The sequence below is a fragment of the Rhipicephalus sanguineus genome, chromosome 8, assembly GCF_013339695.2.
Source record: "Rhipicephalus sanguineus isolate Rsan-2018 chromosome 8, BIME_Rsan_1.4, whole genome shotgun sequence".
Classification (NCBI taxonomy): domain Eukaryota; kingdom Metazoa; phylum Arthropoda; class Arachnida; order Ixodida; family Ixodidae; genus Rhipicephalus; species Rhipicephalus sanguineus.
In genome coordinates this window covers 55,027,289-55,098,408 of record NC_051183.1, presented here as the reverse complement: position 1 = coordinate 55,098,408, position 71,120 = coordinate 55,027,289, and the positions used below count along the sequence as shown (strand labels likewise).

Sequence of the window (71,120 nt, the reverse complement as noted above, 5' to 3'; positions counted from 1 at the left end):
CTTGTTATTTGGCATATCCGTGCCTGTGAAATCTCGGTCTGGTGTGCATATCTCCTTCACGTGATGTCTGTCGTCATCATGTACACCACCTACATGATCATCATCATTAAATAATAATAATAATAATGATATCAGGGGTTTGAAATATCAAAACCACGACATGATTTTGATGCACGGCGTAGTCGGAGGGCTCCGGAAATTTCGACCATCTGGTGTTCTTTAACGTGCACTGACATCGCACAGTACACTGGCGCCTATAGCATTTCGTCTTCATCGAAATGCGACCGCCGTGGCCGGGATCGCCCACAATGATATCGTGATTCTGGCACGTAAAACCACAGATAGTGTCAGTGTTATTCTGTTTGTAAGAAGCACCTCTAACTGAAAACCCACGACTATGATTCACCACTGTTAGAATACAGAGCGGAGCGTAAAAGCAGATGTAGACAAGACGAAGAGATAAGCATGCTACCAACTGTCGGTATGCATAGATATTGTGCTCGTTTCCTACGCTTGATTGGCATTCTGTGCTTGCTCTTGTGTTGCTTACATACACGCTTGACATTTGATAGCTGTTCATACTTTATGATAACGAGTTATCAGGTAGGAGAATCTGCCTTGTTAATTATATTACCATTTTCCGCACAGCTAGAGAAAATGAAACTAAGGAATGCACCCAGACGGGTGAAGAAATACAGAGGTAACAGGCAGAAGAATCACAAGACGCCAGTGCACGTGCGAGCGCCAGAGCCTTGAGTCACAGCCAGCAGTTGTAGCGTTGTAGCGTACGCCGTGCAAGCAGGCGGCGGAGGAGGCTTCAGGGCCACGCGCCGCGAGTCATCTGGACGCCGGCACGGCTGCTGTGGGCTCCTTGAGATGCGAGAAGAATGGAGCCGTGGGTGCGCCGCCGGCTGCCGCTGCTCCGAAAGAAGAGGGGGGGGGGGTGTACAGCCAAGTACCACGTGCGCAAGCATCCACCCTACGCGTGGGTCACGCGCCGGGTCATGACCCCGACCCGCAGACGTCGATGCGCGCCCGCAGCGGCGCCCTCGCGCAACGATATTTGGTTCCTTTGAAGTTCTCCGTTCATGAGTACGTCTCGTAAACACCGCGTTTCATAGTACTCTGCGGCGCTGTAGCGGAAAGCAAGGAACCCTATCGTGCGAACAGGAAATGGGGTTTAAGCATTGCGGTATGGCTGAGCAACCGTCTTCTGCTGCGCCATTATACGAGGCGAAGGCTGAACATACGACAGTTGCTAAGTGCCGTCTGCTCAGCCATCGTCTGATCGACGTTATCTACTCAATCTGCAGTGCCAGAGTTCGTATCTCCATTTCTACTGCAATATTGAGAATAAGTGGATATACATGTCTTCAAACAGCGGCTCATTATGTTAATTAAGCGTTCATTTCAACACTACTCCTGTGACACGGCGTCCTTTAAGTTCAACAATCTGCTAAAATACAGACGCTGCTATCTGTCACGTGATTCATTCAGTAGTCCTTCAGTGACAGTATCGTATAGTACCGCGAATGAACATGTGAGATAGGCGGTGCATATGGAAACACCCACGAAAAATGCTTGCAAGGGGTCGTCGACTGGCTTTGCGAGATGCATGACGCCGCCAATGCCTTCGCTCTTTCAAGAGGCAAGCACGCGGAGAATGCGACGATATAGTTGCGGAAGCGCTACCGTCCCAAAGGCATCGTTGTATCAGCGGTGCAACCGATGGGAATTTGGGGTCGCCGTAAGTTAGGGCACGCAGAAGATAATAAACACAGGGAGCTCGCTTGTCAAGTGGAACGACAGCCCTCATCACTTCGTCAGTGAAGGGCGGGTTCACGGCCCTTACAGAATGATTGTCACCGGAATTCCCAGGTTCAGACAAGGACACGGGCGATCGCAGCGTGCGTCATCGGCGGAACACATTGCTTCCGAACAAGACTTCTGGACGGTGCACCGACAGATTACGGCTCGTCCCTTCGGGTCTTCCTGTCTCTCAGAACCTTGCAGGCCTTCTGTGGCAGCTATGTTCTCTGCAAGAGGGATGCCAATCGACGATAAGACCGTCTCGTGGAGATAAGAAAAGAAACAGCCTCAGGCATTCATAACAGACTCGATCCACTTGATCTGTCACTCTTTGAAGTCGCGAACTCATCAGCACAAGATCGTTCCCCCGTATGTCCATATCGTATAGCATCTGACGGCGGGTTTCGTCTTGTGCGTTGCATGTTGCACATGAGCACTGGTTTATTGGTAAAAACCCTGCACGAGTGGTGAGGAGTATTTGCTATTACAGTCGAAAGATTTCATTTACATTCGATGTTCGACAAGATGCTTATCTCGCAATGAACTGTAACGCTGAGTGCCACAGTGTGTTCGTCCACTTGTTCATTTTTTTTCTGAAAAGCCGTTCGTTTCTGGCGTAGAAAACCATACAGCTACAGAAGACAAATACGAGGTCGACACGATGACTGAATTGCAGCTGAACTCCGGAGAAGCTTGCTGTCAAAAGAATGTAGTTTGAAGTAAGCGCTTCTGTCCGCAAAATCTTAATTAGTCTTGGTACGCTCGTGCGCTCCAGTCTTCAACTTGAGATCATGAGCGTCGGCAGGGGTGTGCAAGAGGGGCGCTTGCCTCCTCAAGCCACACCAGCGCTCATCCCTCTCGCCACCACGATGCAGCACGAGTTTGCACCCCCAATACAAACTCCTGTCGACGCGCATAATAGGATATAACAAGTGCCGAACAGCGCCGGTTATCCGTAAGTTGAAGCACATAGCTTGACCAATGCATGAGTTCCAGTCTGAACAGCCCTTGTCCAGTCGTCTTTTTGTCTTTGTTCCTTTATTCCAAAACATGCTCCGTTAGGCTAGCCACAAGTAATGAGCTAGTGCCTCTTATAGAATCTGCTCTGTCAGGCTATTCTTTCAGGCTCTATTCGTTACATTTTACACTGCCCAGATTAGCTTAGCTTCCCGAGCCGTCAGCCAGTATTTAAACTCCACGCAAGCCCGTGTCGTTGACCCTACCATACAAGTCCTCTCCACGCGTATGCCCCATCAGATCCCTCGTCAGCTGTCTCGGAACCAGTCCATCAGAGACCACCGGTCGGAAGCTTCAAACACCCGGAACCGGAACGAACCGTCCGAGTCCGTGGAGGAAATGAACAAATAAAAGAGTGAGCTGGCGTACTCGTCTCTCGCAACAAACAACAATAACAACAAAGAGTGTACGTAGAGTAGTTGTACTCGCAATCACCCAAGCCAGCCGGCACGTGCCACCGTCTCCCCCGAATCGTGCACCTTGATTCCCCGGCGTGTTTAGGGAAGAAGCGAGCTTCCGAGGCCATTGACTCTCCCTCGCCCTCATTCAATAAAACCGGAACGCTTATTTCCCGCCAAACAAAAAAGAAGGAAAGAAATCCAGGACCGCCGACGCACAACACCGGGTCTTCTAGCAGCAACCCTCCGCCTGCTGCGCCGGTCTTCGTTTTGCACCGCTACCTCCATCATGCACGATCATTCTTTCGTAAGCATTTCATTTTAAAGTTTTACTCTTTTCATGGCCGCTCTTCACCGTTTTGCGGAGACTACAGGAACTCCGGCGACGCCACAAAAGAACAGAAAGGTGGTGCCCTACGTTGAGGGCTCCTCCTCACTACGGCCATATCCTTATTCCTCTACCCTCCCCAGCTCCCTCCCTTTTCCATCACGCTCACCCCTCGCCCTCTTATCCCAGAAGACACCCCGGACGTCGGCGCGGGGGCCCGAAAAAAACAACTCTCGCTTTCTTCCGACCCCGCGACAGAGTTCTTCGACCCGAGGCCCGTACGCCTCTCTGCAACCCCGGTTAAAGGAGGATAGTAGATTGGGAGCGGGGCCGGGGCATTGGGAGACGCGCCCAGTTGTGTCCCGAATACGGATTGTACTACGCACGCTTATAGGCACACCCCCGCCGGCGAGTGTCTGCAAGAGAGGAAGTGGAAATCTCGAGGGAAGAAAAGCCTCCCTCTCCCAGTTCTTAGCGCGCCCTGGTTTGACGGGTAGGCCACCTGCGCTCCGTTCACTCTCCCGAAGGTATAAGAAGGGAGTATTGTAGTGTATCTACGCCTCTCCCGCCTGGCTTCTTCCCTCTTTCTTTCCTCTTGCTTGTAATGTAACATCGCTTTGTAGAACGGTGCTCTTCGCGAAAATCGCCTGTTTCCCCACCTCCAGCTGTTCCTCATCGCGCTCGCTGGAACCTTTCTGTTCAGCCGACGAAAAAGGCAGGCCGCTCTGCTCCGGTTTGTAGATATTGTATTTCTTCAAAATACGCCTGTTTCCTGGGGCGAAACTGTAAGGAGGACCGGTTTTTATTCCAAAAAGGGGGGGACACCGCTTGTTTCTCTGAGCTCAAAAGCGGAGGGATGCGAAGAAGGGGGTTTGCTCTTGCACGCGGAACAGGGAAGAGCACGCGCAAGCGACTCTGCACTTCCTGCATTTTTATTTCCTTTCTTCTTAGAATGGAAGCAACCTGGAGCAACGTGCTATGCTGGGTAAAAGGCTGTCGAGGTTGACGCTCGCGGTCCCGTATCTACCCGGCGGACCCTGAGGTTCTGGCCACGGTTCAACGTCCGAGTTCGCTGGCCTCTGACTTTGCGGAACAGACCGGCATCGGTGTGTTCCGCCTTTTATCAAAGGGGACACGCGCCTCCTGGTTGGAAAGAGAAAGATCTGTCTAGAAAACGTTGCGGAGGTGGCGGTCCGTGGCAGGGAGAGGTTATAAGGTGGCACGTGTCGCGTGTCGTTGAACTCTTGCCGCCGCTCTGGAGCCACGCGCCATGCCGGAAGTCTTCCGGCTGTTGGAAAGAAGAAGATGTTTTTGGGGAAGCGCGACAGCTTGCTTCTTCCTCCTTCTCGAGTGTACCTCTTCTTCCCGTCGATGGTTATTTGCGTCCCTTTTCCGCGTTCGAATGCTACGATTCATCTGCCGGGAAGCAGGCGGTTGAGGAAGGCGTCGCCTGGACCCTGCTCTGTTGGCTCTAGGAAGCGGAAGAAGTGTTTCTTACTTCCTCTAGCCTGTTCCGTTTCCCGTACCTGGTTCCGCTTTCCCTTTTCCGCTTGTTATTCATCTGCAGTCCAGCCGTCGTAACAGTACTGGATGCTCGAGTTCTGGGGATCAGTGCTCTTTGGCTATCGGTCGGTCACCTTTGGGGTCTCCTCGGTGTTGGAGTTGTTGACCCTGGGCTTCGAGTGTCAGTGGCCGCAAGCCACGTGATGGAGCCTGTTATGACCAGAGTGCGTAGGATCTTACGCTTTCCGGGCGACAACCCCGGAAGGCTTCCGGTAGGGAAGAAGGGTGTAGTGAAACTTTCTCCCGCGGTTTGTTGTGGTCGGGATGTTATTGTGGCCGGTCTTAACTTTCACTTCCGTTTCGAAATTTCCTGGAGCATTCGCAATGATCCTTCTTTTTTTCGGTTTTCATAAACAGCTGCGTTTCTAACAAACATAAAGGAGGCGAGACGGACCAACAATTAATTTTGAAAGTACGAAGACCACAGAAGATAGGGGCGACCGCTCGGTTCTGGAGTTTGGACATTTGTGTCGTGACTAACCTTGCTAAAGCCTAGCATCAACCTAGAAGTAACCAGATTAGATTTCAAAATCGCCCAATTTTTCCTGTTTCAAGCCTTGCGCGACTTGCTTCGCCAATTTTTTCTTTGTTCTAAAGCTAGTGTTTGCAAAGCCCTGCATTGTTTGTCAACCAATATCAACACACAGATGATCTGCAAGCCCATATTGGCATTAGTCGACATTTGTTACATAGTCTGTGGAACACAGTAGATCAATGTTAGAACAACCTGATATTCGCTTTTCTTACATATACAGGGCATCTGTACTATAAGAAGGCAGCAGTACTCTACTTGGAAGTTGTACATATAATCTACAGAATGTCTATCGAAAGAGAATCACGGCTAAGAACAAAAGCAAGGGGCAGGCCTTCTTATCACACCTTACCAGCATTTTTAGTGAATGTTACCATGGAGCTGCGTGAAGCTGTAACAAGGGATGCTTCTACTATCGAAAATTTATTTTGACACAAAGAAGAAAACCGAAACAATTCACATAATCGAACATATGTAACACTCTAAATTTGGACCAGGTTGTTCGTTTACAGCGTGAGGTTTCACATGGTTCGTTATTTACGATTTAAAGCTCGAATTCAAGAATGAGGCTTCCAGGCCTCATTCCGTGAATGAGAGGTCGTCACACACCTTATAAAACCTGACGGTACGGCGAATATTAGCCTCGTGATGTTATAATTTTGTATATTGTGAATCTTCTAAGTATACGTGGATCTCGCCCAAGTGAGGAGGAAAGCAAAAAAAATTTAAAAACAGAATAGTTATTCCGAGCTTATCAGGAGCCACGTCAGATCTTATCGCGAGGTCCTGGTGGCCAACAGCCGAAACGTCTGCCCTCCCCGTCCCATGCCAATTCATCGGTGAAATTGAGCGTTTCTAAAGAGCGTCCGGACAACTATTTCTTGAGTGCCACTTAAATTTGCATACAATCTTGTCCCACGCGCCCGACATTCACGGTCCGGCAGCGCTGACCCGTGGGGATTCAATTAATCGTTGTTCGGCGATGTCCTCATCGCGATATCGAATACTCAAATCGTAACTCACGATAATCAACAACGGGGTTTCAGATAACAGTCACTTGTGTGGCAGGACCAACATGCAGTGTTTCGGGAACAGGTATAACTAAAACGTCCGCATTGTCGTCGAAACGTGCATTGCAGAAGGAGAGATAATGTCCTGTCGTCTGCTTCCAATTCTGTCGTCTGCTTCCGATTCAATTATACTCTCGAGGTCTATCGCGTATTGCGAATGGTATACAATACGGCGTCAACGTAACTTACACGCTTCTCTGAGTCCGGTACAAAGAGCTGCATTGTTATCGAAGCACAAAGCTGCTGAAAGAGCTGATAAAGCTGCGGCAAGGCACCACAAGTATCGCGGTCTCCCTGGCGATATATCGACGGAGGGGAAATTATCCGGCTCGGTGGGCAGCTGTGTCGTCTGCTGCGGGCGCAAGCTGCTGCCACGCGACCTAGAAGTCGTCTGCTACGCGCGGGAGGCAGAGGGTGCCGTTTCACGTTTTCTTTTTGTTTTTTTCGTGTTTCGTTATTTATTGATTCGCTCGCCCTGTTTAGCCTTCTCCGTGGGCCCGTAGCCGGCTCGGGCAGGTGACTGCGAAATAAACAGGGCCTCTTTAGGCGAAGGGACGACGCTATCTCCGAACGCTGCGGTCTATGTAACCTCGCGTTTCGTTAGCGCCTTATTGCCGCGATCGACAAGGTGAAACTGAAGTTGGAGAGGGCGGGAGAGAAGGAAAAGTAGCAGACGACTTCTACGTGCGAGCAGACGTACGCAAGACGCGTCGTCTGCTTCGTTTTCCAGGTGTAACTTGACAAGGTTTTTACGCCATCGGAGAGATTTCGTTCTTTCTTTCTATCTTAATTGCAAGGCCATCTCTTCTTACACTTCGTCTCCTGGTTCAATTATTTTAGTTGCACTACTATGGCGCGGTCATGGCGTAAGTAAATGTGAGCGGAAGGTACCGCACCGGTCCAGGTGAGGTGGAACAGAAGGACACATAGCAGACGACGAGTGTGCGTCGTCTGCTATAACAGGCGACACGCCATGGGCGCAGCAGACGGCACTTCTGTTTTTCTATCTGACAGAAGACAAGAAGTGTTTCTGCCACGGGGGAGCAGAAACTCAAACCGCGTGGTGTCCATTGCGATTCAGCTGTTCGTGGTCATCGCATTAATATCCACAATTGCCGGCCGGCCACCATCGAAGGCTTCGTGCACTCCGTGGCCTTCAACGCTGCGTAAGAACGAAATTACATGCGGTGACGCTCGCAGTCACGTCTCGCAGGTCCATTGCTCCCGTATTTCTTCTGCTTGAGGTTCTTGGACCACTTGTTTACTCGAAATAAAACACATAAAAGAAGCGAGTAGAGGGCAGCTGGTCGGTGGCAAGCGCTACCTAACACCATGCATGGACGTTGTTTGAGTAACGAAGTAGACTTGTGCTGTACATATTCCTTTGCGGACGCGCTAATAAATGATTGTGACAAACACGTCGTCGTAAATTACCGGTTGAAGGTAATTAAAAGGGTAAAATATTTCTGTATTTCTGCCGAGCTAACTAAAAGTGTGGACAGGAACGTAAACCAGATGACATATCGGTTGGACAGCTTTACTGATGAAAAGGCAAAGATAGAACGATCGATCAAGATAAGCGAAATGAACGGTAAATGTTTGATGCAAGACTATCGGTGTACCATGTATAATCTGACAAGATGCAGACGACATAATCACAGACGACATCAAAGCAAGAGAAATTCTCTTTAACGGTTACCACATTCTATATAATCCAGATACATGTGATGGAAAAGGAATTGAATACCGTAGACAGTGCGCTACAGATACAGAACGTACACAAAACAGAACACCTCACTCACCAAACTAAGTTGTCAGTGTCACACGTGATGCAGGTAAGGAAAAAAAATCTCAAGCAATGCAGTGTGTCATCCAGTCAAACCTTGTAGCACAATCAGCACTCGTTTACGTAAGGTGGGCATACTATAGAAGCTGCAGCCCAGGCTTATCAGAATCAATGTTTCTGGGAATACCATGTAACAAGGGTTCCTTATAAGAGACGTAGTGCTTTTTCCCGTGAATAGAAGCGACAGCCGAAGAGACAAGACATGCGAGACGGAGCTCGGTGTCTAGCACTGCCCGTCTGCCTTGCGCGCATTTGGCAGTGGAAGTATAGACATCTCCTAAATCTTACTATAGAGTCCGGTGGTGTCCGCAGAAGAGCATTCAGATTTGCCGATGACGACGTAGTGTGTTTGCTAATAAAGATGGCGTTGACCATCTTTATTATCATTGACCAGTTACCAGCTGATTAATATTAATTGGCGTTGATTAGCTTAATATTCCCGTTTAGTTTCACGCTAACTGGAATATCGTTCAATACATTAGCCGAGCGGGGAATGTCCCTTTGCCTTCCTCTGTTTTTTCCCTTTCAATCGTTAAGCATAAGGGTGAAGGTTCAACTCCCAGCCACGGCGACCGCATTTAACGGGGGCAAACTGGTAAGCTCCCGATGTGCGCAAGTGAACCTCTGCTGGTGAATCTTTTCTTTCCTAAAGCAGAACGTCCTTACAGCTACGTCAACGCCCTCCAAGACGCCACCCGCCACAGTGGTCCAGTGGTTGTGGTGCTCGACTGCTGACCCGAAGGTCGCGGGATCGAATCCCGGCCGCATTTTCGATGGGGACGAAAATACCTGAGGCCCGTGCATTTGGATTTAGGTGCACGTTAAAGAACCCCAGGTGTCGAAATTCCCGGAGCCTGCCACATACGGCGTCCCTAATAATCATGTCGTGGTTTTGGGGCGTTAAACCCCGCCAGTTAGTTAGCCCTCCAAGATGCCACGGAAATTCTCGCAACATCGTCGGCAGTAAGCCGCAGAACAAACGTATTAACGGTGATGTTTAACTCAAGATAATCGCTGATATCCTACGAGGTGTTGTCGTCGTTCTACGAGACCGCGGCGCCCATGGAACCAGGGAAACGCATATATGCGTTCGTGGCTAGATTACGACACAGATTAGAAGAAGCGCAAACTTTCTTCCCGTTTTCATTTAAGGACCTCCGGTAAGCCACAGGATTACAAAAGGTGGCGGCTTAGCTAAAAGACTCGCGGAAAGTTTGCACACAGACCGCACGGAACAAACACGGGAAATTCGCGCGAGCGCGCGCTCCCATTTGAGGGAAGAAAGCGATCAGCCAATAAGCAAGCAACCCTGGTTTCCTCCGCGGCGGCGGCGCCTTTCTTATTTCCCCGTCCAAGACGACGCGTGACGGGAAATACATCGCCCCACATTTCCGACCATCACGATTCGAGAAAACGCGAGAAAACCGCGGACTATCGAAATAATAAAAAAATATCGTCGACACCCCTGCATAAGATGAGGAGATAAATAGAAAATCGAAGAATAATGGCGGCCACGGCGAGCGACCATGAGCAAACAGTGGAGGTGTTTGAGAAAGAGGAAGAAGCCAAGATGAAGGACGCTTCATCGTTCCATTGTTACGCATACGTCGGCGTTGTCTGCTACGGTTTCTTAAAGCTTTCTTTTTTTCGTCGTCTGGTTTACTTTTTATACCGCGTCGTCTGTTCAAATTCTCTCGAATCGTGTCGTCTGCTTTTTTCTTTCACTTAGGCCTATATGTCGTCTGCTACGTTCTACGAGAACTAGCCCGCACGGGCCGTTTAAAAACCGAGATATTTCACAATTTAAAAACTAACATTCAAAGAAAATAAAGAGAATAAAGTTTGTGGGTTCGGTGGGGATGCGTTCCGTAGTCGTAAACTAAAGGAGGGGAGACGTTGTTGAGAAGAAGGCCACCGCCAGATGGCGTCTTCGTGAGCGGAAGTGAGAAGACGCGGGGTGAATTTTATTTTTTTTTTCCACCACCGCTTCCGCTTCGTCCCGAGCCGCGGCCCGGGATCCACTTCCGGTCTGGATCTCAGACGGAAAGTTCCTTATCCCCAAACCTCTGCCGGGAGACGGTGTTTGTTCTGTGTAGCCGATCACTTCCCAGGATTCCTTAGTGATGTGGTCGCGTGCTTTTATTTTTTGTGTGAGATTGTACTGAAGATCGAGTCTGGGAAACCACGATGGCTGTTTGTCTTAGAGATTTGAATCATCCAGTACAAAATGCTTAGAAAAATAGCAACCCTAGTCTGGGCAAACATACCTACGCTGCAGCATGACCGTTTGGTGTCGTTGTGGTTTGAGGAAACAGCGGATAATGATGACGTGTAGAATGTTAGTTGCTTGGATGGCGGCTTATTCGCACTTATCTTACATCCGGGAAGTCGAGAGAGTTTGCCTCCGGGATTTGAGGTGGTCGAGAAAACCACGAATCCGCAAACGTTTGGCAAACATGCTTGGGTGCATAGTTGCGGTTTGGGAAACGGCGGGAAGTGATGACGTAGAATGTGTTCGTTCGGCCAGGCCTACAATACGCATTCCTTCAAGATTGCTATAGTGTTGTACTTTTAAGATGCGTGTTATTTAAAAGAGGCCACGGGCTTGAGAGTTTTGTCTTGCACAGCAAGAAATTATCGATCCTGGCGAGAAACATAGAACATTATACCTTAATCGGGCACTGACGGATGGCGTAATTGAGGGTGTAATTAAGTCTCCCCAGCCAAAAGTCTCCTGGGAGATTTTCTTCTCCCTAGATATTTAATTTCTCCTACTAAATCACAGTAGTACCCGAAGCCAGAGATCTCTCCTTAAACCAACCAGCTAAAAAGAGAGGGGTTTTTACTATATATATATATATATATATATATATATATATATATATATATATATATATATATATATATATATATATATATATATATATATATCTGTTCTGAGTACTCGGAGAGTGTTTATGCATATAATAACAAGCCACCGCGATATGGCCCCATGGCTACGGTGCGCGCGGCTGCTGACCCGAAAGACGCGGGTTCGATCCCGGCCGCGGCGGTCGCATTTCGATGGAGGCTAGATGCTTGAGGCCCGTGCACTGTGCGTGCGATGTCAGTGTGCGTTAAAGAACACCAGGTGGCCGAAATTACTCAGAGCCTTCCACTACGGCATTTCTCATAGCCCGAGTCTCTTGAGTACGTTAAACCCCATAAAGCAACACGGTATATAGTCACTGCTCGTAAGTTTCCTTGTTTGCCGCCGCGTTCCCTTCGTTTCCGTGTGGAGGAGACCCTCTCTAAAGTGTTTGTGTTTGGGGGGAAAGGGTATTCGTTGGAAAACACAGGAATGTTTCCGTCTGTCGCGTCCCTCCATTTCCTGAAGGAAAAGCGACGCCGCCCTCATCTTACGGGATAGAATGCGCCGCACTTCAGACATCAGCGACAACCATCACGGGACAGAGGATACTAAACACACTTTAAGGACATGATATAAAACAGACCGCTGCTAACGTTTGACGCGTTCGGTCGTCGCTTCTGAGCACCAACCTTCGCAATGTAAGTGTCTTTTTTTTTTTTTTCTGAACTCCCGCGCCTGTAGTGTTTGCCAGTAAAATAAAAACAAAAATTATTCGCGTCAATTAAAGAAAATAACCAAATTCTAAGGCTTTCCGTGCCATAACCATGATGTTAGTATGAGGCAGGCCGCATAATGGGAGACTACGAATTAATTTCGACCCCCTGGGTTTATTTAACGTACGTGCACCTAAATCAGTAAGTACAAGGCTGTTCTTGAATATCGCCCCACAGGAACGCGGTCGTCGTGGTCGGGAGTCGAGCCGGCGTCCTCGATCTCCACAGCGTTGTACCTTAACCGCCAAGCTGTAACACGGCGGAACCGATTGTAACGGCATCACAGTGTCGGCTACTTGACGCCACGCACCGAATATTGTATATACAGAAACTCACAGGGTCCCCTGTGCACTCACCTAAGACGACCCGAAGGCAAAAGCCATCTTTTTCTTTTTCTCCCCGTGGATGTATTGATCCTCCCCCGCCTCCTCCAAAAGCTTTCTGCCCCGTAGTTTTGCATTGCCTCCATGATCGGAGGCATTGCAAGCGTTCTGCGCACCTCACCTGGGTTTTCGCGGCCTCCGTGATCGGCCCGCATTTGACAAAGCGACGGTGTCGTGTGATGACGTCATCACGTGACGTCACGTTACGTGACGTCATGGTGACAGCATGATGACGTCATGATGACGCTACAAAGTTTCGCGATCTGACGTCCTGATGACGTCATGTGGTGACATCGTCACGTGATGATCATTTTTTGCATCATTCGCGATGTTTGTGAACAAAATAGCATATCGCATACTGCAGGCCTTATCGCGTACTGAAGCCACATACTGCAGGCTTCTGTTGCTGTTAGCCACTTTCACGAACACCCTTTGCGAAGTAACGTTTTAAATCTTAAAAAAGAAAGAACGAAAAAACATTCTAGTTGATGGGATCACTGATTTCGCTGTTTTCTTTTGCTTGCTTAAATGCGACGGCGCAACTTTATGACGTCATGTCTTCAAGCTTTTTGCGTATCATCCCTGATTCCGAAGCTACTTTCAATATCGCTGCGTCATGAGCACGCAAAAAGAGCCGATCAGCGCAATCGGTGAGCGATGACTTGGCACAAAAAGCGCGAGAGCACACACACAACGCGTAGAAACCGCCTTAGCAATGGTTGCGAGGGGAACGCCACGGTAGATGCACGGTATACAAAGTTCACGCCAAAGCGTCCCACTCACCGAGCAAAAAGTTGCAGGCTACGGGACGCGGTTAATGTATTTCATGAAGGCCATGCAGCACGGTGATGACTTGCACGAGTGATGACTCGGCAGTTTGCCTGCAAGAATAGAAGGTCAAACAATGTAATCGCCTGTTTAAAAGAGATACGCAGTTGCCATGGTAACCATCAAAACGGTCGCATGTTTTTTAAAACATGAGCGTGTGGAGACGCCAAATCCGGCTCCTACCGGTTCTGAAGTAAACCTTGTAGAACTATTTCAAACGTGACGAAGCTAGTTTTGGTTTAACGAATTAAGATTTGGTCTTCAGACCAGAATTTATGGACAACTGATTTTTGGCGAAGTAATGTTTACAAACGTGCGTTTAGCATCCGCGATATTGACCGAACACTGCCTAAAATACAAAACTATAAGCGCAATGAATGTTGCACGATAATCCGCTCATAAACCAGAAGCAGCTCTCAAAGATCTGTGGTGTCCAAACTCAAGCCCCAGGTCACATCTGTACCTGAGTACAAGCCTCAGATCTCAAAGCCCATGCTGTTTCACCCGGCAAACGCCACGTTACGTCATGACCGCCATATTTCACACACCAGCTGACTTCTCTCTCTATTTTTTGCATTTCGGTTTTGTTGTGTATACGAGGCGACGCTAGGTGGTTTTGCTGTCAAACAGAAACGCGAACAGACGACGCCGTAGTGGCATCGCTGTCGTCTGCTACGCGGACAAAAAAAAAAATCAATACAATCTCTCATTTTGACAAACGCGCAAATCTCATAGAACAGCGAGTAATATTAACTCAAAAATAGCGTCCACTAAAGCCATATAACTACGTTTCTTCGCGGTGATAGTGACGTACGTAACAGTGTACGATGAAAAAAAAATATATATATATATATATATATATATATATATATATATATATATATATATATATATATATATATATATATATATATATATATAAAGTGGTGACACCCACGCCAACGCGACACCGTTTACAACGTAAGCAACACCTAAACTTAAACTATTTCGTCGCCCAAAGCGTCAGGCTTGCATTGTTTTACGGGACACTCTTAGACAGTAGACGAGTATTACAATTACGATCTACACACCAAAAAGCCGGCTCCGTGGCAAGCGTGCTTTCGTACACCTGTCAACTGATTCACTAATAGTCACTTCAGAGCCAAAGTGTAGTTTTGTTCGTACAACAGATGCGTAGCCTGAAACAAAAGAACGAATCGTAAGCTGCACACCGGTTAAACGAGTCGCACAGCTGGACTTGTAAAAAGATCGTTGCTTCGACCATTCAGCCGATGTTCGCGTAATAAACGCTAGAAGACAGCCTCAAAACCAACCCGTAACTGCCGTTGTGATGCGTCTCTCTCCCTGCTAATAAGCTATGATTATTTGAACTCTCAGCTGCGTGCGAGTTAGCTATAAATTCAGCGATTTACAGGCTCAAAATTGCGCTTCCTTCCGATGCGAGACCCGGCTTCACCTGCTAGCACTGCTAGCACTCCAAAGCGCGATCACGAAGCGCGATAACCGAATGGCTCCTCGGGGTGTGACGTCACGTTACGTAATGGCCCGGGTCGGCCTGTCAGGAGTCGGGGTTGGCGGGCCGGGAAGAGTCGCCGGCGCGAGCTTCTCGTGTGGCCATTGTTTTGAAAGCGTGTGTTTTTTTGCCGCTTAATTGTCCGTCTCGTCAATTCGTAATCCGGATTATCTCTTCATCCAGATCAACGGTGTGCACGGTGTGGTGGGTGATTAGTGCCAGGATGCCGCAGCAAGCGTGGGAGTGCGACGATGGGCTGATACGCCGCCGCTCAGCGTGACTTTCTTGCGGAGCCCGTGAGTATAGAAAACTTTTTTTGTGAAATTTGAAACTTCACGTTGATGTTGTCGCGTGGGGCGCGTGTCGTGCTCGCTAAGGCGTGCGCCAAGAGACTGCGTGCGAGTCGCAGAGTCATCGACAACCTGTCGCAAGGATCTTGCCGATAGCGTTTTTCCTCGCCGTCTGGTTTTGCGACACTTTGCCGCACGTCTTCCCCGATCGTTAGGCTTAGTATCAAAACTTCGTTTTTCGGAGCCGAATAATTGGTTTTATCGGCTCGATTCGCGACCGCACGTAGGATCGAAAGTATCTCGCATGCCTTCCGAGCACGACACGACCGTCCTTGCAGCGTTACGAGCTCGTTTGAAGCTGAGCTGGTGCATTGAAGTGTCGCGCCTGTGGTCGTCACGCCTCCGGCGCTACCGTGTTCAGTTGCCCGCCCTTCACTTGCGAGAAACCGCGTGTGGTATCTTAATTTCCCTGGTTATTTCGCTAACGCCGCGTTTGCTAAGACCCTCCGTGCCTTCGCGATGTGTTAAGAGTGTCAGACTTGTGAAATTTGTCGCGTTTTCCGTGTTTATATCGCGCGATGTGCCGTGCCGTGCTCGTCGCGATAACGGTTGGCCTTCTCGGCGCCGGTGAATCGGTTAGCGTGATGCGTAGACGCTTCGCGCGTCCCTCGCCGAATACGAAACTGACGCTTTTCGCTCACAGCCGCTTATGATACGATACTGTGGCACGTTACATTGCGTTGGAAACCGCTCTTTGCCTCGCGAACCACCCCGTAATTGTTTTTTTTTTTTTTCCCATTTCGCTGTTTTGTGTGTGGTGGTCACGCACACGTGCTGTGGTTCCATTGTTCTGTGTTTGCAATGTCAACGTGATCGCGTAAAACATTGTTTCTGAGCTGCGATCATATAGCAGGGTCGGTTTCGACGCGGCTACGTCGTTGTTTGGCTGCTTTTACGTTATGATTTTGATCATTGTGTTCTGGTTTGGTACCTGTCGATGCAAGAAGCACCGATCGCAGGGGTTGGGTCACGAAATGCTGTCGCTGCTTCTGAAAAAGAAAAACCAAACAATAAATCACTTTGTCGTAGGGTAAGACCCCGGCGATGGGGGTTGGTGGTGGTTTTTAGTTTTCTATTTTTATCCCTAACCGTGTCGACTCACGCTATACGGTGTCGTACCTTCCGCCTTTATACGTTCCTATCTCGATGCGACCTCGGGTTTTCTTTTTTCTTTTTTTTAATGACACGGGGTGTGGCTCCCCCAATAGGTCAGACGGGCGGGGAAACCACCACCACCCCGCTTTGCCATCTGCGACCCGTGGTCCGAGCGCACAGTTGGGTCGGGTCACTGCCGTGCGAGAGAGCCGAAGTTACAGGGGGGAGCTGTCGCCGGATGCGTGCAAGGTGCGCCTTGTGTTTTTGATATGGACAATGTCAGGCGCCGAATTCACAAAAGTTCACTTTTGTAGGCGAGTTCTCCCAGTGGTTAGCTGGCTTTCGATAAATTTCTACTTTTGCAGTGCAACGACGGCGCTCTTTTTTGTGTTTTTTTCCCCAGCTGGATCCTTTAGGAAAGCCTTTTGTCCTCGCGAATTGCGACAGCTGCCATTTAAGCTCATGAATTTACGGAGTACTCGAACAGGAAAAGAATATTCGACTATTGTCGAATCTTACGTGTATCGATGAATCGAATATAGGAAAGCTTTTTTTTTTTCCTCCTTTTTCAGTTGTGTTTGAAATGTCGAATATTCGCGCACCGTCTAATTCTGAACAGTGTCGCTACTTTGTGAATGCAGCAGTTCACGATATTGTGCGTGTAGACGTAAGCGCTACTTAAAACTTGCACTGTTTACTAGCTTGCCGACTTTGTTTTACCGCCTTGTTTCTATAGTTTGTTTCTTGTAATTAACCGCCGCGGTGGTCTGGTGGTTATGGTGCTGGACTGCTCACCCGAAAGTCTCGGGATCGAATCCCGGCCGCGGCGGCCGCATTTAGATAGAGGCCAACATGCTAGAGGCCCATGTGCTTAGATTTAGGTGCACGTTAAAGAACCCCTGGTGGTCGAAACTTCCGGACCACCAATACGGCGTCCCTCGTGATCATATCGTGGTTTTGCGACTGAAAACCGCAACAATGGTTGTGTTTATTGTAATTCTTAAGCTGGGCAATAAAGACCGTGTCGCGTGGCCATATTTGAGACACCTATCTCCCGGAAAAGCACTCAGCTTGATTCGCGTGCTATTTCCTGTCTAACTTTTTTTTGCGGCGTGGGTTCGGGGGGTTGGGGGGGGGGGGATACCGACCTGCACGCTACTATGACGTACTACGCATGCGCCCCCAAACACACAGCCCGGTGTCGAAACCTCGATCAAAGCGTCAGCCGGGTTCGGGGGGTTCGTCGGAATGACGAACGACCACCATCACAGCGCTCGCCGATGTCACGTGGTGCGGTGGCCTCGGTGCGCTTCGCATGTGCGTGCTACGTCGATCAGGCCGTAAGGTATACTGCGTAGTAGTAGCGTATGTGACTACTGCGTCGTCTGCCTGTCTGTCTCGCTCTCAAGCTAGCAGACGACGTAGTAGTCACATACAGTAGTTTTACGTCGACGTCTGTCTAGCTTGCACTTTGCCCGCGCCTTCTGCTACACAGGGGGGGGGGGGTTACATCCCTTCTCCCCCCTCTGATTTGCTTTGCCCTCGCCGGAACAGCTGACGTTGAGGAACACAAGCGGAGGAGGGGGGAGGGATGATACAGGAAGGAACAGCACTGCTGTTCCGCACTGAGGGGTTGCAGTGGCAACGCACCGGTCGGCAGTGGTGGAGGGGGGACAAGAAAGCGGGGTGCGCGCAAGGTTAAGGTGTTGTTTAGCTCCCCCCAGGCCCGAATGAATGGAGGAAGTGGGAAGTAGTCGCCGGTGGTGTTTTGAGGGGGGAAGTGGGGGGTTATATGGTTCGCTCCGCAGCTGCCGCCTCTCTTTTTTCTTCCGCGGCGGCCGCTCCTTGCGAGCAGACGACAGAGTGTGTCCGAGAAGCAGACGACGGCTGCGCGCGCACGCCTGCTGAGCAGACGACGACGATGTTTCGAACAGAAGTTGGAGGTTGTGTGCGAAGGCCTAGAGTTCTTCTTCCTTCATTGCTTCCTTCCTTCGAGTAGCAGTAGTAGTAAGAGACGCCCACAAAAGGAAGGGGGTCTGAGCCGCTGGCTAGGTAAGGATAAGAGAGAGAGAGAGAAATGGAGAGGGTGCGCGGTAGTAGTGCAAAATGGCGCTGGTTGTAAAACGTAGAAAGAAAGAACGGAGATTGCATGCGCGTCGTCTGCTGCTGCTGCTGCTCTGGCTCCTTCTGCGTCTTGCCCTTTTCTCTCCGTCTGCTTCTTTGGCGCGGCTCGGACTTTGGCTCGCACTACGGCTTCAACGTTTTGTGTTGTCCTTTTGAAAGTTAGATTGAGAAAGAGAACCTTGGCGCGTGCCGAACCTTCTGGGGGAGTAAGGGGGGGGGGGAGGACGTGTTGCTTGCCCTCTCATCTAAGATGCGGCTGCCGATATTCCTTACTCCAAGCTGAGGAAGAAAGGTGCGCTAGTAAGGGGGGGGAGGGGTGTCGAGGGGGGAGGTAGCCATGTGACGCCATATGCTTCCTCGTCTTCTTCCTCTCTCACATTGTACGTGTACTTGGTTCGCGCTGCACGCGTCTGCTGTCATCGGGAGCGCGGGAGATGCGCCGGTGGCTCTCCCATTGTGCTTCCGCCATTAATGGTGACGGCCATTGTTGGTTCCGGAGGGGTACCGTTCTTCTTGTAGGTGCCCGCCTGAATGAAACGATGCGTCGTATGCGCGCCGAGGAAGCAGCCTTGTAGCGTCAGCCTCCGGTTATTGGAGGTAGACGGAAGAGAGCGAAAAAGCAACGGGACGTACGTCCTTGAGGTGAATTTCGTTTCGTCGACGGCGACGTTTGTATGCGGAGTTTGGAAGAAGCCTCCCTATCTCTACCCAGAGCATTAATAAAACAAAACAGCTCCGGAGGGCGCGAGAAAGCGCCGAAAGAAACGCAGCGGCTCCCTTCACCTTCCATTTTTTTTGTTTCTTTTTGCGAATTTACCTCAAACGAATTAGGAAGTGTGACGTAAGCAAAGAAAGATAAGGCAGCAGATACTCCGCTTGGACTTTCAACACTACGCCGAGCATTACGACGATACCCCTAGATGTTGTAATTAAGCGTGGTTTTTACAATGGGTGTTCCACATCTGCTAAACGCTCTGCTCATCCCAGCGCGGGCGCTCCAAATCCACGCTTCGATACCTTAATTATGTGCTGAGAAGAGCGAGTGTTTTCACTCGTTACACGCTCAGGAGGTCGAGGGTTCGAATTGAGATATGCTCCGTCGGTCCCGAGTGCGATTGGTTGTCCCGTATACACGCAATAGATGCATCGCCGCGCTTTGGGTATGTGTCACGGATGCGGTAATCGTTAAGCTCAGTGGCAAGTTATTACGCTGCAAGAAAAGGACGATTACGAATTTGTGGACCCGTGTAGCCGAAGACCTGTACTGTCGGAAACAAACTATGGGAGGACGATTTCTCCCATACAGTCAATGTGCTTTACACGTACGTGATTTTCGCGGAAGGCAAGAAGTGAATATTCTGCACAACAGGTTGCGCACGAAATACACAGTTGGAGCTTTGATGAAATCACTAGTGGCACATAGATGCCGATATGTGCCTTCGAGATGAGTCCTTTTCGTTTTTTTTTTTTGCTACGTGCGCAGGATAGCCTAAAATCACGTCTATATTGTCAGCACTGGACGACCATATTATGTGTCCTCGTGGTTCAGCTAATTACGCGGGGTTTTCGTGCTCGACTCCGACGACCTCCGAGGCTCTTGGGTGTGTGAGGCCATAGTATACTTAGAGGCTAAGAAAGCCCAGTTGCCTGTCGTTGCAATAAATGGGTCGGGACTTGTATTAACGCCACCGGCGTAGCCCAGGTGAGCGGGTGGGTGGTTGCGTGGGTGCGACCCCCCACCCCGAAATTTTTTTCTGTTTTGCATGTGTTTTGCACACACGCACTCATACAAACACACGCACCAACACTCATGAAGGGTGTTTGCACCCCCCCCCCCCCCCGCCTAGAAAAAAGAGGCTTCATGGCTACGCCCCTGATATGCGCCAGAGCCCGCCGACTCTTTTACCTTTATATTTTTTTGTTTTTTTTTTGTTTCACTTTGACAGTTCGCTTTCGCCAGTTCTTTAACATTAATTAATGGATGAGCGATGATCGAGTTTAGGCTTCAAGTCACGCACAGGTCTAGAGAAAGCCTGTACTTCGATCTCGGGGCGGTCGATTTTCTTCGAGATATTCCGCCCCGGCCGTGAGCAGTCGTTTCGCTGGCATCATCCATGTGTGCCAGCTTGTGTTTATTATTATTTCTTCTTTGGGAGGAAAAAAAAAAAAAAAACGTTGCAGGACGCGTATAGGTGTCCGGTGGTGTCAGGAATGGGTGCACATCACACCCGTTCCTCGTATACACGGATCGCAGCTGCTATATACGTGTCGACGGGGTGTAAAAAAAAAAAGGACGAATAAAACAAAAGAAAAATAAAGCGACTGCAGTGTACTTTCTCTGACAAGCCGCAGGAGTACTGTGTATATATGAAGGGACGAAAATCAGCTGAAAACCGTTGGCGCTAAAGTGTACGAGAAAAGATGGCGAGAGAGTGACAGAAAGGGTATGACGATATCGCAAGCGCTGGCTGTGTGTGTGTGTGTGCGTCTAGAAGGTCATCGCAACGGCGGCGATGGTGTACCGATAACGATGGGCGTCGTGGTCGCATGTATTCAGTCGTCGGCGTGCTCGGCACGCGAGTGTCGGTTGCTTGTTTTTTGTTTTATTTACTTTTCCCCGTCAAGGCGTTTGTCTGCGGGCAGCTGCTTGTCTTCTGGCTGCGGTGGTATATAGTGTTGCGGTTGTGACGCGGGCTTCGAAGGAATTAAGGGGCTGCGTTGGGCGTGCTATCTGCCCCCTGCATGGTGTCCTCCTCCTCACATTCGCCGGAAGAAGGCGACAACCCCCGAGAGGTGTAAAAATCGTGCGCGCGATCGCGCATTGCCGGTAACGACAGCGCTTACGGTATGCGAGTTTTATTAAACGCAGGCAATAGTGATGATTTTGGCATGCCGTTCTTGCAGAAGAAAACAAAAAAAAATGATAAAATTCGGTCGGGCTTGGCCTGACTGTCCCAACGTGGGAGCGGCCCGCTGCGCGTTGAGTCGTGCACCTCAGCACTTCCAATAAAGTTCCAATAAAGAACTGGAGGTAAGAGTCGCTTTCCGGCGGCTCGGAACATGGGAATTCATTCTCTCTGAACGCATGACTCTCCGAATTTAACTCTTCGCTGTGTACGTCGCGAGAGGTGCTGCCGGCTGCGACTTTTTTATTTATGACTGTCTTGCTTAGCCTAAATTTCGCCTTTCTTAGTGCAAAATTTCAATTTCGTGTATCGTGAGCCTTCGTTGCGTTATGTACGTATGCAGGGTCGTAACTAAAGGGTGGGGGGGGGGGGGGGGGGGTTGAGGCGGTGTTGACACCCCCGAAATTTTTTCATGCTTGAACTTTTCGGGTGACACTAAAATACTTGCACACCTTCACAGCGACCACCAGTTGCCAAAGTTAGCCGTTCCACGCACAAACCCCGAAAAAAATTCCTGGGTACGGCCATGTATGTATGTATGTATGTATGTATGTATGTATGTATGTATGTATGTATGTATGTATGTATGTATATGTGTGTATGTATGTATGTATGTATGTATGTATGTATGTATGTATAGTCGAGCTCAATATGACTTGCAACACGGGAGCACGTGGCCTCACGAGTTCAAAGATTGCGCATGATTTCAACTTCATTTTATTTCAATAACTGAATGATATGTTCATATTTTGGATCACACCCAAGGGAGAGAACAGCGTTTAGTTATGGCAATAAGGGCTAGTGGAAGCCAGGCGCAGTCTTTGAACTCGTGCCACGCGCTCCAGTGTTGAAAGTCATATTGAGCGCGACTGTACGTACGTACATGTTTGTTTGTGTGTTTGTTTGTATCCCGAGTCCGCGTACTTGAGTGAGAAAGAGTGCCGTACGAAAGAACAGAGTGGGCGAGTGAGTGAGTGCTGCGATTGCAACTGGGGTGTGTCGCGCGCGCGTGTGTTTTTCGAGCGGCACACGACCGGCGCGTGTCCGCTGTCGGCGCCATATCAGGCGCGCCGCGAAGGAGGGCAGGTGTGTGTGTGCGTGCGTGCGTGCCAGGAGCAGCTGCGTGGTGTCCCAAAGCAGGGACCGCGGTGCTGTACGGGCCCCCTTTCGAAGAACGCGCGCGGCTCGTATAAGTGCAACTCGGCATGTGTCTGAGAAGAAAAACAACGACTGAGAAGAAAATGAGGAAGACTTTCGCCTCGACGTCGTCTTGGGCAAACGCGTAAGGGACCCTGCCACTTTGCTTGTTGCAGTCCCGCGAGCAAACCGCTCGACCCCTCTGTAAGCTCCCAAATGCCGTAATTGCGATATGTACAAAGTCGGTGGAATGGTGCTTGTGGTTGACATAGAGACTAACTTAATTAGGAGCTTGGTCATTATGCAGCTTGGTCAATTAGGAGCTTGGTCAGAGACTAACCCACCTTTGACCAAGATTAATCGCTGTCGGAGTGAATGAGTCTGCGATGGAGAACAACCGCGCGGAGGTTCGTTGAAATGAACTGTCGGGAACACATACAATATTAATAACTCGAATCTACTGCTCTAGATTTTAGAGCTGTAAGTTCTGCATATTAAAAAAAAAACACCATGGTCACACTGGCACTTTTGATCGCTATCAGGGCCGATCCGGATCAGGTGCCGCTACACGGTAACATTTAATCGCGATCAGGCCCGATCGGGATCGAGACGATCGCGATCTGGCTCCGTGATCGCGATTTGGCTAACGTCTGCGCGAAACTCAAATCCGGATTGGGCTGTACCGTGTAGCAGCGACCAACCTGTTATCCCGATCAAGTCCGATCCGGATCGGCCGTGATCGCGATCAAAAGTGCGCGTGTGACACCGGTATAAAATTATGATATTTATTATCACCAACTGGCTGCGCATTTCACTCAACGCAAGGTAATAGTGAGTTAACGAGCCCGATGCCGCTATAGAGAGTCCCGTTATATAAAGCGTGGGCGCTTATAGAAAAAAAAAACAAAAAACAAGCGAGCCATCCATCCAACGTTGCAAATGAGTTTTAATACACCCGCAATCCTCAAGATAACATGTTAGCCATCGGACGGTGTAGCTATATACAGACGGGCTTCGAGGATGGCCGCAGAATTGGAATTAGGAGAGGGGAATTGGCAGCCACGCCGTTTGTAGCACGAATCCACAGGGAAATCCGTCCGGATTTCCTTGTGGATTCGTACTACAAACGGGTGCATGGCTGCCAATTTCCTTTTCTTGACTGTTCCGCCACCTTGCGGGATCCCGCAGAACTGAATTACAGAATTGGAATTCACGTCCTCTGAACATCGGAATCCCTAGCCTCTACACTCGTTACGTGAACGTAGCCGACGTTACTAGAGGCCGGATTTTTAGGCATTAAAAAAGCCCGTTTTAGGCGCCAAAAATAGGCAGGCAAAACAACCTTTTAGGCTTTCAAAATCGTGACTATAGGCACAATAAATTCGCACATAAACGCAAATAATTTCAAAAGGAAGACGTGCGCGACCTCTATCTATACGACAGGAAAACAAAAATGTTATTGATCAAGATGGCACAAAGGCGCCAACAGTTGAACATAGCCGTACAATTGTGCTTTGTCCCGCAGGATTCGCAGAACACGGACTTTCCCGTGTTCTGCACGGTGGGTCAAGTGTCCACTGTTGCATCAACACACTCCTAGGTGTCTTTTCGGCATGACTGAGAAGCGCAGAGCAAGAGCAGATAGCCAGATCGTTAAAAGACCAGGAGGTATGGATTCCTCCTATGTGCCTGGTCGAATCTCGTAGAGGCAATTTCTCCCCTGGCTGTGAACCCCTGGCTTAGCCAGGGAGGGAAGGGGGCTTCGAGGGTTCACTCCCCCCCCCCCCCCCCCCAGAAACATTTCAGTTTTGCATACACGCACACATGCAAACGTACGCGCGAACGTACATAAAGTATGGTTGACCCCCCCCCCCCTCCGAAAAAATTTCTGGCTACGCTACTCTGAACCCCTTACAAAGTAAATTACATGCAAAACAAAAGCTGCGTGCACATCATATTTTCCTTTGTTTCTTTTTCGTTCCTCACTCTCCTTTCCGCTGACGACTCTCCGCGATCTCGCATTCGCCAACCACTCGCGCCATGTCAGTGCTGCGGCGAATGCTCGCCGGCATGTCCCACTTCACTGCTGCTAGCGGTTGTTTTCCGGAAGTTGGCTGAACTAGAGGACTAAGCTGAACTCCAAACAGTTCCCAACAGTCACGGTTGCTCGGTAACATGAATGACGGTCTTCAACTGCACTTCAAAGCGAAACTTAAGGCTAAACAGCGTTCATATAAGCGCCAATTTTGAAAATAGGCATTTATAGGCATTTGTAAGCTTTTAGGCACAAACACCAAAAATAGGCATTTATAGGCACTATAGAAACACTATAAAATCACTTCTTAACCTCTAATTCATACTCATATATCAAAGTGGCGCGATAGGAACGCAAGGAACAAAATAGGCATTTGCCTAAAATCCGGTCTCTAGACATTATATTGTACACAGACTTCGTTCGGCGGGGCGGGCGGCGCTCTTTGAATTCCTGGCGTGTCAGGCAGGGCCGACTGGTTTGCTTGACCGCTGCTTCGCTGGTGTTGGCTCTGTTGGACGTTATAAGGGCGCCCTTACAATGCCTTCTTTGTTTTGCTTCTAAGCTGTCGCAATTGTAGGCAACCCAAACGCCGGTGAAGTTCAAAGCGTGGAGGGGGAACTTATATCGGGCAGGCGCACGCAATTGAAAGAGAACTCCCGTCTGAAAGGAGTATCCTTTTGGATATTTTGTTGTCGATAATGTATTTCGCTTTTGTCTAGACCTTGGTGCAATATGTGTCCTCGAACGTACAGACTGCCCTCCGCCCCTCCTCGATCGATAGACCATCAGCGTTCAAAGGGAAAAAAAAAATCTCGTTTTTCGGGAAAAACCGGCCGTTTGGCCATTTTATCCCGATACACGTTCAAACCCACGCGCGACGCGCGAGTTTGAAGTTAGGTCGAATCAGTCGGAATATGTGTAATAAAAAAAAATTAAAATCGATATACAACAAGAAGCACATCGTATTGTTTGTCGAAAATCGCGAAGGCGAGCACCCCGGTTCGGTCATTCTTATATACATGTAACACATAGATGTGCTCAATCGACGTTGCGTCCAACAGTGTGGATGTGTTTGTATCGCGCGCTGCAGAATTAAAAAGAAAGGTAAACTGCGCGAACTGGTTAGACAGGCGCATTCTGAGCATAGCGCTTCGCCCTCTATTCTTTAGGTCGCCCTATTGTTTTGTTTGTATTACTTCATTTTCATTTATGTAGTTGGAATCAGGTTTCACCGTGACCAGGACTCTTCTGTGAGTACCAATCCGTTGAATAAGGCAGATCGAGTCTTTGTGTTCGCGGCCTCATCGACCGTGAACGGTTATATCCTCGAGTACCTACCTCGCCGCACGGTGATGACGTGTGCGAGATCCACACGGGAGGCGGGAATTTTCGAAGGCTGTCCGAACGCTTGACCGCATTACATGGGCTTGCCAAAGAACCAAAGGCAGTGCCAGTAAACAGCACACTAGTACCTTAGTGCGCTGTCCTGCTCGAAGCCTGGAGAACGGCTGAAGCTGATCGACAGGGCTGGCAAGATGACAAAGGCCGCAGGGGCCCTGAACTGAGGGCTCCAATTTCGCCGGGAGAATTTCCTTGCTACTATAAAGTTTTTTGCATTCGTTCACTCGGGGGCTGTGGGATTCGAAGAGGACGAACGTGTCCTGGTCGGCTGTTGATATAAGCTAGATATCTTTAGAACGTTGAAATAAATAAAAAGAAAGCGGCAGGTATTAGGTATAGATACAGTGCTTTAGGCATCGGTAGGTGAACCAACGACTGATTGTAACGAACAGTCTAGGTGACAACTTCTCGCCGCCCAGAGGTATTCAGCAATAATATAGTCACGATCATAATCGTCATCAAAACTGACGTTATCTGATAGCTGTGTCGGCGGCACTCGAGTTCACACGGCCGCTGTGTTTACAATTTGGTCACCGCAGACAGCTGTAAAGTGTGTACAGCTTCGCCCTGTCGCCAGCTGATAACGTCATTGAACGATAGGGGGCATATACGTTACTACAAGCGGAGTATCATTTGACAGGATGCGTCTTGTCTGTATACATACACGTATATACTGACCTCCTCACCGATCGCACTTCTTTGTGCACTTGGACCGCCGCGCTATGAATCAGCGCACGGCACACGAATAAAACACAGGAAAGAAAGAAATAGAGAGCTACGCAGAGAGAGAAATAACGTCTCACGCGCTCTCGTGTCATGCGAGACTCCTCGTCATGAGCGCATGCGCGCCACGCGCCTCCGCGGAGAGATAGCTGAAAGGGATTCAAAGACGCCGCCGCCGCCGTGGTGCGGCATCTGCCTCTGCGATCCCGTTTCGTTTATCCGATGATTGCGCACCACACCGCTTGCAATTCGGACGAGCTCTTAGAGTTCTTGTATTGCTGTCTAAATTTTTATCGTATCATTATCGGCCGCTGGGTCTTTGGCGCTCGATAATCACGTGACGATCACCCCTGCAGTTTCTTGTCGTGGCGCGAGCCGACTGTCACTTAAAATATCGGCTCATCCCTTTGATGTCGTAATTGGGGCATTTTAAGTCCCTCGCCAGCACTTTCCTCTAAAACCCTTTTTTTTTTCTTTGGATGTTCCGCTGAACTAAGCAGCCGATGAAACTCCCGCTGTTTCCGCCTGATACAGTCGTACCGTATAAAAACGGTGTGTTAAAAAAAATAAAAAAACTCCAATTGCGCATGCGTAATTGGGGGTGGCGGGTGTATAGTCGTGGCTGCGTAGTGTTCAGACAACCCTTTATTTCCGTTCTCGTCCGAACCAGCTGTCGGAGACCCGTGCTCTCTGCTACGTACACTGTCTCTTGTATCTGTACGGCCTAATACATCTGCTGAGTCTTCCTCTTCTCCTGTGTGTCTGCGCTTGCGTGTGTGTGCATGTTTCCGTTAATGCGGATAATTTGAGGAGCAAAAAAATTGAGGAAGTGACGGCCCACTGTACTGGCCGGATGTTCCACGCGCACTTAATCGCGTGTGGCGCGTCGTAATTCGCTTCCGGAGTCGTCAGACGTCTCCTTTCGAAGGTCGGAACCCTTTAACATTGCGTCCCTTCTCCGGATTCGGCGGGGACGGCGCGGTTAGTCGTACCGCGCGCAGCAGTTCGAGCACGATCGGTTTTTTGTTTTTTTTAGTGACCGATTTAATCGCTCGAACGTCTTTCAGTTTTTCGTTTCTTTGTAAAGAGAGCGCGACATTTAGGTTAGGCGTCGTTTCACATAGACTACCGCTTTTATAGAAACGATCAGCTGTATTGTCGTACAAGTCTTCAGAAAAAAGCTACACCTTAATGCTGTTTCGTTGTCCCATTGGTAAAGTCCTTGTCTTTAGGGGTGCAAGAAAATTTTATACACTCAGCAGCGGCCTGAACTACATGTGTGACGTGAAAAGGAGTCGTTAAAAACGTTCCCCTGATTCTGACCAGCTTGTGTCCATAGAACCTATCTGATGCGGTCGTCGCTCCTTTCTGGTTTGCTATTTTTAGTTTCGTATTTGCATGACGATATATGCATGTGTACATGGGATAGCGTTGCATTGTTTTAACAACGTGTTCGAAGTATAGTGTACTAGGATTATTCTAGTACACTATAGTTCGAAGCTACTTATTTTTTAAGTGAACAAGAAAACGAAAGCACCGCGCACAAGAAGGCTTTCTTGCAGCACAGCGGAGCTGAGTGGCGAAGCTAGCTTTACGGTGCTCGTGCGATGCCGTGTGGTGGCATGCTTCTTGCTTAGCTTCTTCGTGCTTTTTCGTCGTGGGGATTTTGTTCGGTGCACAAGACTTCTGATTCCTTGCGTTGTGGACGACTTCATCGCATGAAATCATGCTGTAAGGCTGAACAGTGCAAAGGCGTTTGAAACGTAAAGCCACTTAGAAACAACCGCGTATGGGTAGAATTGTCAACTCGTTAATAGTAAGGCTAGGCGTTTGAACGCTTCGAAGCTGTGGAGATGCCGAGGCACTGGGAGTTGCCGCTTCACGTGGCCGATATTTGGACGCACTGTCGCGGAAGTTTCGTAAATGGCAAAATATGGCGCTGTGGTCTTTCTTGCCCCATGGCGGCCCCCCTGAGCATTCCGTGAGAACGCCGATTTTAGTCTTTGACGCTTTTCTTTAATTTCTTTTTTTTTTTTTTCATGGTTTGCCCAACGCGTTTTTCCTCCACTAGCGGATCTAGCGCGCAAGCCGTTTCTAATCTGTGCTAAGTGGCTCGAAGGAGCGACGTGAATGTCCAGCTCCCGTAGTAAACTTGTTTGTATGCGCGCGCCATTCTCTTATTTAACGTCGTCTGCTTTATACAGCCGTGTATGGGCTTCAGCAATTAGTGGTCGTCTGCTCTCTGACTTTACTTTTGCTTGCCGTCTGTTTCTTGTATGCTGGTCTGTTGTGTTTTTCCCCTGCTGATCCCGCACGCGTTCGGACGTGTGTCGTCTGCTAGTTTTCCTCTTTGGCGCGTCTCCTTCTTGTCGTCTGCTTCGCGCGAACAACACACCGCTTCCATTGTCTTCTCTTGCTTTCCAGCGCGTTTATGACGGCTTTTGGTGCCGCTACTTACGTCAGAACCCCGGACCTCTCCAGTGGTGTCGTCTGCTGCTTTTTTGTTCGGTTTTGTCGTCTGCTCTGGACGCAAATTTGCATTGAATGGACGGGCAAGCGCGCGCGCGTAGTGTCGCTTTCCGCTCGCGTTTTTTGGAAGTGTGGTAAACACGACGCAGTGGTAGTTCCCTCGTTCGTTTGTTAAAGGTGTCGAGAGGAACAGTGAGGACAAGGTCGGTGTGGTCACGAGGTAACGTGGCTAATTTAGGTACGCCACGTACGTACGTCCCGGCATACTGGCCTTCTAATTGGCCCTATGGCTGGTGACGTCACTTTGTGGTTTAGAAGAATGCGTTGGGTATGGGTGTTCGAGGTAGCGTTGAGTAACGCATCTAATTGTAAGTACAGTAGTCTATACGTGCGTAACAACATACTGGCCTTCTAATTCGTCGCCGTGGGGTTAGTGACGTCACTGTGTGGTTTAGAAGAATGCGTTGAGTGTAGGTGTTCCGCTACGGGCATCTTGTGTATGGGATTTTCCCCCCTCGAAATTCTCTTCTTTTCAGATGTTATATTAGCATAATCTGTCTTTGGAAGCGGCGCTTATGGACACTGCTGGAATAGCAAGCAGTAGGCGTTCGAATTGGCGAAAAAGAAGTGCCGAACTTCAATCTTGTAATTGCAGTAGTGGCCGCGTTTGAAGCAATTCTATTTGGGCGGCAATTCTGATTTCCGTATCCACTTCGTAAGAATTCCTCAGTCCATGTTTTCATTATTCCCCAGTCCATATGAAACGCATTCTTTATCTAGGCCATCTTTTTCACAAGCTCAGTGCGGTGCCTTTGAAGTAGCTCGTGACAAACCTTAGCGGAAACATCATTTCCGGGTCGAATTAAGCTCGCCATGTTTTCACTGTTGTGCCGATGGCTTGAATGTTCCGCATCTTCCTCTCATTCTGTCTTCATTCGATAACAGTGTTCACAGTCCCGCCAGTCTGTCAAAAAAGAGATAAGGTAGACAACAGTATCATTGCACTGAAATCCGATACAGTGTTGCTAGCAACACTGTATGCGCTGTTGCTGACGGCAGAAGACAGCCATTATTAGGAAGTTGGCGACGAAAGTGCGCTTTGGGGTTATCGTCACATAAATTATCAGCACCATAGCAGGTTGAAAAAGTGACTGGTTGCAAAGCGCGCAGATTTCAAGTCCTTTAAGTGCTTTTTCTTTCTCGTATTCGAGAAAAAAAAAAAAAAAGAAAGCTCTCGCATAGGACACACTACACCTCGTCCTCTCACCACGGCGTCGGAGCGCCGACTGGAGATCGGCTCGGGCGCACTCGTGCTCTCCTCCTTTCCTGCGGGAAAGGAGAGAAAGAACTAACGAACGATGGAGCTTGTGACGTCACGCTCCTTCCTTTCCACCACCTCCACGCGCCGGCCGGTGAGCGCGCGCCATCTGCCGTTCAGCGAGAGCGGAAGCGAGGCGCGTCGGTAGCTTGTGAGAAAGGGAGACCAACATCCAACGATGCCTCTCTCCCTCCCCACCGGCGTCTTTAGAGGAGCGAAGAAGAGGAAGCGAGGAGCGAGGGTGTAGTGGAGAGTAGAGGGAACAGCCTCTTCTTCCTCTCGTCGGGGGGTGAAAAACCGAGGGAAAGGGCGACGCATAAGAGCGGCGGGCCGGCGATTTAGCGCTTCATACGCGTACCGGATTTTTGCGGAGGGGAGGTTTACGTCCGTCGGCTCCCGTTGTTGAGAAAGAAAACGAGCCGCCTCGCGGCTACTGCGGGACCGGCCGCCGCCGTCGTCGTTTTTGTACCACTAGCCCCACCAAAAAGACCGGCAGCAGCACTTCTGCAAAAGCTTGTGTGTCGTCTGCTCAACTTCTGCTGTGTTTCTGTGTGGTGTCGTCTGCTTTTGTTTTTCGGGGACGCCGTCTGTGCCGCGCGGCGATCGTCGGCTCCCGTCCGTCGTCTGCTACGGCAACAACGATGCTACCGCGGCGTGTTGCCGTAGTGTGCCGGCGGCTTACGACGCGCAGGACCTCTTCTGCTGAAGGCGCCGCTCATCGGTAGCGCCTGCTCGTGCCTACCCTGTGGATTATCTATCCTTCACGACGGAGTTTCTTGTCGTCTGCTACTACTTCAACTGTCGTCTGCTTCTCCTCGATCGTCTGGCTTCCGACACGCACACTCGGATTTGGTGCTGCCGCCACAGTGGATGTGATTTTGTGATCGTGGATTATTAGTTGTCTTTTGTTTTCTTTGAACGCGCGTACTCTACAACAGATCGCGTCGCGATGAGATTATTACTACCCGTCGCGGCTACTCGATGCCCAGGCGTCGCGACCACGCGTAGCCGCGTCTGCGACTACCCCGAGGGCCGGAGGCACTGACGCTCACAAAAAAACGCAAATTAGGTCTTGTTTTAAGTCTCCGCTGGGAACATTAAGAGTAACGGCTCTGTTCTTGTTTATTTTCTCTCTTTCTTAACAAGAAAGACCCGAAGTCGTAGGCTACGGGTGCTCGGCTTCATCATCAGGTCTACTCTACCGGTTGCTGAGTCGTCGCGACCATGGTAGCGAGAAGACCGGAAAGACGGAGGTATTCCGCGACTTGGGAAGAGTCTGAGGTCGTCGAAGACAGCGCGGTCAGGTGTTCTTCGGCCAGGGACTTGCCGGGGGCGACGCCAATGACGGCGTACCATTGCCACCGCCGCCTCGCGTCGTCGGAGCATACGACGTCGAGGGACTCGAAGTCGCATCCGACGACGTTGCCGTGTTGGTGGCAGCAGCAACAACAACGAAGGCGATGGTCTCGTAGCGACTCGGAGCACCAGGAGTCGTCGAACGACTCGACCACCCGAAGGCAAAGAAGACTTCGACCTAGTCGGTCGTCCCAACATCGCCACCACCAACAAGAAGTCCTCCCCGACGAGACGTGGACGGCGGGGTGGCCCCGTCCGCGGTCTTGGTGGTCGACGACGTCGCCAGCGACCACGCCTTGTTACCGGAGGACGTCGACGACGCGAAGGCCCAGCTGCAGCCTGCGGTCGTCGCTCCTACTCCTGGTTTTACTCTGCTTACTGCAGCAACCACTTCTGGTGAGTGTTCACGTTTTCTATATATTACTCTATTCCGAACACCCCTTTGGTAAACATTCTTTGTGACGTCATAGTGTAGTGCGCGATCACTTTGCTGATGCTTTCGCAACTAACTAATCGCAGTTTAGTTACGTCACTCAACACAGAGTAAAGAAACGGCTCACGGTGAACGTTAACGACGCTGGCAGAAAACTTCTACGAAGAAACGTTGATGCGGGTTTAAAAAGTCTTAAAATTTCCGATGCGTTTCGCTTGGCGTTGCTCACACTGCGGTAGAAAAAGGGGCCTTAAATGAAGATTTCATCGGTCTAAAAAAGATAAGAGGCTTTTGTATTTTGAAGGGATGTCGTAGCGCAGAGTAAGGTCCCACAGTCATCACAAATAGATTTTGCGTGCGTCGCGTCGACTCCCCTTCGAACCGATCGAACCCGCGACTCTCGAGTCAGCAGCCGAGGCACCAACCAATGAGGCGAGCTTCGATCGAGCCTTTCCTTTTTTTTTTTTTTTTTTTGCGCGAGCTCGAATCGACAGTAATCTCAAATAGCTTGCTCACACCCAAATAAGCGAAGGCTTTTTGTATCACTGTAGATTAAACACGCAGTACACACGCGCACTACTCGCTTATGACAGAAAAAAAAAAAAAAAAAGCGAAGTGCTTTGATCTACCACCGCGCAGGAAATTGACCGTTTCCAATGTCCTCCGCAGTCGATATATGTCCAGTCACTTTCGGATGAGTTTGCGGGGTGAGTGTCGTTTCCGGCCGTCTGAGCGCCCTAGCCTCTTCTTCCATGCCGCTTTCTATCAGTCAAATTCAAAACATATGCGGGGCATGCCGCTGAAACGAACACCAGTTTTGATGTCCGTGCCTTATAGGCCGGAAACTGCGGACACTTCGGGTTCCAAGGAAACCTCCGTTCCGTTGAAACAGGCCTCTCCTCCATACCCTCTCACACACAAAAAAAGAAATCTCTGTTAAGATACCAGGCGCTTACGGTTTGTTTCCGGTACGTCTATGTTGTCGAGTGAACTTATAAGTTCACTCGACAACATAGACATACCGGAAACAGAAGGGTACTGGTCTGGTCTAGTCGGTAGGAATTCGTGGTACGGTCACTTGCGCTCTTCATAATAACCTAGGACAGGAATGAACGGACACGAGCGCCAACGTTTTGAAGAGCGCAGCTAACCTTAACGCGATATCGAGTGAAGCATTACGCACCCCTTAGTGATGCATACAAACAGGAAAGCATGCGAAGGTTTTCTTCAGTCTTGAAGATTAGTTAGGAGACTACAGAGAGATGCTAAGCGTGCACCGCCCGTGAAACAAACTCCACCACAACTCCGAGCTCGAGAGCAGAACCCGGTCTTCTCTCTCTTTCTTTCTCTCTCTGAAGGTCTCGGAGATAGATGCCCTCGGGTCTGGCAGAGCAAGGAACGGCTCTTTGGGCGTCTCGGGAGAGATCGCGCGGGGTCTCTATTTTTGAAGTCCTCCTCCACGGCTGCACACCGCAGCCGACCCGGCAGGCAGCCCGCCTCCTGGGCGGCTTCGTTGCCTCGCTGCTGCCTTTCGGGACGACAGTCGCTTCACCCTTAGGTCTTGGGCCCCCTCGCGAGAAAGATAGAAAGAAGTGGGTTTGGAAATAAGTTGCCGCTCTTTTAGAGGCGGTTCACCCATGCGCTGCCGTCGCCCTGTGCAGGCAGCGTTCGGTGGTGTGGCGCCCCGGAATTTTCGAAACTGTCGATTTTTGGTGCTGCTGCTGGTTGCTCGACTTCTCTCGGAGCGTTGCGTCGTAAAAGTGTGTATACAGGATGTCGGAAAATCGTCGACGAAACTTTATGAAGGCGCGGGAACTCGTTTAAACTATGGGCGCGGTAGCGAGCGTTCGCATTTACTGCTGTCCGCGCGTTTTATATTCAAGCGCGGAACAACTTCCGTTAACTATACGCCGATGAGTTAACCCGTTATAGTACCGATTACGCCGGTAGTTGTCTAACACTGGGTTCGGACTTTACGGTACGGTAGGCTTGTGACTATTCCATGGATGCTTAGAAACCGGCTACTACAAATTGAGCTCAAGAGATTGAAATGCGTATTAATCGTAATGTGTAGTTAAAATTACTTTGCCTACTATAACCTCGTTTCGTCTTCCTAACAACGAAATGTTGTACCTCAGTGGCTTTAAACTACTACCTTCGTTCTTCCCTGCCCGGATGAAATGACGTCGCGGGTTCGATTCCCTGTCACTTCTTCGTCAGGTCTTTGTGTGGAGCGCGCGTTGAGGAACCAGTGCGATGCATAGTGATCACGATTAATTAACCCTAAATTTCTTCACCCATCCGACAGAGGGCTTGTTTCGGTGATCCCGTATTTGAACAAGGCATCACGGTCTTACACCCCTATATGCGTCATTTCTTCATTACGGTGTTGTGCGCTCGCAGTAGGGGCGAAGAAAACTGGAGAAGTGGCACTCACGAAATATTTTGTTCCTTCTTAGCCACCTTGCGACTCCGTTTACACGACTGGCATACTTAAAGAGCCGAACCATAGTCAACAGAAGACGTTCATCTGGCCAAAAAAATGTAGGCGCGCACCGATGTTTCTCAATACGCGACCTCGAGTCGGACTTGAACCCAATCGAACGCCTACACGTTTCCGAAGTATAATTCGGTTGTAAAAAGTGTTTTTGTCCTTTTTTACCCGTTTTGTTTACGTTCCTTGGTGTAGCTTTTAGTTTACAGGGCTTTTAACGGACTTTCGGATTGGTCTCTATAGAACACTCTATAGACTCCAGTTTGCTTTTCTATTGATTCAGAAGAACACGCCTGCGTAATGCGTAATCTTTAACGATTTACGGCTGCTTCCTGCGTGGGCCTTACTCGCGAGTATAAGCGCGCCCTTCCGTAGTTTCCTTTGTTAGGCATTGCGCATATTTGTCTTTTGGTTTCGTTATAGACGTAATACGCTATAACGACGTCGGGCAGGCGTAACTTCGTTAGGGTTAGCGGTTGTACGGATGTCGTAGTACACACAAACACGCGCCCATACCGCAGTTGCGTACATCGCCGCCTCTTGTTCGGGGTCGACCGTGGGCGACCGTCACACCCGCGGCCGTTTCATGCGGAGGCTCTTTGAGAACGCAAATCGCGAATAAGTAAAAAAAGACAAGCGTTTTAAAGCAGTAACTAACTTCTGTAGTGCTGTAACTAACCGAAAGTTTAGCTTTCGTCCTCCAACCGAAGCGTTTTTTATCATATTTTCTTGGCCTTTGATCCTATAGTGTCATGTTTTTGTCTTAGTACATCGTGTACTGTCTTCTGCTTACGTTTTTCACCTTTTTTGTGTGTGTGTCGCAAGTTCTTACGAGCACTCGCCGCGGTCGCCGATATCGTCTAGTGCGTGGTCGTGCCGCTTCGCCGCAGCACCGTCGGTGGGCGTTTCGTCGGCGAAGTGAAGGTAGAACGGAATATAGATCTTGAGCTGCCGATTGGAGAACATCTGTTCGACCTCAGAGCTTGTCTTGTACCTTTCTTGAACTTTTGTTGCTGTTTTTTTTTCTCTTTTTAAAGGATTTTATTCGTTCTGTCGTTGTTAGTCGTAAGGAATTCGGAGGCTCTGCATCGGCGCTGTCGTCGCCTTGAGATGCGGTGGTTTGAAGAAGGCGTTCGCTTGCATATCAAGGCTCTCTCCTTCGCATGCGGTCTGAGCAAACAGCGAACCCGCGAACACGTCTTGATTTTTTTGTTACTCCTTACGCAACACTTCCGGTGTCGTAAAACCTTAACGGAACGCGTTTGCATTACACCCGTGGCGGTAGGAAAGTCATTCTTTAGGTTCTTTTTTGTTCGCCTGGCTTTTTTATGGACTCCTTTGGGTCATTCTGAAATGGTTACCGCGCTTGCAGTACTCCTGTTCGCTGAGGCCCTCTGGCATCACATGCGTTTTGTGAACACCTAGCGTCAATCTGGCGAACTTTGGTGCAACTTCGGTGCACTTCTGCTTTTCGTCTGCTGCATTTATGTCGTCTGCCGTACTCAGAGCTGCTGTATGCTGTATATAGTTCGCAAATTCGTTACACTTCTGCTTTACGTCTGCTTCTTTCGTTTGGCACTTGGCCTTTTGTCTGACGTCTGCTATATACTCAAGGTTGTGTACCGTCTGCTATTCAAGTTGACTTATTTTTTGCGCCGTGCGCACAAGATCTGCAGTCCGGGCATTTTATTTTCTTCTCTCGTTTTGTCATCACTTGATCCTTTCCGCCATTTCTGGTGATTGAACTCATCACCTTGTAATCGCCACGTCAGATCCCTTCGCATGCCACGTAGTCAATCGACCGCCCCTGTGCCCGCATCGTCTGCTTTTGTGTGTGTGTTCTGGGCGCGGGTCTTACCCATACGTCGTCTGCTCGCGGCTTCACCGTCTGTTACATTTTGCTTTTTCAGAGCGCGGGCGTTAGCTGCTGCGTCGTCTGCTCACAGCGCCGTTTACTGTATTTGAAATTTCAAACTGGTCGTCTGCTTCTTCGCGTTCGGTTCGTAGAGCAGCAGAAGGCAGGTGTCGCGTCGGCATCTGCTCCCCTTGAGAGCGCGCGCGCCTTACGTATACTGCTCGGAACGACCTCGCTGGCGGGCAAGCACATGCGCCAGGTGTTCCGGTGCGGGGTGCCCCTGGCCACTGCATTTTTATAGATTTTCTTCTTTCTTATCTCTTCTTTTGGTTAATCTCTTGATCGGACTTTCTCGCTGCTTTAATGCGCCTCGCCCGCGGTCGTGTAAGAAAAGGCCTGGTCTAGAAATCAGATTCTGCTCAACCGCAGAGTGGTGATCTTTTCGACAGTTCTTTTCAAATGTTTTTTTTTTTTTATTTGTTCAGTTGTTTGTTACTGTTTAACCGCGTTGTCGTCACCATTGCGGCAGGTGACGTTCGATCGCTACTTCCTTGTTCTGATCTCGCAGCGGTAAGAAAATTCAGTGCCAGCCGACAAAAAAAAAAAAGTTTTAAAGATGGCTTTCAGGGGAAAGAGACAATGCGCATAAATGCAACGCGCCTTCTGCCACAGCACTATGTAAAACGCTCGCCTGTCGTCTGTTTTCGAGTCGCGCGTGTTAGCAGACGACGCGTACTTCATTTCGAACAGGCGTAATTTTTTTTCTTTTTCGTTAGTCTGCTGGTCGTCTGCTTTTACAAGCCTGAAGTTTTCGGACTGTAACACGAGCAAAACGAAAGGATGTACGCAGGCACGTAGGCAAGGGGGGGGGGGGGGGGGGGGGGGCCCGCCCCCCCCCCCCCGAAATTCATCCAGCTTTCTATATTTCCAGGCAACTTTTTTTTTCTTTTTGCCATGGAAAGGCTTTCTTTCGAACAATTAGGCCTTGGGCCCCCCCCCCCCCCCCCCCGAAAAAAAATCCTGGCTACGTGCCTGGATGTACGAATAAAATAAGCGCATCTTCGCGAACGCGCGACGGCTGTTCATCCTCGGAATAGATTTCGTCCCATTTGCGCCGATGACTATATTTGTTATCGTTTTTCTTTCTTTCTGCAAAAAACACGGCGATGAGTTCCTCGCGAGATCAACGAACCCGTCCTTCGTTCGACGTTTCCATAATCTCACCCCCGCCCAGCCTCGTGCGCTGGCGCCACCTATGAAGGAAAGATCCGCCCTCCTTACTTTATGTTTAGCTTATACGCGTCCACATCGATGATGGAGTCGCGAAATAAAGCAAGTAAAAGGACTAGGTAATATAGTTGCTGTTTAGACACCGCGTCCATCATCATATACTACGTTGAATGAAAAGACCGGCCTTCGGCGGTTGGTGCGGGCTTGCTCTCTTGTGTACTTCTTTTTCTTCGATCCTGTAAACCTCGGTGGGCCCACCGTTCTATGTGTTTATGCGTTGCTGAGCTGAGCTCACGGTGAACGGTACACCCCCCTCCCTTTTGCACCGACCAACGGTGTTTCTTGAGCAGACGACGGAGTAACCGCACATAAGCTTTCAGGAATGGTGTTCGTGGAACGCCAGACGGTTTTGGTCGATCGGACATTCGCTGTGGTGTTTTATGTTTTTGTATTTCGCTTTCTTTCTACGCGGCGTCTGGTCGCACTCGTTTAGTGCTAAGCCTTCTTTTCCATAGCACTTCGCTTTCGTGCGTACCCGTATGATTGAACGAATTCCCGATGTCTTGCTTTGCTCTTTTTGTTGTTGTTTTCGAGAAAGCGCTGTTTAGAGAAATCGTTACATGGGCGTACTGTTAAAGAGGCTTATTGACTACGTTCAGTTCAATCGCGGTTACACAATATATGACGCTGTGTGGCGTACAGCTTCCAGGGGCCTGGTGTTTGTGTTTAAAACACATCGGAACGACGTTTATCGTTATTTCCCGATTCGATGAAACGTTTAGTGGAGTAATAAAGAACTTATCGATAGTTCCGTCTTGGTCCCATAGAGGGCGCAGCGGCGAAGGGGTGATCCGCATGTTTCGTGTAGATAGCTCAACTCTAGGACTCCCACATTGACGCAAAATGTTATCGGAGCTTATGCATAGCTTTTTTGGCTCAAATGTTGAGTAGAGAAATAAAAACAAAAACGCAGCCGCGTGTTCTAGAATCAGTTCGTTGAACTCTCAGTGCCATGGCGATTCGGTTGCTTCTTTAACGTTATGTATACATGCTGTTCCTGCGATAACTGCACCATACGAACGTGAAAAGGCGTGAACAACGAGTTTTGTTGAAAGAGAGCTCAGGAGGGGTTCTGACACCAGCGTTATATACTAAAGATTCTAGCGTGGACAGCTGCTGGACTTTCGTTTGCGCTTTGTTTGCGTTCGCCGTTTGGAAAGCAAAGCACTGTTTGTATGAGTGTGTCTGCGGAGTTGGGCTTGGGTGTTCCTCGGAGCCTGGGGCCTGCGCACGTGTCGAGTGATGATGCGCACCGGCTGCTCCGCGCATGCGTAAACAACGCGGATAGGCGCGCGCGCGCGCTCTTCTAAGCGTTTGTTTACTCTGACGGCACAGCCGTCTGTGTCTCTCTCTACGGCTGTGACTTAGTCGTGTTAGTGGTCTCTCGCTTCATCACTTTCCCCCAGTGTTGCTCGTTTTGCGTGCATTTTTTTTTTTTTTTTTTTTTGCTTCTCTTCTTAGAAAGTGCACACCATTCCTGCTTCCTCTCTAAACTTCGTTTTCTTCCTCCTTCTTTTAGGCGGTGTCCGTATTTCTGCGCGAATTTTTAATTTTTTATTTAAGAAGAAATCGCTCCTGAAGTCACTCATTGTTGCCCTGTCAGAGTTGAGCGTCGTCTGCATCTCCTCTTTCGTTTCACGCCGTTTGCTCTCTCTCGTTTTTCACAGCTCGCCTTTTTGTTTCTCGAACAGAGAAGTCGGCACCTTTTTTTCTCGTCTGCTCGCGTAGTAAAGGCAACGGCTATGCTGAAGACCAACGACGCGACCACCACACTGTCGTCTGCTTCTTGTTTGTGTTTTTCCGATAGCCGCACCGTTCGCCGGCCTTCTGCTTGTCGTCTGCTTCGCGCTTGTGTGGTCTTCTGCTTCGTCTTCTTCTTCTGCGAGGCGCGCAGCGCCGCCTCTTGAGGGCGCGAAAGTTGCAAGAGCAGGTCGCGGTTGCCGATGCTAACGCGCGCATTGTTAGCGGTGCCCCCCTCCCCCTCCTTTTTTTTTTCGGGGCCACCGAAGTACGCCCGCCCGCCTCCCCACGGGGAGGCGCTGATGGATGTAGGGCACATGCTTCGGCGCGATACTTGTCGAGTGAACCGCTTCGAACTTCCGCACTCGTATTCTTTTTCTATTATTTCGTTCCTGCCATCGTGTTTTCTGGACAGTGGCTATTCGTCACTTTCATGTCCAGCCTTACAGGGTGACAATTGAGCCCATTGAATAGCCGGCTCGCTTTCGTGGTGGTCTCCGAAGCAGACGAGAAAGCATTGTACTGTCGTCTGGAGCTCGTCCTCGCGTGACGTCATCGTTCCCGTTATTTAATTCCTGACGTTTCGCGTCGTCTGCTCGCTCTCCGTGTTGAACCAGACGACCGCTTGAGGTGTAGTTGATTAAGAACGATTGTGACGTTTTTTTTTTTCGAATGCGCCCGCGTGTATTGATTGCGTCGTTTCTTTTCCGGCGTTCCTTAATTGGCGGTTACCCGGATGTAGCCGGCAAGGTCCCGCTCCCGTGTTCTTGTTGTCGTCCTTTATTGCGAACGCTGACGTAATGACAGCGCTCTCCGCGATTAAGCGGTGTTACGCGTTCGGCGCATAAAGCCTTCTTTTTTTTTTACGCCCATTATGCGGAGCACGTTTTTTTGTAAGCAGGAGCTTAACATGATTCACTCATCGATTACCGGCGGTTATTAGCTTTCAGTATCGGCTGCGCGCGACGGAGCGAGCACCCCTGCTAGCCCTTCGTCCGGTTGCGCTTGATGACTTCGGCGAGCGTTGGAATGTCCGGAGGGGTTCGAAAGAAGCGGGCGCGAGGAATTCTGGTCCGGTTGTCGGCTCGTATAGTATAACGTACGGAGCGCGGCAAGTTCCGGTCTTTGCTTGGACCGCGATATTTCGTTTTCTGTTTTCCTTCTTTATTTGCGAGCATTCGGTGCCCCGAGGGAGTTGGCGCTAATTTGACACTTCATTTATCCACCTAGCTCCCGCGTGCTGCGGCCTACGCGCTGCCTTCCTATAATCGATGACCATTTTTTCCGGACCCGGTAAAACGTGTCGTCTCTTTTCTTCTTTCTTTCTTTTCCTTTTCGCTATCGATTCACAGACGTCTCCCCTGCATGGGTCGGAAATCCTGAGCGCGACATTACGTGGTGGCATTCCCCCGTCTCTCTTATTAAGCGCGTAGTCACCTTGCTCGCTGACAGAACCTTCTTCTCCTCTTATTTCCTTTATTTCTTCGTCACCTTTCGCATCGTTATTTTGCGTTTTTACGCGTTGCGTTGCTTGCGTCTTGTCCTTTGGCGAGGTGGGAGCGCGTCGTCCTGCGGCTATATGATTGCGTGCGCCGCAGTTACCTCCCTTTTCATCACCGTTCCTGTAATAGTCGTCTGCTCAAACTCTCTCAGTCGGTGTGTTCTTTGTCGTCTGCTCTCGCGTAGTGTCGTCTGTTCAGATCTCGTGAACGTCATCTGCTCGAAATCTTTCCGTTGTCGTCTGCATTACTTTTCGTTTCGCCTGCCTTTTCAGTGTAAGGGTAATTCCATGTCTTCTGCTATCGCACCGTTCGTCTGCTCACTGTATATGGCAGCGCCATTGCTTTAGCGCTTTGCCGTCTGCACTTTAAAAAACTCCACGTTTCCCTGCTAGTCAACACGAATGGTACAAACAATCGATGACGTCATACAATGCGCCTAACGTCCACTAAAGCACTACAGAGTGTTGTAATACTGGATCGAGAGTAATTACGAAGTAATTCAGTCAATGTAATTGAGAGCAAATAGGGGTAATTTGCAATGTAATTGAAAATGACGCTTAAATAGTACGGCCGTTAAAATAGTGTGCAGACACAACGGCTTTCACCGTGAAGTCGTCTGAGCACGCTATAAAGGATCCGTGTGAAGTTTTGTTTTTAAAACTGTTATGGTTTTTCTAGCCAATGTTACTTTGCTGATCAAATATCAAACGTTACTTGGAAGTTGTGTCGTCTGCTGCGCAAGTTCAGCGCTATAAAGAAGCTAATAGTTATTTTAATTTTCCGTTCTTTTTCTCCCCACCCCCTCTCAGGTCCTCGGCTCCGGCGTTTTCGAACTCCGGCTCGGCTCCTTCTCGAACCCTTCGAACCGCGACTCCCAGGGCGCGTGCTGTTCGACGGGGCTACCCCCGGCCACCGAGGGTACCCCGTGTCCGGGTAGCCCCTGCCGGGTATCCTTCCGCGTCTGTCTCAAGCACTACCAAAAGACCGTGGACACCGACTCGCCCTGCACGTACGGCGAGCTCAGCACGCCCGTTCTCGTGCAGTCCACGTCGGACGGCGCCATCTTTAACGCGTCACGGCCACCCATAACGTTCCCCTTCGAGTTCTCATGGCCCGTAAGTATTTACTTCTTTTTTTTTTTTAGACCTTGTTTGCGCGGGATAGACATCTTCTTTAAGGTGGCTTGGGGACTGTCGTGACAATTGCTTCTTTTGAAAATGTGATCACTTCCATTCGACTTGCACGGGAAGATGGGCTTTATCTTACGGTAATTAATTTGGCAGCTGGTGCACTGAAAACGGACTTTGAGAGGCTGTGTACTTCTACGTGCCAATATCTACTGTATGCGAACGTTTAGCAGACATTGAAAATTAACTCCTGTAGTGACCGAGCCCGAACTCCGCGTCCGAACTCCCCGACTTCGTGGAAACTGAAACTATAGGTTTGACGCTGCGCGCTTAATCTTTTCGATCGATCAACGCATCCATTTTACCTAATGTCGAGGCGGGGTTGTCACAAAGCGTGCGTTGGCGGCGTAGACAAATCTTATGAATGCTGCGCTAGAGGCAGCGGTGACAACTCAGCGTCATATGAGATGGAAGTGAAAAAAGAAAAAAGAACAGCACCTTAGGTAGGAGCTTTCGGTAAGCGGTACAACCGTCACCGTTGCAATCTAATTCGCTATCATTACGCTCTGACAATGCTGTAATCGTTAGCATCCATTTGTACCTTACGTGTGTCTAATGGACGTGTTGTATCTTTTTCACCTTCCCAGGGCACCTTTTCGCTCATCATCGAAGCGTGGCACGAAGGACCTGCGCCCGCCGGTGAGTAGTCAATCAATAATGTTATCGACGAATCGATTATAGTTCCATTGGGCTCGGTTCCAACATTATCACGCGCGCGGGCAGAAAAATGTAAGCGCGGACCGAGAGAGCAGTGTCAATCCGTTCTCCAATTACCGGGCATTACGCCACTCTCCTGTCATGTTTAGTCGCCATTCCTTATCGATTAATAGCTCGTTAAGACGCTTACAAATGTGTCGTAATTGCCGGGGGTGTTCTTTAATCAACGCTTTTGTGTGTGTGTGTGTTTTTTTTTAATAGATGCGGCGTTTAGTTACGAAACCTCCAAGAATACTTGACAGGCGAGGGTATGGAGCGATACAAAGTATTCGAAATTCACATTAATAAAGACACAATTTGTGAGGGTTCCCGTGCCGCTCCGTGTGTTGGTAGACTGCCGTCCACGCGTTCTTGTGTGTTTGTTTGATTTAATATGTCCGCGTACGCAAATACGGGGGGTGGATCGTCGGCCTCCTTTTTAACCACATAATTACACCCCACGGGAGTCCCCTCTCACTCGCTTGTGTCCTTGCCTCATTATAAGCGGTTAAACGCGTCGCGCTGCGGCACCTTGCGTGCTTACCTGCCCCGCAGGCTATGCGGGCGCTTTCTCTCGCTTTGAGCTAACTTAACTCGAGCTTGCTCAAGTGTTTAGCGCGCAGAGTTGGTAGTGACACGTCGAGGAAAAAGGAAAATGCGCCGTGCGGGGACAGCGGTCTGTTTTCCGTTATGTCCTCGTGGGCTCTGCCTGCGACGGTAATTGGCGGATGATGTGAGGCCTTACACTGCGAGGCTGGTGACAAAAAACAAGTGTGTTCGAAGGACGACGCTATCTAGCCACCATAACGACGCATTCGAAGCGTATGACTCGCGGTCGGCTGTGTGTGGAAACCTGGAAGCCATGGAAAGCCTGTTAGACAGTCATGACAATTTCAGACGACGTTTTGGCAAAGGAGAGCAGTTTTAGCGCGCTCCATGTCAGGCCTTTCTTTGTTGTCGCCTTTCGCGTGACCGCAGGCCACGGGTCGGGTGTGCTGAAACGGTGTGACCCCCCAGGGGGGGGGGGTGTCAAAGGGGGGTCGCGGAAACCTTACGGCTAACAAGCCGGGGGGTGGGGGATGGCTGCGCCGGCGAAAATGAAGCGAAAGGCGAGTCGAAGCGGCCATCGCGTCGTGCCTGTGTGGTGAGCGCGCGCGCGCTGGCTTCTTGTTTCTTGCGTCTGTAGGTAGCGGTAGGGAGGGGGGGGGGGGTGGCGGCGACGATGGCATCATGCACACACGAACGAGAAGAGGAGAGCGCGTTTGGCAAGAGTGCTCCGGCGGTATGGTGTGAGAGTGAGACCAACACCGTCTAGGAGGCGCTGGTGAGAGTAACTGGTTGAGGATGAGGAGGTGATCGGAGACTGAGGAGAAGGGGAGGGAAGGTCGAGGCGCGCGAACAAGGCGAGAAAGACTCGAAGGATGCGAAGGATAAAAAGATAAACACGAAAGAAATGGCGGAGGGTCGGAGGGGGCGCCGGGGGAAAATGGACCGTGAGAATCTTCGCCGCCGGAGTGTGCGGGCAGCTTTGGAGGCAAGGCGAGGACCGAAGCAGGTTGGCTCGGCTACACATACACGGAGAGCCCGAGCGGTGGCGGCGTTTGTTGTCGTGTCGTGCAGTGTAGGCAGGTAGCGAGGATTGAAGAGAGGGTGGTGGCTTGGGAAGGACGCGCTTTTTGCTGTTGCTACGACGACGAAAGGAAGAACGCTGTGCTGCTTAGTTGAGGAGGGCCCTCCCGCTGATTTGGTTCTCTGCTTCCTTTTCGCGTAACCTTCTGTGTGCTGGTTTCTTTCTTGCTCTCGTTTTGCTAAGCCCCCGTGAAAGGGAGACCCACCTTTACCTCAAGATACCCTCCGTTTCCCTCCTCCATTGGTCCGCGTCATCTGTTTGTCCTATCTGACCGTCTGCTAGCGTCCTGCTGTCGTCTGCTGCTTCCTACCGAAGCGAAACTCCTCCTGTCACCTGTTAAAAGGAGGGCGCGGCTAGCGGCTATAGGCTAAACTGCCTCAAATGAGATACTTTTGAGGACACCCCGCTTGTCCTGCTGGTTGCGAGTGGGTCTGGTCCCGTTCCGTAATTGAACGGCGTTGTTGTCACCGCGTCGTCTGCTTCTGACGTCTGTTGATCCACTGCGTGAACAGACGGTATCGGTTTGCCAGACTGGACAATCGGAAATGCAGACGACACGCAGACGCCTGACACTTCTGCACTGGATATAATTGGCTGCAGAGGTGCTCCGTGTTGTCACTGCGCCGCCGCTCTTGAAGGTGTTGATCTTGTATGCGTTACGCAACGATGTGAGCAGACGACGTCCGTAGCCAGAGGGACGAATCGAAAGAAGAAGCAGACGACACAACTTCTACTTCTTTCGACGTCAGGTAAAAGCAAACTGGCTTCCGAGATACGTGCTCCTTTTGTCGTAGAGCAACGAACGGAGGAAACAATGAGGGATGATGTACTACAACAGCGTACCGTCAAGAGCGTGGAGCTCCGAGAGTGGCGGCGGCGGCGGCTTAATTGGCTGGTTACCGCCGCCGCTGATCGGGAGCGCGCCCCCCGGGCGCTCTCGGGGCTTTTCGAGAGTCACGTCACGTGACCCCTCGCGCGCGAGAGGAGGATGTTTCGGACTGGCCTTTTGGCAGGCAGCGGAGGCTGCAACAACTACTGGATGCAAGCCGAAGGCATTTAACTTTGCTCTCGCTCGCCGGGCGCTCGCTGTTTGTGTTCTTTTCGTCCGCTCGCCGAGGCGTAGTCCGAGGAGCGAAGCGCGGCCACTGGGATCGGCGGCGGCGGCGGCGTTTTCTTGTTAATCTTCGTAACGGGGCAAGCCGGTTTGCTCGCAGTGCTGCATAGCGCTTGTACGACGGCGGCGAGCGGTGCGCGAGCGTTTCGCAGCGAGCCGCTGCGGCGGAAAAAGAAGACCAAAAAGGCGTGCGGGACAAATACGCGAGCCGCGTGGGAAAATGATGCCTCGCCGCTCTCTTCGTGGCTTGGCTGCTGCTGCTTGGGTGCCTTCCATCGCCGCCGGCCTGATTGGCCGATGCGGAACAGGCCGCCGTCCGCGGCCTGTCGTCTGGACGTCGTCTGCTGCCGGCCGCTGTCCTTGTCGTCTGCTCGTCTTCTGTTTGTTTATTTATTATCGTCTGTTCTCTTGTAAGCGTCGTCTGCTACTTGGCGATACTTCAGACGATCTCTCTTTGCGAACACGCAGCCGTTTTATACGGAGGGATCAATGAAACGTCTTCTTGAGCGTCGTCTGTCACATATGTGATTGACGAACAGACGTGCCATTTAATCCAACAAGGTGTGCACACTGTGGGAATGGCCGTGGTGCCTGTCGTTGTCGTCTTCGTGGCGTCATTAGTCGTTGTTGGCCTTATTGGACCAACTACCGAAGTTCTTGTAGAACACTTAGAGGTTCTCCTTTAGTAGGTACTTCGATGTTTTTCGTCTGCTCCGCCCAACCTTTTAAGTTACGTTCCATTACGCGGTTTGGAGTAGCAATCTACTCGTAACGATCGTCTGCTCAAACGGCGCAAGCAGAAGGCACGAACAAAGTCGGCCGGAAGAGAGCTGTAAGCGCAGGGCTTCCGTTTTCCCTTCCGCTGTTCACGCTGCTTCGGATGAACACTTACGTGTTCAACAAATGCTGTCTTGGTTGCGAATGTGGGCGGGGCGCTGTGGCTTTCTCCGGTCTCGATTTGTTTGAGCTCCAAAACCGTAGCCAATCTCTTGCTCTCTCTCTTTCCTTGAGAACCCAATCGAGGTCAACAGTTCATTTGTTCCCACTTTTCCGGTGCAATTCCTTTACGGGTGCGCGTGTGTGTGCGCGCGCGCGTACGCGCCGCTGCACGAGCAGACGAAACGCCCAGACGCCGCCGCGGTTGCATGCGGCGCATAAAACACAAACGTCGAAACACAAACCTGCTCCGGGTCTCACGCTTCCGGGTCGATAGAGAACAACCGTGACCGAGTTTTAGACGGGAAAGGGCCGAGGGATGCCCCCGACGTCGACTTCTTCGCATCGTCCGCGGGAACCGAGACGCCGCCCTCGTTTTAATCTACTCGTCGATTGCTCGGGCTCTCGCACGAAACTTTTGTCACGTCGTTTCAGAAACGCTGCATTGCAACGGTTCGCCTAGGTCGACCGACTCTCGGGCATCGATCCTTGCGAGCGGCCAGGCCCGCCATGTTGGATCGATTAAGCGGTCATTACGTTATCCCACAGGCAATTAGCGGAATTCCTCGCATCTTTCCCGTCCGCACTCGTAACTCACGCTTATTACTGTCACCGGCGCTTTAATTAGTCGCTCGCGATCCTCAGTATGGCACGCCGACGTAACAACGCGGTAGTGTACATGGTTATAATAGCTACGTCGGTGATCGTCTGCTCATTTCCATCCGATAACCATCGTCTGCTCGCTGTAGCAGAAGGGTTGTCTGCCCGCGTTTTTTTTTAACCACGCCTGGCCGCGCGGCGTCGTCTGCTTTTCGCGCATATAAAAATGCCGTCGTCTGCTCGCGCGTCGTCTGCTAGCTGGCAAGCAGCGCTGGCTACGCACGCAAACGAAGCGCTCTCGCTTGCTCACCAGCGAGCGCTGAGCAAGAAAGCCGCCGGAGCGAGCGAGCAAGGAGGGCCGGCTTAGCGAGCCGGCGAGTTGTGGGAAAATCGGGCTCTTTCGAGGCCGATATAATTTCTTCGCGCTGCGCTTGGCTGCCTTGAGGGTCGCGGTCTCACGGACGCAGCCGCCGCCGCCGCTTCTTCTTCATAAACTTCTTTTTCTTTCTCTCTTTCGGGTCCTCCACCTTAACTTGGTCGTCGTCGCCGTCGCTGTCGTTCGCGCTCCCTTTCCCACTTATACACCGCCTTGTTTCGCTTCGCGTGGCTTATTTTTCTTGTCGTCTGCTCGAAAACTTGTCGGTCGTCTGCTCTTTTTGTTAGGCCTTTTCCCTTCTGTCTCCCTCTCCCTATTTTCCTGGCTTCCGTTCGTCTTCATTATGGCGCTTTTCGCTTTTATTTAAGCCTCGCCCGCTGCTTTGTTTTGACCCTCGTTCATTCTTTCACTCTCTCCCTCAGGGGTGGCGCATGTGGCCGGGTGCTGATTTGCGTTTTTTTTTCTTCATAGCCTTCCTTCTTGAGTGGAATGCCTTTGTTTTCCCGGCATAGCGCGAGAATAGGTTCCTGCCACCACCGCTGCCGCCTCGGTGGTTTAAAAGGCAAACTGCAGCGCGCAAGTGTTGTTTCCTGGGAGAATGGTGGCCCCGCGGTGGGATATTCTCGTTACTTTTGCGTTTTTCTCTTCTTCTTATTCTTCATCATCTTTTTTCCACAGTCAGGGTTATGCGCGCAACTTTCGGGCCCAGGCATGTCGCGCTTCGTTTCCTGGGCTGCCTGCCTTCTGCTTCTCGTATTTTTGTCGTCTGTTTCTTCATCGTCTCCTACTTTTGTCGTCTGTTAATGCGTCCACCACGTGCCTGCCTGTGTCGTCTGCATGGTTGCGTCTTTTTGATCGTCTGCATGTTTGTTCGTCGACGTAGTCTGCAATCTTAAGTCTGTTTGTTTGTCGCTGCTACTACTGACTTTTCGTTGTTGCTCTTTTTAACGCTCGGCGTTATGGTTGACGACGCGTATTATTCGCGAGTGCCCGCATTGTTTCTTTTTTCACCTTATTCAAGCGCCTTTTGTTTTTGGCACTAGTTCATTCGTTCTCTACGCCACCACCCTCCTCCTTTTTTTCTCATAAACTGCTTCTCTGCGGAGGTGGGAAACGGACGCGTATATCTTCAGGTCTCTCAACTCACGCACTACTACTGTGCGATTTGCGCTACCGGGGGAGTGTAGTAAAGGGGGCGTGGTTTGTAAGGTACGAAGGCTCGTGAGAGTGCAAGGTCTCACTGTCCTTGGAGGAAAAAATGGAAGAAACGGAAGCGGCTAGCTTTCGTCGAAAAATGGAAAGGGGGCTTGAAAAAGCGCGAAGGGGCAAAATAAAGAAAGTATATGGACGAATAACTCGGCCTCAGACCCTGCCCTCCCGTTTCGTGCAGATGCTACTTCCGTCCGAGCGACCATTAGAAAGAGGCGCGCGCATAGATCCAGGAGTGAAGGGGGGGGGGGTGTTGCGACTGCTCTCTGCTGCGTTTTCTGACCTTGCGCGCGCCTTGCTTGGCTTCCTTCATTGGTGTTGCTGATATTTTTCTTTATTTCGCCGACTCGCCATTTTGGAGGTCTGTTCTTGTCTTATCTCCCACATTTCCCACTGGGCACCCGAGCAGACGATCTTTTCTTTTTTTTTTTCCCGCGGCTACCGCTGCGTGCAAAACTCCCACCGTCGTCGCGCATGCGTTCTCTCTTCTTCCTAAACGATACGGCGCGTCCTGACGCTTCCGCGTACGCACGCACCGAGTTGCTTTTGTACACCGATGCGCAACGTTTGAATGTGTCCGCGTGCTCAGATTTTACGTTGCAGTACCAACCAGCGGTGCTACCGGTTCACTATCGTCTGCCTTGCGTAGTATTGTTGTCTGCCGTTCCTATAACGCTTTTGGTCGCACGCACGCAGGCACGCTCTCCCTCGTGTCGTCTGCTTTCTTTTTTTCGGTCATTCGACTCGAGTAGTGAGATTTTAGCTTCTTCAGCTTGCCTTCTCGTCTTCTGTGTGAAGGTCGATTGAGAATTGAGTTGCGTTGGCTGTTCTTTTTCCTGGCAAACGCTACCGCATACGTCATCTGCTTCGGCGTCGGTATATAGCAGCTGGCGCAGTGTGCAGTTCTCGCGATCGTCTGCTTTCTTACTTGGCACCTTCTGCAAGGAAAGCGAGGACAACGTCTGCTTCAACACCGTTCGCGCAGCCGTTTCGTTGTCGTCTGCTCTGCCCGTAGTAGCCTTTCCGGGCTATCTTGTGAGCTTGGCTACTCCGTGTGTCGCTGTCGTCTGGTAGCCGTTTGCAAAATTAACGCCTAAACTGGTCCCAACGTTGTCTGCTTTGTTGTCGTCTGCTTCTGTCCACTGTCTTAGCAGAAGTACGCGTGCGTTCGCGCTCCTGTAACGCCATTGTCGGGTGAAGACACAGGCGGGAGTGGGGGGTTCAAGAGAGGGGGGGGGGGGCACGCGACACGATCGAGTTCTTTCACCCCTACCGTCACGAGGAAAGGGGGAGCTCCGCAGAAGACCAACAGCCCCCTGCTACTGTTGCGCCGAGAAGACAAAAGAACTGACCCCTAGTTCTTGTCTCCCTGCCGCCTCCCCCTTTCATCTTGCTGCTTGGCGTCCCCATTCAGAAGGCCGTACTGCACGGCGTGTGCCCCGTAAAGGAGGAACGCGGTTAATTGGAAGGAAACAACTGCCGGTCCTTTGGAGGTGCCCCCATTCCTTCTCTGTTGCCTCCTCAACGGCCCCTTTGATACCGGCGGACTCGCGCTGCGGATTGTCTCGTAGCGGCTCGCGTCGCGGCTTGCCTCTGTAGCGCGCGCTTTCGAGGCAACCGGAGCCGGCGTGTGTAGGGAGGCAGCTTTGTCATCTATCCGGCTCTGTTTTCGTTTGTGTGTGTTTGTTTACGCGTCTGTCGGTCGGTACACGCTGTTGCCGGCTGTCGGGGCGCTCTTTTAATTGGCTGTGACACCCGCTGAATGAGTGTCGGACGGCTTGTGAGTTCGTGTTGTGCCTATATCGCGCCGGCCGCCGTGGCTTTTCCCAGAAGGCAGCTTTTCTTTAATCTATGCCTTGCGTTTGTTTAGTTCCTCACTTATTGAGGCCTCCACTACGAATGTCGCTTACTCAAGTTTCTAAACAGATAAGACACAAAATGTTAGGAGTTAGAAAGGGGGTTAGAAGTGCCACGGTCCGCTGGCAACGAGGACATCCTGTGTGATCTTCGGTTCATTGGCATTCCGGGGACCTGTTGCACGCGCGAGTGAAACACCCAACGCAAGATGGATTTCCGTCGGAGAGACGACTCCGACCGTGTACCGTACGCCATGACTATCTAGCCTTGCGGGTAATGTCCCTGAGTGCGCGTTGTGCAATCGCTGCGATGCCAGACATGCCGTTAACCTCTGGCGCAGACGACGCGATCGCCATCTTCACCTGGTGAAAGGTTTCGTCGTCTGTAACGAACTAAGACGTGCACGAAAGTTAAAAGTCTGCTGTGCGGTATACCTTGTATATGGGTGATTTTGTGTCGTCTGCGATTCGTCGTCTGCCTTGTGTGCGCGACGAATAGCAGACGAACTCCAGACGACACAATCGCCACGCATCACCCGTGGAAACGAGGTATATACGGCACAGCCGATGTCGACTGCTAAGTCCAAAACCAACAGCAGACGACACCGATTCTGCCACCTTATAGGTGATGATTTTTTGTGGTTGTGCCGTCTGCGATTCGTCTGCGATGGGTGAAACGAATAGCAGACGTACTCCAGACGATCACTTATGTAAACAAGGTGTACGGTAAAGCCGGTCTCCACTGCTAGGTCCAAGACCAGTAGCAGACGACACTGACTGTACCACCTTTTGGGTGATGTCTGGCGGTAGTTGTGCCGTCAGCGATGTATGGGACTTCTAGCAGGCGGCACAGACTTGTAGGTTGTGTCTCTGATCCCGTGTGCCTTTTGCAGTCGGGTTCTGAAACCTGACCGTTCCTTTGGTTGTGTTCCGCAGGCGGTTCGACGTCGTCTTCCGGCGTTCACCGGACCCTGGTGGCGCAGATGTCGACGCAGAAGTGGCTCGACGTGGGCGACTCCTGGACGCCCGGTACGCTACAGAAGGAGCGCGCCGCCCTGTCTTACTCGTACCGCGTCCGCTGCCAGGAGTTCTACTACGGCTCCGAGTGCGCCAAACTGTGTAGGCCCCGAGACGACAAGTTCGGCCATTTCACGTGCAGTGCGTCCGGCGACGTCGTCTGCCTGCCAGGCTGGAAAGGGGACTACTGCACCAAAGGTCAGTTGGTCATCATTTATGTACACCACATTTAGTGTCACACCTCTCGGTACAGCATTGTAATCACTTACACCGGTGCTGCACCATACAGCTAACGCTGCATGTAAGCAGTAACTGTCTGCTAGTACAGCGTGCTGTTCCGACGGTGCTACTAACTTATCGATGTTCGCCATTTTGTTTTCTTTGTTGTATGAATTGGAGCGGTCTCTTCACACACACACGTGTCACTATGCGTTGCATGTTTACGTAGTGCCGACAATGATAAACTCCTTTTCAACGTTTTACGTCTGCTTCAAATCTTGCTTGCCGTCTGTCAACAACATGTTAGGCTTGCGCTGGCACGTGTAAAGGACGTTTTGCTTTATTCTATCCGTACGTCTGTTCGTTTGCTTGCGGACAGACGACGTGACTAGGTCGTGTTGGCCGTCTGTTACCCACTTTTGCCGTCTGCTATTCCGGCCGAGGAAAAAAAAAGACAGTCGAAGCAGACGACTTTTTTCCGGCTAACCATAATAACCTCGGCGTTCTCGCGTCCTTGGTCTTCGCGGGCGCGGCCAGTTTTAGAACAGTTATACTCCACCAGTCAGTCGTTGGCGCTGGCGACGCCAGAGAGACAGTAGAGAGCGCGTGGATTGTGGCTTGGACGTTGTGGAAGCTCGCCTGAAGCGTGGAAGCCTCAATGAACGAATGAATGAACGAACGAACGAAAGAAACGGGGTGTGTGTATGGTGAGTGAGGGTCCAATTCGGTCGCGGCGCCGGATTTCCTCGGAACGCAGAACTACACGGTGGGCCACCGGCGGCGTAGAGGCTGACAAGGGGGGGGGGGGGGGGTGACGTCACGTCCGCTATTTCGTAACCCCTTTCCTCCGCGGCCACCCTCCCGTCTCCGGAGTCATCCATCCAGCCGTCCGTGACAGACATCCACCTCCCGCTTCAACCTTACGTCTTCTGCTTCTTCGTCGTCCTAAGGCTCCGCGAGGGGGCGGTAGGAGTTTTGACACGCCTGGGGACGCCATTCGCTTTCTGTTTTCTCATTCCACCATCCTCCTCTTCTTTATACGCTTGCGAGTATAAATATCTAACTCCGAGCCGCTCGAATGCCTAGCAGGCGCTGTGGCATCCATTCTAGAACCTGCTGCTTTTAGTAACTCCTATAGTTGTGCGTTTGTTTTTGCGGGGTTAGTTAACCCAGGAAGTCGCGCTCTGGAAGCTCGCCCCTCTTCATTTGCATTCCTTTGTACCGAAAGTTCGCAAAGATGGCTGAACACTATCGTCGTTAACGGTTATAGCTCGCGTAGTGGACGTGACTTTAGTTCTTCTATACCGGCTACACTTTGACCCATACAGCGTAATTCGCGAAGTCAATCATTCGCTTATTGTATAGTACTCGGCTTGATAGTGTAAACTTTTCTTTTCGAGTGGAGCGGGGGGAGGGGGTTTGAATTTCCCCACTCCCTCGCCTGCACCAATGTTCCCCTTATCAATGTCGTGGGCTGTACCACAGTTTCGGATTACACAGTGCCGTCAGCCGTCGATTAGCCAGCATTGCTTGAACGTGCTCGCTCGGCGTTGGGGTTCTAAGTGGCTGGCTTGGTATGTGTGTTTCGGCACAAACGCAGCGAGTAAACAAAAACTCACGTCTCTGTTCACCTGGATTATAATACTAGGATGTAGTTTAGTGTATGAACGCTGTTTCTTTTCGTTTGTTTTCGTTAACGGCCGTCACGCGCGCTATTCGGCCTCTTACGGACGCAGTCGTGTTTATTTTTAATCTTACTTCGCGAGGGAGCCATCGACCGCAGTAATGTTGTAAATGTTCTCCCGTTCGTCGCTTTCTCGCTGCGTACTCGCGACCCTTCGAAACGACTGGGGAAAAAAAAACAAACAGAAAAGCTGAGTCGCGCTCCGCGCCGTCGTCCTCTCGTATAAGAGCAGTAGAGCTAGCTGGGGAGGCCGTGGGAATCGAAGGCGTCGGGCTTCTTTCTCGGTTGCTTCGCGTCGTCGTAGTCGTCGTCGTCTCGTTTTTCTCGACGCTCCGAAGCCGACGAACCGGCGGCGTTCGGCATAGTCGACGTTCTCTCTCGCTACGGCGTTTACGGAGGCGACGTCGAAGCGAGAGGTCGCCCCGGAAAACCTTGACTTTCTTCTGACGAGACCGGCTCGTCGCCCACGTGTTATTTTTTTTATATATATATATTCAGTGCCGCTGGATTATAAAAGACGCCCTCTAGCGCGCGCCCTCCCATATTCCTTTCATGGTTGGAGTGCACGCACGCAAAACCCGCGCCTTCCATTTCATACCGCGGAGCGGCTCGCTTGAATAGGCGTGGCATCACGGCGTCGCAACCACGGCCTCCGTGATTCCCGGCTCATCCTTGCCGTGGAAAGGTGCGTGCGCGATCGCGGAGGCCACGTATAATTCCTTTGGTCCTTCGAGTAGGGCACGCAAATGGCTCATGCATTCCTCGCTGCGCGGAGTAGGTCGCATGCGCCCGCCCTTCCCCCAAAAAAGGCACGGCCTCCGTGATCCCTGCCGAGGAGGGGTGCGCGCGCGCAGTCACGGAGGCCACTCACCAAACCACCACTTTTATAATGTCTTGTCTCGCAGGAACGTGAGATTAGTCACGTTTCGCGGCATATTGAAGTATCTATATGTTCGTATACGCGTGTTCCGTACTTGTGTTCGCAAGATATATGCCACTTATATCCGGGACGTCGTGTCACCTTAATCAAGTTCCGGGCATGGATAAAGTGTTGATAAAGTGTTGCTGAGTGCGCGAAGGGGTGAATGATCTTTGTTCACTTCTCAACTTAATTATACAGTTAGGGATACTCACTGTAGTGATCAGGTCTTTCTGTATCACTTACGCAATGATTCGTGTAGGGGCAGCTTAACCAAGTGAAGGCGCTCAAGTAACCCGTGTACCTTATCGTGCAGCAAAAACACACACGCGCACACACACACACACACACACACACACACACACACACACACACACACACACACACACACACACACACACACACACACACACACACACACACACAGTTCCGAGACCACTTCGCTTTCATTGATCACCGAGTTAGACTGTAAATATAGGAGTCACGGGGAAGTGAGTCAGACTTTTGTTTGTGTGTTCGTTTGTTGCAATTTATTTATTCCTGCTACACGGGCCCGTCTTGCGTGATATACGACGCGAGACGATAATTTATTCGCGCCGCGTGTGGCGACGTGACGGCGCCCGTCAGCCGAGCGCGATCTCCAACACAGTAAACAAAAACAGCAGCAACAACAACAACAAGAAAGCTCGCTGGAGTTCTCGTAAAAATGGAAGGGGCGAAGGATATGTCTCCAAACTCGTACGAAGAAGGGGCGTAGTGTGTGACAGCCGCGTTGCGGAGAAAACGAAAGGCTTAAAACCCGCCTCTTCCTTTCTATACTATCTCTGTCTCTCTCTCTCTCTCTCGACTTTTATTTTTGTTTGTATTTTTATTTGCTTCTTGGGCGGCACCACGTTACAGCTTCCAGGTTGTTTACCGTTCTGCTTGTTTGTTTCTGTCTTCCTCGGCTGGCGACCGTCGTATGTACGTGGTGTGAGAGACTGTCTTCCCAGCAACTCCTTGCACGTATAACCACGTGATCCGGTGTCTCGGGGGGGGGGGGGGGGGCAACTGTCGCCCCTGCTCCCCCCGCCACCCACTCTTTCCTATATGTGTCTTCGAAAAGACGAAGTGTGGACGACACGTCGCCGCGATCCAATCCGTCACCGCGTGTGTCCGCTGGTGCCGCTCGAATGACGTTTTTTTCGCGAGTATACGCGACGCTTTGTTTTTGTTTTTTGCCGAAGAGGATGCGTGTATTTACCTTCACCTTCCTTTCGGATGAAACCTTGTAGCCGCTCTGTATATTTTCTTTTCCTCTGGTCTTCCTGCGCGCTTGCGTAATGTCACGCTTTAGGCATCAGCAGGGTAGGCTCACGTATATCAAAAGACCGCCCGCGTGAACAGAACGCAACACGCCCCCCCCCCCCCCCCATTCCACACCTTCCTGCTCCTTCAGCGAACTATACCACGGAACGCTTGCTTTTATTTATTGTGTTTTAGATAGAAACTGAAACCATGCTGCGCCTGTCTTCAACATCCAGCTGTTTTGTTGGCTTTTAAGAAAAGTGGGCGCGCGAGAATACTTGGACGTGCTCGTCAGCGGTGACTTAAATTAAGCTAATAAAACTCCCTTCAAGGCTGTCGTTTGAACCGCAGTACTATCAGCGAAAAAGAAACAAGGAAATAGACGAAAAATGTTCAACTGCAGCTGTTTCTGATATCCTCCCTCGATTGTACGTAGGTTCATTCGTAGTAGTGCGTTAACAGTATATAAAATCTCTATACGAAACTATCACGACGCGTGTGTGGTCGTCATGTTTATCGCTGACGTATTTAAAAAGAAGTCTACTACTATTACAAAGCCGTGATGATCTACAAGAAGTGAAAAATAAATCGAACAAGAACCAAAATCCAATGAAGTATATCTCCGAATTCTTGCCCCACTCCTAGCGCAGTTAAATGACCGCGCTGTTCCTTGATGCATTTTTGTTTTGACCACTATCCTCGGAGCTAGCTCTTCTTCCTCCATTGATGAAGGGTGTTCTTACATCTCCGAGCGTAAGAGACGCGTACTAGTGCCTCCTTTGGCGCTCGTATCATTCAAACCGCCGATCGTCACGAAACAATGGGAAATCACCGTCCATTGAGGTGTACTGCTACTCTGCCGAAGCGGGTGCCCGTTTCTTCGCGCTCAGAACACGCCTGTTATCGCCTTCTTTTTCGTCTTCAGGAGTTATTCGCCGTCGGCCGACGTTAACGTCCATTCACATGCACCCCCCCCCCCCCCGCTCACTCCCCCTTGCTTCTTTCCCCCCATCTTTTCGCTCTGTTCTTACATCTCTCTAGTAGGTTACACCTATTCCCATTGTTTCAGCGCCTTGCATTCACACCGACTGTAGCTTGCGAGATTCTCGACTTCTACGCCGTCCTAATCTTTGCCGTTCATTCTTTGGTTTTGTTTATTTATTTATTTTATTTTTTTTACTCCAGTTTACGTAGATAGGGGGTGTGGCCTCTTGTCTTTTCGGCTAGTAGTCGTGCAATTGAAGCTGCATTTCTTTCGTGCTTTTTTTTTTTCGCCTCGCGGTCTTAACGACATAGCGAATGGACGGGCGAGGCGCGAAAAAAAAAAAAAATGTGTAGTGGACGATTTCTAAGGACCAAGAAAACGAACAAAACGAAATCATAAGCGTGGCATGAGCGCGTTGTCGGAGGGAGGAATGTATACAAAGAAATAAATAAAAAAAAAAGGGAAAGAATGCCAGGTAAGAACTGAAAAAAGTAGAAGGCTGGTTCTCTTATATATTATTCGAGCTGGCGTTGCCCGCATTTTTTCGATATGCGCGCGATAACTCGGTCGGACGGGAAACGAACGAAAAAAAAAAATTAAAATCATAAACCCCCATAAAGGCGAGAAACGAGGGAAAAAGGACCGAAGAAGGCGAGAAAAAAAAAGTTGGCGATACGTTTCCATTGTTCGCGCTTGCTCGCAGCACCTTCGGACACGCGTTGTAGTGATGTGGAGAGCGCTAGTAGGTGGCGAAAAAGAAGGCGTTAACGTCCGCACCTTTCTTTCTTTCTTTCTTTCTTTCTTTCTTTCTTTCTTTCTTTCTTTCTTTCTTTCTTTCTTTCTTTCTTTCTTTCTTTCTTTTCTCTTCTGATGTGTCGACTTGTACTGTAAGAATGCCATGCCTCTGTGATTCTGTTATGTCTTTTATATTTTCGTTTTTCCATATTACAAACTTGTCTCGGCGCGTTGTGTTGTACTAGCAGTGGCGTCGTGTCTTGTCTTATTCCGTTGTACTTTTCTTTCTTTTTCTTTCGTTCTCGCGTTTTTTTTTTTTATCGTACTCCTTTCTTTTTCGTAATGTACTCGGAGCTACCGTATGTTTATCCCTCTATACGCCGCAAGCCAGAGCCGTGGCGTCCGTTTTGCTTTGTTACCCCCCCCCCTACCCCCCCCTTCTTTTTCTTTCCTTCTTTCACAACATCTCGCCTTTTTTTCGAGAAAAAGAAAGCGTGCATCAGGGTGGTTTTGTCTTTTGTTTAGCCTCTGTACCTCTTTTACTGACCTTTTTACTTCTTTGTTCTTTTTACTGGCCACTGAAAAGGGGGGGGGGAGAGATCGCAGCGCGTAACTGCGCCGTGAGTAGGCGCGTTCCCATGCCTGCCTCCAGTGGCGGCCGGCGGTGTTGTTATTATTGCTTGGCTGCGTTATACGACCACGCCGTGATGATGGCCGTAGAGTTTCTTTCTCGCTGGTCCAGCCAGCGGGCGGTCCCTTACACTGACCGGCCGGCGAAGCCGGTATATGTATACTTATGCCTGTTCTTCTTGCTCATTTTTTTTTTTACGGCTTCGTAACATTTCTTGTTGATTTTTTCGTAACTTCTTCTTCGTGCCTTCATACTCGGTAGTGTGTTGTAGTCGAGAAAGGTGTGACCGGACAGGTAGCCAGCGAGCAGTTTTTTTTTTTTCTTTTCTTTTTTTCGTCAGTCTAAGGTGGGAGGGGAAATTCCCGTGCGAACATTTTTCGCAGCGTACCGGTTATTTCTCCTCATTTTTTCCGAAGGCCGAATCGTTGTCGTGTTCGGCCGGTGTCTCTACCTCTTTTTTGTATATCGTGGTGTTTTCTTTGTTTCGGCGTTAATTTCGGCAGATGCATGTCTTCGGTTTAGCTTAGGTCTTTCGTTTTCACCAACGGAAGCTGCGTTCTCAGAAATAATCACCATGAGGCATCTTCCGAGGTGTCTTTTGATCTATATACAGTCGATCACGTGACGTTTTGTTGCTGAAGCTAATGTCAGGGACGGCGTTAAGGAGGGGGGAGGTTGAAATGTCCATTTGAAAGCGTTCACGGCGCATGCGCAAGAGTACTGTCGGCGCCGCGATTCACGGCACAGTTTTGTCCGCTTTTCGCGCCATGTTGTGGTTCAAAAATTTAAGTGTGTCCTGCGAACATCGGTGGCTAGTAACATGGCTCCTACCTATCATGTTCTCTAACATCAAGTTTATTCTAATCTCTGTTGTCTTGTGATCGCTGCTCTGTGATGAAATACGCATAACTCTTAAGGACTACTACTACTACTACTACCACCACTACTACGAGCTAGCCAGCTCACTAACTGGCATTCTGTGCCTCAGGCAGCCGGGTTGAGGCAGGAAAGGACTACGTATAAAAAATTAAAAAAAAAAGCGTGGAAAAGGCACGCGTCTCTTTCTAGCGTTTCTCAAGCACGTATGTAGTTTTGACTCCTTCCCACCCATTTCGTCATCTTCCTCTCGTGGAGGAGTCGTGCCGCGCTGGCTCTCTCGAGGTATTTAAGCCGTTTCCGTTCACACGGTCCTTACTCTCTCAAAAGCTCTGCGACGAAGCGCGCAACTGGGGAATCGCACGCTCGACCTTCTTCCATTGTGTTACTCATCCCGCGTGTCTGCCGCTGCTGCTTCATCGTTTGCTCGAGATTATACGCTCTAGCGTCCTGTACTACAGCGTCCTACGAGATCACGGAAAGAAGCTACGTACGACGCGCGCTTCTTCACTGCATTCGCAAGAGAAGCCACGCATAGAAGGAAGGAGCGTTAACACGCCGGTCAATAAGGCTGCGTTCGGCACCGCTTTTCTGTTTCTTTTCTCAGCAAGCTTTACGGAATCAGAGTGACATAGTGTTTGTGACTGTCCCGTGTATCGTATTTTGTTAAGCATTAGCGCGGGTCACTTGTGGACGGACACTCATAGAATGAAGTACACGGTACGAAAGACGGGCGCGCGATCCTTATCTATGCGTGCATCCGTTGCAAATGTTTTTTTAGCACTGATGGCTTACCGAAAGGAAGCTTGAACAGTACGTTATTACCGGCACTGCTAAACGGCCCCTTAATGTCACAGTCTTGAAATGCGCAGCTCTAACCATTCAGTTCCGGCTCGCCCAACAAAACACCGCTAAGTCTTTGAAGTGTCGCCTATTTACGCGGTTACAAAGGCGTTGGCTTCGCTTTCTTTTTGTTGGGAAACAATGCCCGAAACGAACCTAACTCGGCCATTTTAGTAACTGCGGTCTCGATTCACTGGCCTCCATGGCTGCATGTGCCAACGTATTCCTTGCCCCGAGCGCGGCAACCTCGTCAAACTCGTATAGCGGTCTTGTATAGGCTGGAAACGCTGTTGTTTGCGGGCGGTTCAGTAGCTCACCAGGTAGCTGCAGCGGCCCCTGAGGGAGGTGTGCTTACACGGGCCGAGAAGGGGGCGGGGGGAGGGGGGGCGAGCCTGAGGGGTAGGGGGTGGTGTCCCTCGCAGCGCGGTATAATCACCCTTGGACGTAGGGGGCTCACGGGATCGTCCTTTTAGCTTCCTAAGTGCCGCCCGCGCACACTACCGGGGAAAAAAAAAAAAAAAAAAAGATTCCTCTTTCGTTTGCTCTCACCTTCGTCTACAACCACGTTGTGTGCGCCGCCGCAGCGTGTTGTGCCCACTTGGCTTCTTGCGCGTTGCTTTTGCGTTTTTTTTTTTAATGTCTTACATCTTAGTGCGTTGTAGGTTTGCGTATGCGTTTTTTGCTCAGTTGCGCGCTTTACCGGTGGAAGACCGTGCCCAGGCTTGCTCGCTTGCTGGCTTGCCTTGGCTCGTCTTTCGGAAGAAAAGCGCCGCTTGCTCATTTCGCTTAACCTTTCGGCCTGTACATATGCCCCCGCTCACAGGGCACACATCTTGCTTCGTTGTATATATTTATATATACAGGTACATATTTGTAGTCGGTGCTGACGATCCTCCTTTTTGCTGTTGTTCGGTGCACTTAAGCTCTTTTCCCGGCGTGCCGTCGCACTTTTGGAGTGAAAAGTGAAAGAGGAATTCAGGAGCAGCGGTTATTTTTCATTCTTTTGCCGTCGCGAGCACTCAGGTCACTAGGTGAAACCGTAGGTAGCGGGGTGCCGGACGAAATTACACCTTCCGAACTTCTAAGGCGAACCCCGTACCGCGCGGCAAACGACACCAGTCGTTGTCGTCCGGTGGTGCCGCGTTTTCGCGCTCTTAAGTGAGCGCCGCTGTTTTCGCAGTTGTGACCGATGGATGGCCGTTTCGTATCTCCCAACTACACATAAGCCGGGATCCGCGACAGATCCTACGCATATTCGTTCGTAACGCTCGCGAACGCGCATTCACACCGAGCGCTACGCCGTGAAAGGCAACGTATTCGTCATGGTAAGAACAACAGTAATAATATAAAGACGCGGGAGTCAGTTGCCATTTCGCGATCATTCGTCCGGTCGTATAGCATGGGTTGGTAGTCGCAGATCACGTGATCACGACTGTGCGCGTGCGCGCAACGCAGTTCCTGCCGCGCATCTCCCGCCCCAGAACGCTTTGCGCGCGCACGATTACGTGGTTGCGGAGAAGGCATGGCCAGGGAAGCAGGGGGTCGAACCCTGCTACATGAAGCGGTAGGATGTATCGAAAAAGAAAGAAGGAACGCAGAAGGAAATTACGGTATCTCTCGGTCTCCTCCTCCTCCTCTTTCTTCTCGTCGTCTTTTGTTGGCGCGCATCATTAGGCTGCTCGGTCGTTTGCTGCTGCAGCAGCTCAGGTGTATATAGTAGCTCTCTTGTCCTATAGGTTTGGTTGGGAGGTGTTGGGTGCCTTACATGCTTATTCCCTTCTCATTTTTTTTTCTTTCCGCGAACTGCTACACTGCTACTGCCGTTCACCTTTAAGTTTCGCTTCCCCGTTTCCGCCGTGTTGCGGAGGTTGACCACCTTCTTTCCACCGGCGCGCCTATCATTTTTGTCCGCTAATGCGTCAACGAGCGTGGGGCCCCGCGCGTGGGGCCCCGCGCGTGAGCTTCGGGAAAAATCGCGTTGGCGCGGCTTTTTACCGTGCTCAGGTAGCGAGCTGCGCGTGTTTGTGTGCCGCTGCAGTTGTTTCCTTCCTTCCTCGTGTATAGTTGGGAGGCGAGCCGTGCGAAAGTCTTCGGCATTTCGTTTTTTTTCTCGCGTGACTCTTTTTGAGCTTTCGTTATCTCGGGCGCGAAGGAACGCTTGGCTGTTGTTGACTTGTGTAGCTTCGGGAGACAGGCTTTCCACCCCGCGCACCCGGTGTCTTCTCCATTACAAGTCAAACTTCGAGGGCTGTGTTACTCGCAGGCCCGTCACGACGAAATGGAGTGTGCTCCTTCCTGAGCCACCATAGGCTTATCTTACTTGGGTGTGTGCGTTTTCAGTTCGTCTCGTGTGAGTGACGGGCTTGTCTACGTGTTACGCTGGTGTTGGCAAAAACAAAACGTGCGAACTGCACGTAACTCTCTCGAATCTTGTCTTGTCTCGTTGCGCGCAGTTAACATTCTGAACGAGCAACGTTGTATTTCGGGGCCGTTGTCTGCTTTGGTCGTGTGGTCGTCCGTCACCTCCGTGTTGATTGGGCGTCGGTGTGTCTCAGTTTCATACCTGCTTCGCCTTTTTGCAGCTGTTTGAGCATAGTGGTAAATGAATGTCTAAAAAAGAACACAGTTGGGCAAGCGATTAAACCGCATAAGGCGTGCTAAAAGCCTTCAGTACCTTATGTACTGGGTAGCGCGGATTTGACTCTGGACACTGGTGCACAGGACAAGAGCTGAAACAGTAGCGCTTGTCCTGTGTTCTTTCCCTGTCCTTTGTCAAATCCTCGCTAACCTGCATTTAAGGTTACGAACCAACTAACCCAGCAACGAATTTTGTTAAGCCTTCAGTACCTCATACGAAATCTCGTTTTCCGCAGCGATCTGCCTGAAGGGCTGCAAGGAGCCCCAGGGCGACTGCGACCGTCCCAACGAGTGCAAATGCCGCATCGGCTGGGAGGGCCCGCTGTGCGACCGCTGCGTCCGCTATCCGGGCTGCCTGCACGGCACCTGCTCGCAGCCCTGGCAGTGCAACTGCGACGAAGGCTGGGGCGGCCTGTTCTGCAACCAGGACCTCAACTACTGCACCAACAACCGGCCCTGCCGACACGGCGGCACGTGCACCAACACGGGACAGGGCTCGTACACCTGCTCCTGCCTGCCCGGCTACGCCGGCACCGATTGCGAGATCGTCGAGGACCCCTGCCTGGCGTCGCCCTGCCAGAACGGGGGCATCTGCCGCGCCACGGACTCCGCGACGTCTTCTTCCTCGACCCACGGCTACACGTGCAGCTGCCCTCCGGGACTCGGGGGCCGACACTGCGAGGTCCCGCACAGCGCGTGCGACTCCAACCGGTGCCTCAACGGGGGAAGCTGCCACGAGGCTCCGGACACGCCGGAAGGTTACCGGTGCCTGTGCCCTGACGCCTTCGCGGGAGACCGGTGTGAAGTGCAGAGGGACCCGTGCGAGCCGTCGCCCTGCGCTAACGGTGAGTTTACTTCGACACTATACCGTTAGCAGCCAGACATGCGCACTTTGTGTGTAGCTAGAAAGCTCAGTATAGGTAGATTAAGGTCTCTTAACTACTTTTTTGAAATTTGTGGTACTGCACAGAATTTGGTTTCAATAATGTTCGAAGTACTTCCTGTTAGTGGGCTTCGTAGAATTGCCAGATCATTACGCACTGCTGTTGTTGGTGTTTTCTTGATTGCTCTCAGCGCCGAAGGCTTAACGTTTACGGATATGTTCATTGTTTCCGTCAACCAGGTGGTACGTGCGTCACTCTCTCGGACGGCAACTCCCGCGGCGGCGAGCAGCGGTACCGCTGCGAGTGCCGGCCGGGCTTCGAGGGACCCCAGTGCCGGACCAACATCGACGACTGCGCCTCCGACCCGTGCCTGAACGGCGCCACGTGCCTGGACGGCGCGGACAGCTTCCGCTGCCTCTGCCGGCCGGGATTCGTGGGTCGGCTGTGCGATCACGACGTCGACGACTGCCTCACGTACCCGTGCGCCAACGGGGGCCGCTGCGTGGACCTGGTGAACGACTTCGCCTGCAACTGCCCCGCGGGCTTCTCTGGCAAGGACTGCTCGGTGAACCTGGACGAGTGCGCTTCGTCGCCGTGCCTCAACGGCGGCGTGTGCGTCGACCTGGCCGGCCGGTACGAGTGCCGATGCCCGGGCGACTTCAGCGGCGACCGCTGCGAGCACCGGCCGCCCGCGCTCGCGCCTCGGGTCGCCGTGGTGCCGCCGTCGCTGGGCAGGTCGTCGGCGAGGCGCGGCGGCGAGGATATGGGCCGCCACGACCTGCTCACGAGGGCGGAAGACAACAGACGGGGCCGGAGTGACGAGGACGCGCTCTCGGGCGTCCAGCTGGCCCTCATCGTGACGGCGTCGGTGGCCGTCCCGCTGATCGCCCTCGCCGCGGCGCTCGTTATCGTGTGCCAGCGGCGGCGGTGGAAGGAGCGACGCGACGCCGAGGCCGCTAAGCGCCAGAACGAACGCAACGCGGTCCAGCACCACGGCATGAACAACAAAGGTGCCGGCGGCAAGGCCCCGCCGCACACGGTGGTCGTCAACACGCTGGTCGAGAAACCGCTCCAGAAGAAGGCTAACGGGGACAACAACGCGGCGTCTTCGTCGTCGTCGTCGACCTCCGCGGCAGCCACGACTGGTACGGCCAAAGTGCTGAACGTGGACGCGAGAGCACAGAGCAAGCTCTCGCTCGACGTGGACACTACCCCAGAAGGGGTGCACGCGAGTACGAGGACTCTAAACAGGCTCTACCAGGAGCCGGGTGGTGGTGGCATTGAGGGTGGTGTGACAGTGGCAACGCAGCATGGCCTGGACCGTGCTTCGTTGCGTGGATCCTCACCCAAAAGGTGTGCATTCACTCTTATTCTGAATTACTCTCGGGTTATTGAATATTAAGGTGCAACTTAGCCATAGACCGCAGCTGTAATGGGAAGAGTGATGCGTATTGGGGTAATTTGTACCTTCTAAAACTTGTATGTCAAGCTGCACAATCATCCTGCACTGCCTATCCTATCCTGCTTACATTCCCACTAGATCTGATGTGAAGCATCACAGAGCATTACCATGTTTCTTACGGCTGCATCTTCTCTCTCTCCCGCAGCTGTGATTCAAGAGTGGCGGATAGCACCGTAGTCGAAGAGGACGACATCGTGTCAATCAAACAGCAGCTGCAGCAACAGCCCCAACCAGTCACGGGAGGCAATAGCGCGGTGTACGTGATAGAGGACCACTATCGGGACGAAAACCTGCTCGCAACAGAAGTGTGAGACGGTCTCCAGATGCCAACGTGGGTGGTACCCCCCTACTGCCATCGTGCGTTGTGATTCGCTGCCCTCTGACCTCGATGAAGCCCTGGCCGGGCACGGGGACGTGACGTTGCCGTGCCCGCAGTCGCCACGTGACCATGACGTCACGAGCCGTCGTCCCCACGTGACTGACGCCACGCGCCGTCATCGTCACGTGCTGTCGTCGAAGTGCAGCTGCGTCTGTTCGAAAGTGCCCCCCATGTGCCATCGTCAACACTGCCTGTGACGTTTCGTGACATCAGTGTGTGTGCACATCCCCCTTCCCGGGCAGCTATAAATGAAGGGCAGCGCCGGAAGAAGAGGTCGTCACGTGTGGGACTTTTAAAGACAGATGCGTGACGGTCTGGGCCACCACCACGACCTCACAACCAAAATAGTCATCCAGAGAGTCTTTTTTTTTTCTTTTATCATTAATATAAATGCTTCCCTAGTGTGGAGAGGTGCTGTCTGTGGACTGAATGCGTGAGGACCTCATGGACGTGTGTACGGAACACTTATTGCGATCACGTGCCTAACCACATGTGACTGTTGCGGCTCGCCAGAGCCCACCACCTCATCGTCAGTTGCAGAAAGAGCCTTCCCAGCATCGTCACCACTCATGGATCCAAAGAGCTTGTTCTATCTATATTCCCTTTCGCTTGTGTGCACGTGACATGCATACGTTGCAAAGCCAGAGACTTATTTCGAAAAATGTCTGTCGGGACACGTGAGCAGCGGGCAGGCGTGTGCGTGTGTCTGCTGTCTGTGTCGCGTGTTCCCCGGGAGAGTCCTAAGAAACCGTCTGGGTATTTTCACCATTTTTCTTGTTTCATGCATTTTTCTTTTTTTTTGTCATGTTTACGCCTTGTTGATTAATTTTATTATTTGTTCTTCCTTTTCATACCTCTATGACTCAGCCAAGTCCTTAGAGCCTTTTAAGCACCTACCAGGAGAAGGAGTGTTTCTTTTGTTTTTAATTTCTCGCAATGTTATATGCGCAACTTGTCCCTGCAGTGAGATAAAAAAAGAACACACATCTCATCCTCATCTACGTCCTGGCTTTTCAGTGGCCATTGTCTCCTTGTGAGAGGGCACGAAATTTCCTGCTGGAAACATTTGCATGTGTGGCCGGTATTAGATTATGTATTTATTCGAAATGCTGTTTATTCAAATACCCTCGAGTGCATTCTCTTCAGTCGTTCCATTTAGCCCGTCCTGAGCCTATGCCTGTTGTCCGTGCCTGTGGTCTCAATTGTCTGGTCATTTTTCGCCTGCCCACATCTTTCATATTTTATATTTCTCGCTGCTCTTGCCTGTTCGATGTGCTCATCATGTTCTGGCAGGCCACGCTTCAATCCCCCGCAAGATAATTGTTTTTTCTAATTTATTATTACCCGTTAGAGCAGTGGCTCTCAGTGGTGTCGAAGGCGCAGCGTCTACAGCCAACTCTCGTTGCCCACAAACAACTCCGTCGGATCTGACATCACTAAACGTGTTGCTGCAGTCTTTTGCGGCAGTTGCAAAAGTCTTACCAGCTCTTATCAAATTTAGCACACCGCCTTGACAGAACCACCCGAGTTGGCGTAGTCTCTGTACATGTTCGACACCACGACTTGTAAGTTAAGGACCTCGGTATTAGTATCGCAGTTTGTACGTCATGCACAGTTGCAGCAGTTCCGTGTTTTTCGTTCTCTGTGTTCCAAGCTCAGTCTGTCCGTGCCTCACCGCTGCTTGTCTCGGGCTGTTCTTCATGTTGTTCCTCTTGTACTGTTTACGTGTTCCTGCAGTTTGTGCCGTGCAAGCTCAGTGACAGTGCCACTGCTCGAAACCGTCATTCTGTCCCGAGACTCCTGCTTTTTTCATCTCCTAGCGTCTCCATCCCATGTCGTTCTTTTGGGGTTATTCGTTGTCGCTCCCTTGATTGCAAATTGGTGTTAACCAGGGCGTCAAATGGAAGCGACAGAAATTGTGCATGGACATTAGTGCGAACGTTATCATGCTCCCTCTAGATTTATCTGTCGTTGCCTTCGTGTGACATCAGGTATTTTAAATCGCATCGCTCCTCGGGACACCTTGTGGAGTAGAAGCCCACAGACGCATGTATTCAGTCATGTATGTAAGCTTAAGTTAGGATCGTTTCACCGCTATCGAGGGGTGTACTGTAGTGGCGTAATCATGTTAATGTGAAGCATTGAGGCATTTAACATGCTGTGCAGGCAGCTCTGCAACCCACAAACTTGTTGCCTTCTCCTTGCAAAGTGAGTTCAGGCCGTGGCTTGGGTCTAGATGTTGTTCTATTTCCTTTCTACTTCGTGTCTTCCCTTTTTTTATTTATTTTAAGATGAGACATTGTTTAAGTGCCGCTCGCAAAACCTCACAAGTGATGGGGGCTTTGCATAGCCGTTAAAGGCGGCCGACCTGTACCGCAGATAGTATTAATAATTATTACGGTTTAGTTATTCGCATGCGCACCGTTTCGCCGCGCAAGGTTTACTCACCGTCGCGTGCCGCGAGCGATGTATTGCCCCAGTTTGAGCCGGTGTCCTTAGTTGGCCCAGATACTTCTTGCGCCGACTGTCGCGTGTGTTGATTTAACTCCGAGTAGCCACGATAGCTTGGATGGATTAGGGTATCGTATAACGCTTGACCGGAGAATGGTGTTATCTCCGCGCTTACTCCATTCTCGGTGCATTAGATCCCTTTTCTTGACTGGTGTAATGGTGTAAACTGTGCGGTTATTCCTCCATTGTCGGTGTACATTTTACGCCCTTCTGCCTTGCTGCTATTCCAGCGCCAACTGCATGCTGACGGTTCGCTTTCACCAGTACGCTTGATCAGCATGAAAAAATCGTTGCGTCGAAATTGCGAGTATTGATTGATTGAGCGATTTAGCGGTACACTGGGTGTAAAAGATAACTCCCCAGTCTCACACACTTTCAATTGACTCTCTCGAGGCGCCGCACGAGAGTACTTCTTGCGCGGACGAAACGGAACGTGGTGCACGATGAGTCAAGTCTTAACGGTTTTCTTTTTTTTTTTTAAGAGAGAGAAAAAAAAACGAAATGATCGTTACGTCATTAGCGGGGAGCCGTTATTCTACCGTGTTATCTGTATGTACGTCTGTTCATCACAAGCGATCGTCTCTCGCACAGGTGTGAGAGTACTCGTTTTCGAGATATGCATGTGGCTGTGAAATCGCATTCACGTCTGTTATTCTTGTGTTCTCGTTCGTGCGTTCCACACGACGTGACGTCATTTCCCGCGTAAGCTCTTTGTTTATTGCCACCCCTTCCTTTCTTGCCTCATGCTCTTTCAAAACACGATTGTCTCTGTACAGCGTGCCCAACAACATAATTTATGATGAATATCTGTAATATTTCATTTTTTTTTTTTAAGAATATGCGAAGAGTCCTGTACATATGTATATTTATGAAGTACCTTAGGAGTTATAAGATGCAAATGGAAGTACCCAGTCTCCCCCCATCCCTTGAAACGCCTGCCGTTCATCTGGCTGTACATAAGTGTTCGGCAAAGAACGAAGCGCCGAAAGAGAAAGCGTGAAAAGAAAAAAAAACGCATTCAATAAATGCAGAGTCGTTATTTTTGCACTGGAAACCTTGTCTCTGTGTGTTTTATCATGTTGGGTCAGCGTGCTTGGCCTTCAAGTGGACTGCACGTTGATAACAAGACTCGCTATAAAGCCCTAATTGCAAGCCTTCAATGCATAAAGAATGACACGAAGGCATGGGTTGTTACTGGCATACAGTCTGCCACAAACTAATACGGACCACGCGAGCGCGTGGCGAAATTGCGCCAGCGCCGTCTAGTGGCGAGCCGTCCGCTGTCGAGAGCATAGTTCTGGCGATCGCTCAGCCAGAGTTATGCTCTAGACAGCAGACGCCTTACCAAGACGGCAATTTCAGCATGCACTCGCGCGGTCCGTATTATTTTGTGGCCGACTGCACGTACACCAATCAATGGAGTTCTGCGTCCCACAAATGGATCATACAATCATGGCTAGGTTGTGTTGACTTGCACTAAGTACTCATTCTAAAAAGACAACTAGCTCAGCTCTCTGTTATTCTTACCTAAGTACTCGTACATCGAATGCACCGGAAGAAATTGTAATCGAAATCCCGAACGCCCCTCCGGGGCTTCCAAGCAGCAGGCGCGATGCAAACTAAGAGAAGCACTGCTGGAGCTGCTTCGCCGCGCGGCTTGAAACTCCGCACCTGGTTGCCACGGTAACAACACATGCGCAGTGACACGTCGTAGCAGCCGGTAATGAAACATGGTTGCATGCGGTACATGGCTTCAATGTATGGATGTAGCCATCACGGCAAGAGTGATGACCTATGGGAACAAGTCGCAGTCAGTCACAAAACATTGATAAGGCAACCTGGCTACTAACGCACGTGATTACCATGGTAACAAGCCATAATGTCTAGTGGTATAGCTAGCCGTAAAACTGAGTTGCTATGGTAAATCTGCTTTGAACTGCGCTTACTGTTGCCCTGTCGGCAAGGCATCCCAACTACTGGGCAGTCGCGAAACGCTGTGGCAAAGTCCACCTGGCTTCCAAGTATGCAAATGGTTGCCATAGCGACGAGTATCTGTGGAGACGAGGGAAGATGAATACAGTTCGGTATAAATTAAAGCAGCAGAATGATTGCGCTGTAATTTTCTGGGAGCTACACAGCGTCTTGCTATTCTTGACGTAAGTACACAAAAGCATATTTCTTGCCTCTGCCAAGTCCTGCTGGGATTGGGTCGAAGTTGTGTGTTCTGTGGTCTAGCTTACATTACGTTTAAAAAAGAACTGCACACCATGCTTGAGCAAGCAAAGATTCAAAGTACTTTGCTGACTATAAAAGCAAGTTGGTTTGACACAATGAACATTCCGACCCTAATAAGACGCAGATGGCAATAGCTTATGGCAAGGAAAAGTTGTAGGTAAGATATCTACCAAGAACTCGGAATGGAAAATCAATTTATGCGAACACCACATCGAATTTGATAAAGTTCGTTACATAGCACAGAGTATTCATGTAGTCTTAAAAAGCCATCAATTTTATTTAAGAAGCTGTAGGAAATAGCAAAATTTTAAGCTCGGAATTGACAACCATGACTCATAAATAACAACATAAAGGATATCACAGTTCCGTGAAGTGCACTGCGGAGACATCTGAAGCTTCCTCATCTAACGCTTGATGGTTTTTAATGCTCGGCTCATTAACTTTTGACTTAACGGTACGGCGGCCGGCCACGCTGTATTCACTCACGTTTCTGCAAGACAAAAATGCCACTCAAAAATGCAAAAAGCATTCCCGCGCATGGGCAGCGCAGCCTCGCTTCAATTTCCTCGCAGCGTACTGTCAACCGTAACAATGCCCGACCGTGGCAAACTTCAAACGCTCAACTTCTCGACTTCCTTCTTGGCTCCCTCGTGTTATCGCCGTCCAGTGCGTGCTCATTCGCTATGCCTCGCGAATGTTTGCGTGAGCGAACGCGTTTTGAGATATAGCTGCAGGAAACGTCGGCGATTCTACTACGTTCCGGGTCCTAGAACAGCGCCCCCTTCTTTCAGGTGCGAAAAGGGCCAAACTACAGAAAGAAACAAGGACAAAAACAAAGCACATTCGGTCAAGCAATGCAGGGAGCAAACTTTCACGCACGTATTACTTCATATACGAGGTCGCCCTTGAGCGCATGCGCAGTTTCGCGTGTAGCCAGTCGGCGCCACTAACGTTCGCGCGTCGTCTGCTACGATCGTCTGTTTCGGTTGGCGTGTACCCCCACCCCATCTAAAAAAACTTTGCACCTACAGGCCAACAAACTACGTAAAAGTAAGATAAAGGATCCGCGTCCA

General features: G+C 50.6%; 1 protein-coding gene across 1 annotated transcript; it reads left to right on the top strand.

Annotated features, from left to right (window-relative positions):
• The first annotated feature begins 30,823 nt into the window (after positions 1 to 30,823).
• LOC119401931 (delta-like protein 1) lies at positions 30,824 to 68,860 on the top strand. Its single transcript, XM_037668955.2, has 7 exons — positions 30,824 to 32,221; positions 41,949 to 42,254; positions 42,914 to 42,965; positions 51,680 to 51,958; positions 62,813 to 63,421; positions 63,700 to 64,813; positions 65,068 to 68,860. Exons 1-7 carry the CDS (start codon positions 31,694 to 31,696, stop codon positions 65,231 to 65,233), a joined length of 3,054 nt encoding a protein of 1,017 aa, XP_037524883.1. The 5' UTR covers positions 30,824 to 31,693; the 3' UTR covers positions 65,234 to 68,860.
• Positions 68,861 to 71,120: the final 2,260 nt, after the last annotated feature.

Coding starts and splice junctions, on each gene's coding strand:
- LOC119401931 (XM_037668955.2), top strand. CDS start 31,694: ATGGTAGCGAGAAGACCGGAAAGACGGAGGTATTCCGCGACTTGGGAA. Junction 42,255..42,913: donor CCTTCGAGTTCTCATGGCCC/GTAAGTATTTAC, acceptor TCACCTTCCCAG/GGCACCTTTTCGCTCATCAT. Junction 42,966..51,679: donor CGAAGGACCTGCGCCCGCCG/GTGAGTAGTCAA, acceptor TGTGTTCCGCAG/GCGGTTCGACGTCGTCTTCC.